The sequence below is a fragment of the Bombina bombina genome, chromosome 2 (assembly GCF_027579735.1).
Source record: "Bombina bombina isolate aBomBom1 chromosome 2, aBomBom1.pri, whole genome shotgun sequence".
Lineage (NCBI taxonomy): Eukaryota > Metazoa > Chordata > Amphibia > Anura > Bombinatoridae > Bombina > Bombina bombina.
Genome location: NC_069500.1, coordinates 676,958,688 through 677,030,776, shown reverse-complemented (window position 1 = coordinate 677,030,776; position 72,089 = coordinate 676,958,688).

The following is a 72,089-nucleotide window of genomic DNA, read 5'->3' as shown; positions in this document are numbered from 1 at the left end:
TCTTCAGCCCCCCGCTTGGGCTTGGATCAGGACATCGGAGGAGCTCTTCAGGACGGATCGGTGAACCTGGATGGTGAAGACAAGGTAGGAAGATCTTCAGGGGCTTAGTGTTAGGTTTATTTAAGGGGGGTTTGGGTTAGATTAGGGGTATGTGGGTGGTGGGTTGTAATGTTGGGGGGGGGGGTATTGTATTTATTCTTTTACAGGCAAAAGAGCTGAAATTCTTGGGGCATGCCCCGCAAAGGGCCCTGTTCAGGGCTGGTAAGGTAAAAGAGCTTGTAACTTTTTTTATTTAGAATAGGGTAGGGAATTTTTTTATTTTGGGGGTCTTTGTTATTTTATTAGGGGGCTTAGAGTAGGTGTAATTAGTTTAAAATTGTTGTAATATTTTTCTTATGTTTGTAAATATTTTTTTATTTTTTGTAACTTAGTTCTTTTTTATTTTTTGTACTTTAGCTAGTTTATTTAATTGTATTTATTTGTAGGAATTGTGTTTAATTAATTTATTGATAGTGTAGTGTTAGGTTAATTGTAGGTAATTGTAGGTAGTTTATTTAATTATTTTATTGATAGGGTAGTGTTAGGTTTAATTATATCTTAGGTTAGGATTTATTTTACAGGTAAATTTTTTATTATTTTAACTAGGTAACTATTAAATAGTTCTTAACTATTTAATAGCTATTGTACCTGGTTAAAATAATTACAAAGTTGCCTGTAAAATAAATATTAATCCTAAAATAGCTATAATATAATTATAATTTATATTGTAGCTATATTAGGATTTATTTTACAGGTAAGTATTTAGCTTTAAATAGGAATCATTTATTTAATAAGAGTTAATTTATTTCGTTAGATGTAAATTATATTTAAGTTAGGGGGGTGTTAGTGTTAGGGTTAGACTTAGCTTTAGGGGTTAATACATTTATTAGAATAGCGGTGAGCTCCGGTCGGCAGATTAGGGGTTAATAATTGAAGTTAGGTGTCGGCGATGTTAGGGAGGGCAGATTAGGGGTTAATACTATTTATGATAGGGTTAGTGAGGCGGATTAGGGGTTAATAACTTTATTATAGTAGCGCTCAGGTCCGCTCGGCAGATTAGGGGTTAATAAGTGTAGGCAGGTGTCGGCGACGTTGTGGGGGGCAGATTAGGGGTTAATAAATATAACATAGGGGTCGGCGGTGTTAGGGGCAGCAGATTAGGGGTACATAGGGATAACGTAGGTTGCGGCGGTTTACGGAGCGGCAGATTAGGGTTTAAAAAAAAAATGTAGGGGTCAGCGATAGCGGGGGCGGCAGATTAGGGGTTAATAAGTGTAAGGTTAGGGTGTTTAGACTCGGGGTACATGTTAGAGTGTTAGGTGCAGACGTAGGAAGTGTTTTCCCATAGGAAACAATGGGGCTGCGTTAGGAGCTGAACGCGGCTTTTTTGCAGGTGTTAGGTTTTTTTTCAGCTCAAACAGTTCCATTGTTTCCTATGGGAGAATCGTGCACGAGCACGTTTTTGAGGCTGGCCGCGTCCGTAAGCAACTCTGGTATCGAGAGTTGCATTTGCGGTACAAATGCTCTACGCTCCTTTTTTGGAGCCTAACGCAGCATTTGTTTGAACTCTCGATACCAGAGTTAAATTTATGGTGCGGCCAGAAAAAAGCCTGCGGAGCGTTAACAGCCCTTTTACCGCCAAACTCCAAATCTAGGCCTAAGACATTTGGTATGAACACCAAGAATTAGAATATCATGTACCTTTTATATATGTATGTGTGTATATATTAAAAAAAAAAAAAAAAAAAAAAGGGTGGGGAACAATTTTTTAATGTTACTATTTTAGAATACCATAATAATATCCTATAACATATGATGCTGACATGATATCCACTATGAGATAATGTTTGGCTATGGTTGTTGTTTTTTACATCCTTTATTAACCAATTTGTACAGTACTTGTTTATTTTTTAGTATAATGTGAATTATTTGGAAATGGTTTTAATCATTGTATTCTAACTATGGTCTTATTGAAACAGGTGTGCACTTCCACACCTGATGAGGCAGGTTCACTTCCACACCTGAATAGGTGTGGATATGTTTCACTCTTAGAGTGGTCATTTAGCATTTATAAGCCAGAGCTCTCAGTCTTTGGATAGAAGCCTGAGGAAACAGACAGAGATCTGAGAAACTAGTTGCTTGTTTATCCATTGTTACGGTCACATTTGTGACATTTTATATTGTATTTTACTGCACCATTAAACTATGGTATTTTAACTCTTCGCTGAGAGCCTGAGCTTGATTGAAATCTACCCTGGAGTGATTTGTTGCACTGCCTTGGTCAGTGAACTGGGATACTGTGAACTCCCAGTCTGCCTCTATAAGCACAACAGAGTGCTGCTTTATTTGTGAGTATAAAATCTGTATTCACCTTTTTTTACATTTGTCCAAACTGTATCACACGAGGAGGCGCCCTTGTCTTTGTAATTTTCTTTGCACAGAGAGAGTAAAATAAATGTATGTTAATACATGTTCTCAAAAGATGGGGCCACATTTGACCCCATATTTTAAAAAATATATATCTATATGAATATATACAACACACAGAGAAAACCCAGCACTCACTTACAAGTTCTCAGCTAAGATTAAAAAGCAAAAATGGAAAGGTTAGTTACAGCATCTGGCCAAATGGGACAAGCCCAGGTACCTCGTCAAGGTCCTTTCCTCATCTGGGGTTAACTGCTTGTGACTCTGGGGACAGCACAGCTTCCTGTGAGTGCCAGTGGCACCCAGGGCTGAGCATGTGTAGGATGTGTACCCGGTCCGGTATGAGAGTGCAGTTCCCTTCCGTGTTTTGTATATGTCTAGGGTGATTACATATGCCTGTGCACCCTTCCCTTGTTCCCAGTTTGTTTGGATTTGAAAGCTTGCATTGTGTGGCTGTTTTAGGGTTCCAGGTATTGGAAAGGACCTTGACGAGGTACCTGGGCTTGTCCCATTTGGCCAGATGCGGCAACTAACCTTTCCATTTTTGCTTTTTAATCTTAGCTGAGAGCTTGTAAGTGAGTGCTGGGGGTTTCTCTGTGTGTTGTATTAATTTGTTTTGTAATTTTCCCTATGGTTCTTGTACCCAGACCTGTCTGGGGTTAACTGCTTGTGACTCTGGGGACAGCACATCTTCCTGTGAGTGCCAGTGGCACCCAGGGCTGAGCATGTTGCAGGGTCATGGGATGTGTACCCGGTCCGGTATGAGAGTGCAGTTCCCTTCCATGTTTTGTATATGAATATATATAGGAATACTGCTCGGGAAAAGAAATAAGAGACCACTGCAAAATTATTAGTTTATCTGGTTTTACTATTTATAGGTACGTGTTTGAGTAAAATTAACATTTTTGTTTTATTCTATAATCTACTGAAATTTCTCACAAATGAGGGTTATGCCACCACATATTGATTTCTGAACTCTTGCTAAGTTAAAACATTAGTATTGTGTTATTTAAAAATGAATATGAACTTGTTTTCTTTGCATTATTTAAGGTCTGAAAAATTTGCTTCTTCTTTTTCATTTTAATCAGTTGTCATTTCCTGCAAATAAATGCTCTAATTAAAAATATATTTTTATTTGGAATTTAGGAATTTTCAATCACAGCTTTCATACGTCTTGGCATGCTCTCCACCAGTCTTTCACATTGCTGGCGGGTGAATTTATGTCACACCTTTGTTTGATGGCTTGTGGCCATCCATCTTCCTCTTGATCACATTCCAGAGGTTTTCAATGGGGTTCAGATCTGGAGACTGGGCTAGCCATGACCGGGTCTTGATCTGGTGGTCCTCCATCCACACCTTGATTGACCTGGCTGTGTGGCATGAAGCATTATCATGCTGGAAAAACACAACTCAGAGTTGGGGAATATTACCAGAGCAGAAGGAAGCAAGTTTTCTTCCAGGATAACCTTGTACGTGGCTTGATTCCTGAGTCCTTCACAAAGATAAATCTGCCCAATTCCAGCCTTGCTGAAGCACCCCCAGATCATCACCAATTCTCCACCAAATTTCACAGTGGGTGCGAGACACTGTGACTTGTTGGCCTTTCCAGGTCACCATCTAATTATTAGATGACCAGGTATTGGGCAAAGCTGAAAATTGGCCTGACTTCATTGTCTTTCATTCTGAAATTGCTATTCAAAAACCATGTGGATGTGTCTTGTTGACAAAAATCTGTGCCTACAAATGTTCTCCATCTGCTTGCTAGAGTGGAGAACTCCTGTATAAGCAATAGGGAAAATATCTACATGTATCTTATTTTACTGATGCTGTGACAAAGAATTAAAAGGACAGTCTAGTCAATATTAAACTTTCATAATTCAGATAGGGCATGCAATTTTAAACAACTTTCCAATTGACTTTTATCATCAAATTTGCTTTGTTCCCTTGGTGGTATTTTTGAAAAGCTAAACCTAGGTAGGCTAAAACTAATTTCTAAACCGTTGAAAACCTCCTCTTAGCTCAGGGCATTTTGAAAGTTTTTCACAGTTAGACAGTACTAGTTCATGTATGTCATATAGATAACATTGTGCTCACTCCCGTGGAGTTATTTAGGCGTTTGCACGGATTGGCTAAACTGCATGTCTGTCAAAAGCACTGAGATAAGGGGCAGTCTGCAGAGGCTTAGATACAAGGTAATCACAGAGGTAAAACATATATTAATATAACTGTGTTGGTTATGCAAAACTGGGGAATGGGTAATAAAGGGATTATCTATCTTTATAAACAATAAAAATTCTGGTGTAGACTGTCCCTTTATATATAACTGTAACATAAAAGGGAACAATTTTACATATTTGTTTAGATACATCAAGTGCTCAATGTATCAATCTGTGAAGGCAGCTTCTGAATCATTGTGGTGCAGGCTTACACAACCAAACCTGCAACCGATAGTTAAGATGCTCCGGCTTGGAATAGACTGATCTTAGTGGGGTGATTGTGCAATAATAAACGAGACCAGTGAATGCTGCCTATTCACTGTGATCCTGGGTAGACAGGTTCCATGGTTGGCACCCTTGTCCTTCTGGACAATGATAAATGGGTCTCAAATATTATTTTTCCTAAAAAATAAAAAAAGCCAAATAAATTAGAAAATAGAAACTTTCATGTGGTTTCCATGTAAAATACAATATTTTCTATGATTTTCAAGCAAACACTTAGATTTCAATTGGAGTGTACTTGAATGAGAAGTCATGGTATTTGTTCCATTTCTTTCTGAATAAGTATAACAATTAGTGTATGTCTAGACCGGTGGGGATGTGTATTGCAGGTAAATATACAGTCAATCACTCCTAGACTTTACATCTACTGATAACATATAGTTCACATTAATTAATTGTGCTATGATTTAATATTGAGAACATTAAGCACGTTGTGAAAAATATGCTTTGCCTTTAAATATTGGAAAGGAAAATCATATGTGAAAAATATATAAACATGTGACAGCTTGCTATCCTAAAGTTGACAGGAGAAAAGAAAAGAAACAGCGTCATATAGAAAGAATGAATGTTTAATTTACCTAGTTCTATATTCTAAACGCTAGAAAAAATAAATTTGGCAAAACTATTTGTAATTACTCTTATTAATTGCCTTAATCCAAAACATTACAGACTACCTGCATTAATTATCCCTGGAGGAGACTCTCGACCGGAGGGGATTTTGACCCCAGTTCCGGCTAGTGGAGTGGGTGGAGCTAAGGGGTAGGAGGTGCATGGTTCAGTAGCAAGCTGGGAGAGGAAGCGGCAACATCAAGGAGAAATTAGCGTTGTGGTTGTAGAAGTCAAGAGGTGTTGAATGGAGGCGTGGTGGTGACAGTGAGGAGGATGGCTGCGGCTAAGGGGACGGCCTGGCTGTCGGACCGGCGGCGGACGAGGATGGAAACAGCAGGCCGCAGAGGCAGTCTAGGCCTCCAGAGAGGCTATCCCCTGACAGTAGATAATGCAGGAGGAGTCGAAGCGGCGTTGGTCCAACAGGAGGATCCGTGGGGCCCAGTCTACGGAGCGGGAGGAAGAGCAGAGCATCAGAAGCCTAGGAGAGGGCGGCAGAACAGGCCATGGCGGTGGTTGCAGCAGGCAATACCAATGAGATGGCAGGTGAGGCCAAGGTTACCGTGGGGCTGTGCCTTGATCAGGCACATGTGCGGCTAACCGGGAACACTGTGATAAGCATCAGATGATGCACGCGGCTTCTCTGGAAGGAATGGGGCGGCGGCCCCTCCTCCTTATGGTAGTACGCTCTGGGACCAGATGGAGAGGGGAGGAGGCACACTGAGTCTGGAAAAAGGGGTCCTGGGCAAGGATGGGGCATACAGGGGAAGGAGTAGGGGCAGTCAGGGGAGAGGTCAGGTAAAAAGCGGGAGCAAGCAGCAGGAGGCAGGTGGGGGAACAAATTAAAAGGAACCACGTGGCCCAGAGTTGGGGGGGCTAAGAGGAAGTAGTAGGTAGCAGTGGGAAAGGGTCAAAAGGGGTCAGGGCAAAAGTTGCAAGAGGGGGCAGGGGCCAGGGGAGGGGCAGGAGGGAGGTGGAGGCTTTGGAGGAGGGGTTCAGGATGAAATGGGGGACAAGCTGGAGGTTTATAATGAATTTTGTTGCTCTATTTCAGACTACGGGGACGAGCCTGAGGGGCGGATGGTTGGAGGGGCAGAGGCTTCTGCGGATGCAGCCAGACAGGACATGGATCCAGACACACTGAGGGTGGATCACTCCTACCGTGACTTTGAGTCAGAGGATCCCGGGGTGGGGCCATCATCTGGACCGGCATCACAGCAGGTAGGGGACCTGGCTGCACTGGAGCAATTGCTCCATTCCTTGGGATCTGGGCAGGGGGGTTGTAGAGCGGAGGGCCTTCAGGAGGTTAGGATAGGGTCAGGGCTTAGGGATGGGGGTGATAGGGGAGGGGATTTGCAGAGTAGGGTTGTAACTGCCTCCCCTCTGCAGACACAGCCACGGAGGTCGCCAAAGGAGCGTGGGAGACATGGGGCGACAGAAGATCGCCTACATGGGGCAGGCTGGAGAGGACAACTGACAGGGCTGGCAGGAGGAGAAGGTCTAGGTCCCCAACCCCCAGGAGGGGCAGTCCACGGCCCAGGAAACAGGTGACCAGGCAGAGGGCGCTGGCTGGCGGGATGGAGAGATCGGAAACTACAGGGACAAGTGATCGGGGAGTCGAGATGGTTGGAGTGGCTACTGCACCCAGGAGTGAAGGTGAGGGTGCTAACAAGGTGCGGAGTCAGGATGCAAGTGCGCATGGTTTAAATGTGGCTCAGAGTTCATTGGTGAATGGTTTAAGGGATCTACTGGTGCAATTCGAGAAACAACTGGCAGGGCAGCAAGTGGGGAGCACGGTGAATGTGGCGTCGGCTTAGGGAGTGCCAGAGGTCGGGGTTACTGGGACAGTGGGCACGGAACAGACCACGGCAGGTGGAGCCGGCGCGGGAGGTACGTTGAAGGTGGCGGACAACGCCATGAGGAGACCTTGCCTTTGTTCAATAGGCCCGATGGGGATACGTCTTACACAGGACGTGAAAGAGAGGATCTGGAAAAGGGAATTCTTAGAAATATTTTCCCTGTTACCATTGGATCAAGTGTTGGAGATTAAGGACAGGAAAGGCGACAAGGAGAAGAAGGAAGAGAACGAGAGGAAGAAACGGTTTTGCAAGTTACCAAAGACCATGACCAATTGGTCACAGGTGTTTTGCATTTTAGCGGTGGTAATCAGGAAGAAATTCCCTATACAGTGCTCGGGTCTGTTCTGTTATTATAACGAGATCGTGGGGGATTATCGGACTTACGGGTGGTTGGCGTGGTGGAGATACAATAAGCAGTTTAGACAGAGAATGGCAGTTAGACCTGAGATGAGATGGGACGATAGGGACATGGGTATTTGGTTGGAGTTGATGACTTCGTTGCATGGCGGTAGTTCCTTTCATAGCACATGAGGCAATTGGTGAGGGGGTACAGGGACTGGAGGGTCCACAAGTGGGGGAAGTACGAGTAGGGGAGCAGCAATGGCCATCCGGAAGGGCCTCTGCTTCCAATTTAATGAGGGACAGTGTAAGTTTGGGAACAGATGTAAGTATAAACACGCCTGCTCGGAATGTGAGGGAGCCCACCCGTGGGCACGATGTTTCAAGAAGGGCAGTGGCATTGGAAAGGCCGGGGACACCGCTGCTAAGGGCCAGGACTCCAGTGAAGGTAAGAAGGATGGTGCCGTAGCTCGACCGTTACGCTAAAGTCAGGGGTAAGTCCGGGGATGCAGAATTATAACTCACGGGTTTTAGTTTGGGGTTTTGGATCCTCTTTGTGTAAGGGGGGTAGGTCGCGATTTCAGGGAATCTTCAGTCTGCAAATGATTATCCAGAGGTAGTTCAGGGGAAGCTGGATAAATAGGTGGCTTTGGGGAGGATGGTGGGACCATTTACCCACACCCCTTTCAGGAACCTGAGGGTATCTCCATTGGGGGTAGTGCCTTAAAGGCAAAGGTGCAATTTCGATGATTCATCATTTGTCTCATCCAAAAGGGGAGTCAGTCAATGACGGCATTGACCCGGGGTTGGCAGCAGTGTGGTATGCGTCTTTTAAGAAGGCGGTGGGTTTGGTTAGGAAAGCGGGGAAGGGAGCATTGATAGGGAAAGTTGATGTGGAGGCTGCCTTCCGGCTGTTGCCGGTCCATCCGGTTTGCCACCATCTCTTAGGATGTTTCTTTCAAGGGGCCTTTGATGTTGATTTGTGTTTACCGATGAGGTGTTTGATTTTGTGCGCCTACTTTGAGAAATTCAGCTCCTTCGTGAATTGGGTAGTTCGGCAGAGTTTGGGCCTGACATCTATGGTCCATTATTTAACTTACCACACTCCCCTGACTCTGCCTTGCCCATGAAGAGTCAGGGGAGTGTGGTAAGTTAATGGGACATTTCTTCCAGGTGGCCGATGACTTTAGGATCCCAGTGATGCATGAGAAGACTGAACGCCCCTCGAGTTTTTTAGGTATAAGGATTGACTCCAAATGGAATGTCGTTTGCTGGCAGACAAGGTGGAGGACCTGAGGAGGTCAATTGAGGGGGCGTTGTGTAAAAAGAAGCTGCAACTGTGGGAAATTCAGTCTTTGGTGGGGAAGCTGAACTTCGCTTGCAGGGTGATTCTGGTGGGAAGGGTATTTTGCAGGAAGCTTTCGCTGGCGAAGGCGGGAGTTAAGGAGCCCTGTCATTGGGTCCATTTTTCGGCTGAGCTTAAAGAAGACCTTAAGGTCTGGCTGGTTTTTCTGGCTAATTTTAATGGGAAAACCTTGGTCCAGGAGGTGGCTGTCTCTAACAAGGAGCTGCTCCTGTTCACTGATGCATCAGGGTCACTGGGCTTTGGGGCATATTGAAAGGGGAGTTGTGCATGGGGGAATGGCCAAGCAGTTGGAGAGATAAGGGGCTGACAATTTATTTTTATTTTTAGTGCTCTTTCCTTTGCTAGTGGCACTGAAAGTGTGGAACGAGAGGTTGCAGGATAGGAGGGTGATTTTCCATACGGATAATCTAGGGGTGGTCTATGCGGTTAACCGTTTGTCATCCAGCTTGCTGCCAGTTGTGCGCTTGCTCAGGTTGTTTGTGTTGAAATGCATGCAGCTGAATGTGTTCTTTCGTGCTGCCCATGTACCTGGTTGCCTTAACGTTATCGCTGACGCTCTCTCTCGCTTTCAGTGGACTTGATTTCAGGAAGCAGCCCCGGAGGTGGAGGTGGTTGGAGTTCCTTGCCCTCCAGAACTGTGGGAGTTGAGGTTTTGAAGTTGTAGAGGTGGCGAGGGGAGCTTTAGCTCGGGGAACCTGGGAGGCATATGTCAGGACATGGGAGCAGTGGCGACAGGTGTTACGTGCTAACGGGTGTGGTGACTCTAGAAGGGAGTGAATTCAGGTGTTGTTGGTGTGGATTGAGGAATGGAGGAGACAAGGTTTGTCGAAATTAGTAGTGAGAAGGCGGGTGGCCGCAATGGCCTTTCTTTTCAAGCTGCTGGGGTGGAGGGACTTAACTAAGCTGTTTGTCGTGAAATTGGCAGTTAAAAGCATTTGTAAGGGGAGGGCTTGTGGGGACGGACGGTGGACAGTTGTCTTCGGCATGCTGGTACAGCTGTGCGAGTCCTTGGTGGGGGTATGTGCATCTGAATTCAAAACATTATTGTTTCGGGCCACCTTTGTATTAGCTTTTTTCGGGGGTTTCCGCGTCTCGGAATTGGTCTGGGCCAATAGGGGGGACACTGTTGGTCTTCAGGCAAAAGATGTTTCAGTCAGGGACGGGCCCTGTGGATTTGGCTCAGGAAGTCAAAAACTGATCAGGAGGGGTTGGGGTGGTGGATTAGGATTTTTTGGGATCCAGGGGGGGATGTTGCCCGGTGGCGACTCTGGAGGCGTTTTTGAGGGTTAGGCCTGTTGGCCCCCTCCCCCTTTTAGTGCACCATGATGGTTCAACGTTATCCCATTTCCATTTTTTTGCAATTTTCCCGCGGGTTTTGTCCAGGCTGGGGTATGTGGCGTGGGAGTTCGGTACGCATTGCTTCCGTATCAGGGCTGCCACCGAAGCCGCCACTTTGGTTTAGGGGAGAGCGTGATTAGAAGGATTGGTGGTTGGAAGTCTGGATGCTTTTGTTTGTATGTGCAGCCGGAGTTGTTGGTTTAGTGTGTTCCATTTGTTTCAACGAGTCCAGTGCAGAGTTGGATTATAGGACATTCTTATATTTATTGGGCACGTAAGGCTTCAGTGAAGTGTCAAGGGTTGCAGTTGAATTTCCAGGAAGAGGCTGTGATAATCCGTTGGTTGGGAGTACGGGGTTTGAGGTGGGACCAGATTCTTAGGAAAGTGGTGGATTGTACCAGGTTGTTTCTACCACCTGCGATTCTTGTAATACATGCTGGGGAAAATGACCTGGGTTTTATGGCTCAGAGGGACCTGATTGAGTGCATTAGGAAGGATTTGGGTAGGTTAAAAGAGCTGTTCCCTGAGCTAATTATTTGATTGGTCTGATATTGAGCCCCGCTCTGTATGGAGGGCAACTTGGGATTTTAGGAAGCTGGAGGTCTCTAGGAAGAAAGTTAACAGGACTATCACCAGTTTCATAGTTAAAATGGGGGGAGTGGGTATTAGGCATGTGGAATTTGAAGGGGAGATGGGCCGGTGCTTCTTTTTAAAGGATGGGGGGGTCCATCTTAATGAGATTGGTCTTTGCCTGTTTAATTTTAACATCAGAGCGGGGGTTTAAGACCTTAGCCCGCCTGGGGCGCACTCGTCTGTGATGTGCTGTGGTGGGGGAGCTTGTTTTTTTTAGTCTATCTCCCTGGAGGAGATTCTCGACTGGCGTGCATTTTGACCCTCAATTCCGGCTAGTGGAGTGGGTGGGGCCAAGGGGTAGGAGGCGCATGGGTCAGTAGCAAGCTGGGAGCGGAAGCGGCAACATCCTCTTTGAGTTCTACAATAAGAAGGAGAAGTTCCCTCCTTAGTTAAGGGGTTTGTGTCGCAGCTGGGCGGGGGTGCTTGTTTAGTTTAAGGAAGTTGGCACTAAATTGGTACCTCCCTAAAGAGGCAGGAGAGCTGTTGGGGGGATGTTCCTGGCATGTAAGCCGGTGGAAGGTTCATCTCTGTGGCAAGCACCTTTTGTGGTTCAAATGTTAATATGTTGATATGATATCCAGTTTTATTCGTAATTTTATATGTTATGTTATTTATTAAAATAATTTATTTAATAAATGCGGGCTGCGGCCTTTATACCCATTCTCTCGTGTGTAGTCTTATTTAACGGAATGTATGCCTAATTTGGGGCCAATATTCAGAACTATATGAAGGGATATATCTGTGGCAGTCGTGTTTCTTAGCCAGTAAGTATTATAAAGATGTTTACAACTATAGTAATTGGTTCAATTTAAGCAGCTTTCAATAAATTATTTTTTCAGGCAAAAGATAAATTAATAATAATAATAATAAAAAGAAGATATATAAATATATATATATGATATACAGTTGGGTACAATTCCTTTAAAAGCTTGGCTTGTGGGTGCCACGTATGAAAGTTATATATCTACTAGTAATGCTTGTGCATTTTGCTGTGCTTTATAATTTATTGTTCACACTATATAGAGAGACAACATGTTATACTAAATTAGAATGGAACAAGTATTGCACCTTTTAACAACACATCTACATGTATTTGCTTTCATTGCAAAGGAGTAAAATGTTACCATAAGCAGACAGCACAGTAGTTCACTAGCAGAATAAACTTGTTGAAAAGCAATTTGAGAAATTAAGTATGTGTGAAGAAACATGTGCTTTTAGAAGTCCAGTCTGTGTATTATCAATAAAACTAATTACAAGTATTCAGGGATGTTTAGTAAAATGTTAACTTTGGCAGTGGCCTGACAGAGGATAGAGATAACGTTTATCACATTACAGTATCCAGTCAGGGAATACTACACCACATCTGACAGACAGATAAAAACATGAGCAGTAAAATTAATTTCAATTAAACCAAAGCTGTTTTAGCACCTTGAAAAGGCCTAGGCATGTTTCTAAGGTTACCAATGTCCTTAACAGAGCTTAACAGAGGTATATAAATTAGAGTTGTGAGAACTGAAATAGAGCAGATCCAGTATAAGTGCATGAGGAGTGCATGAAGTAATGATGTAGCGAGGTGTTTTTACTATATTCTGTAGCAATGCTGTTGAGCCTTTTTACAACATTGTATATAATCTCCAGAAACCAGCTTAATAGACATAAGAGAATAATTAAAAATATTGAAAAGGGGCATATACAGTTGTGCTCATAGGTTTACATACCCTGGCAGAATTTATGATTTCTTAGCCATTTTTCAGAGAATATGAATGATAACACAAAAACTTTTCTTTCACTCATGGTTAGTGTTTGACTGAAGCCATTTATTATCAATCAACTGTGTTTATTCTTTTTAAATCATAATGACAACAGAAACTACCCAAATGACCCTGATCAAAAGTTTACATACCCTGGTGATTTTGGCCTGATAACATGCTCACAAGTTGACACAAAGGGGTTTGAATGGCTATTAAAGGTAACCATCCTCACCTGTAATCTGTTTTCTTATAATTAGTGTGTGTGTATAAAAGGTCAATGAGTTTCTGGACTCCTGACAGACTCTTGCATCTTTCATCCAGTGCTGCACTGACAATTCTGGATTCTGAGTCATGGGGAAAGCAAAAGAATTGTCAAAGGATCTGCGGGAAAAGGTAGTTGAACTATATAAAACAGGAAAGGCATAAAAAAAGATATCCAAGGGATTGAGAATGCAAATCAGCAGTGTTCAAACTCTAATAAAGAAGTGGAAAATGAGGGGTTCTGTTGAAACCAAACCACGGTCAGGTAGACCAACTAAAATTTCAGCCACAACTGCCAGGAAAATTGTTCGGGATGCAAAGACAAACTCACAAAAAACTTCAGGTGAAATACAGGACATGTGGTGTGACTGTTTCAAGATGCACAATAAGGAGGCACTTGAAGAAAGATGGGCTGAATGGTTGAGTCGCCAGAAGAAAGCCATTACTACGCAAATGCCACAAAGTATCCCGCTTACAATAAGCCAAACAGCACAGAGACAAGCCACAAACCTTCTGGCACAAAGTCATTTGGAGTGATGAGACCAAAATTTAGCTTTTTGGCCACAACCATAAACGCTAATTTGGAGAGGAGTCAACAAGGCCTATGATGAAAGGTACACCGTTCCTACTGTGAAACACGAGGTGGATCGCTGATGTTTTGGGGATGTGTGAGCTACAAAGGCACAGGAAATTTGGTCAAAATTGATGACAAGATGAATGCAGTATGTTATCAAACAGAACGCCTCATTTTCCACTTCTTGATTAGAGTTTGAACACTGCTGATTTGCATTCTCAATTCCTTGGATATATTTGTATATCCCTTTCCTGTTTTATACAGTTCAACTACCTTTTTCCCACAGATCCTTTAACAATTCTTTTTCTTTCCCCGTGACTCAGAATCCAGAAACGTCAGTGCAGCACTGGATGAAAGATGCAAGGGTCTGTCAGGAGTCCAGAAACTCATTGACCTTTTATACACACACACTAATTACAAGCAAACAGATCACAGGTGAGGATGGTTACCTTTTATAGCCATTCAAACCCCTTTGTGTCAACTTGTGTGCATGTTATCAGGCCAAAATCACCAGGGTATGTAAACTTTTGATCAGGGTCATTTGGGTAGTTTCTGTTGTCATTATGATTTAAAAAGAGTAAACACAGTTGATTGATAATAAATGGCTTCAGCCAAACACTAACCATGAGTGAAAGAAAAGTTTTTGTGTTATCATTCATATTCTCTGAAAAATGGCCAAGAAATCATAAATTCTGCCCGGGTATGTAAACTTATGAGCACAACTGTATGTGCAGCCACCAATTAGCAGCTAGATCCCAGCTCCTGAGCCTACCTAGGTATGCTTTTCTACACATGATGCCAATTAGATAACAAACATAAATTATAAAGTTGTTTGAAACATTTTGGGTTTCATGTCCCTTTAATGAATTTAACCCAGATTAAATGAAATAGACAGTGGCACCTGTGGTAGAAGGAAAGCATGCAGTTAGTCAGTAAGCCAGCACAGCAGCATAGTAACTCATACATACTGAAAAAGCTTATTTAAAGGGACATGAATCTCCAAATTTTTCTTTCATTATTCCGATGGAGCATACAATTTTCAACAACTTTCCAACATACTTTTATGATCAAATGTGCTTTATTCTCTTGGTCTCCTTTAATAAAGGAGCAGCAAATCACTACTAAGAGCTAGCTAAACACATCAGTAAGCCAATGTTAAGAGTTACATTTGTGCAGCCACAAATCAGCAGCTAGCTCCCAGCTGTATAAGCTCACCACACTGTTTTAAGTAACTTTGCAATATTCTTTAATGCCAGTAGCTGAAATCTGCTCATTTTACACTCTCCTGATGCCAATTTCAGTGAATACAGAACATTGAATTGGTGTATGCACACTGCGTACAATCTTTTGTAACATCCATGCATGTGTACGAATTAATGGCGTATAGAGGACTTAATTATTAGGGGGGGCACTTCCCAGAGGTCCACAGGTATTTTAGGGGTGTGGACGCAACAAGGCATCTTGGTTAGTGGGCAAGGCTGGTTGTTCTGTGGGCATGGTTGGGTTGCCAATGGACAGGGCTGGGGGAAGTCTGTACAGAAATGTGTCTGAAAAAATGACCGATGATTACAGTTCGGGGGCCAGCCATTATATTGGGGGTCACTTGCACTAATCATCAGCATCATCTGCTCGATGATTAGCACCTGGGGCATGCAAAAATATTCAAATCTTAGAATTAATTTCAGCTACAAGCTGAAAACAGTATACTAGAGCTGTATTATTATTATTATTATCGGTTATTTGTAGAGCGCCAACAGATTCCTCAGCACTAACAGTCACAATTTTCTCTAAATTGTTCCTTTATTCTAAATTGTCTGAAGAAAAATTACTAGGTAAAAAAATAACCTAAAATGGTCCGGCTCCTAAGATTTATATTCTTGCTTTTTAAATAAAGATAGCAAGAGAACGAAGAAAAAAATGATAATAGGAGTAAATTAGAAAGTTTCTTAAAGGACCAGTCAACACAGTAGATTTGCATAATCAACAAATGCAAGATAACGAGACAATGCAATAGCACTTAGTCTGAACTTCAAATGAGTAGTAGATTTTTTTTTCTGACAATTTTAAAAGTTTTGTCTTTTTCCACTCCCTCTGTACCATGTGACAGCCATCAGCCAATCACAAATGCATACACGTACCATGTGACAGCCATCAGCCATTCACAAATGCATACACACTTATTCTTGCACATGCTCAGTAGGAGCTGGTGACTCAAAAAGTTTAAATATAAAAACACTGTGCACGTTTAGTTAATGAAAGTAAATTGGAAAGTTGTTTAAAATTGCATGCTCTATCTGAGTAATGAAAGTTTTATTTTGATTGAGTGTCCCTTTAAAATTGCATGCTCCATCTGAATCATGAAAGAAAGAAATTGGGTTTAGTATCAGTTTAAGATATGAAGACTGTCTTCAAATGTTATTTTTACTAATCTGCATCTGTAATTTCTGCTACAACTTTAAAAAAAAAGTCAAAATTGAAATATCCATGAGTGCATTTCAGTTTTGAATAAAAACATTTTTGCAAAATACTTCCATTAACAAACATGCTCTAGTAAAAGTTATTAATGTTTTTCAGCAGCAAACACACATATGCTTGAGGGCCTATATACCAGTATTCAGACACTACACCTTCTCAGAGAGTCAGCAATAGCTTATATGACAAGAATTAAAGGGACAGGCTAGTCAGAATTAAACTTTCATGATTCAGATAGATCATGTTATTTTAAACAACTTTCCCATTTACTTTTATCATCAAATTTGCCTTGTTCTCTTGGTATTCTTAGTTCAAAGCTAAACCTAGGTAGGCTCATATGCTAATTTCTAAGCCCTTGAGGGCTTCCTGTTATCTGAATGCATTTGCCAGTTTTTCCCAGATAGAGGACATTAGTTCACGTGTGTCATATAGATATTATTGTGCTCATGCCCGTGGAGTTACCTAGGAGTCAGCACTGATTGGCTACAATGCAAGTCTGTCAAAAGAACTGAAAAAGGGGGCAGTCTGCAGAGGCTTAGATACAAGGTAATCACAAAGGTAAAAAGTTTATTAATGTAACTGTGTTGTTTATTAAAAACTGGGTAATGGGTAATAAACGGCTAGATTATGAGTTTGGCGTTAGAAGCTGTGCGGTGCTAACAAGCAGTTTATGCTCACCACTCACTTACAGACAGCGCTGGTATTACGGGTTTTTCCAAACCCCGCGTTAACCGCAAAAAAGTGATTGTAGAGCAAAATTTTGCTCCACATCTCACCTCAATACCAGCGCTGCTTACGTTAGCGGTGAGCTGGCTGAACGTGCTTGCATCAGCCAATAGGATTTTTTCTACCTTAATTCCGATTGGCTGATAGAATTCTATCAGCCAATCGGAATTGAATGGACGCCATCTTGGATGACCTCATTTAAAGGAACCTTCATTCAGTAGTAGCCGTCGGTAGAAGAGGATGCTCCACGTCGGATGTCTTGAAGATGGACCCGCTCCGCGCCGGATGGATGAAGATAGAAGATGCCGTCTGGATGAAGACTTCTGCCCGGCTTGGATGAAGACTTCTGCCCATCTGGAGAACCACTTCTGCCCGGTTGGATGAAGACGTCTCCCGGTAGGTTGATCTTTAGGGGGTTAGTGTTAGTTTTTTTTAAGGGGGGATTGGGTGGGTTTTAGAGTAGGATTGGTTGTGTGGGTGGTGGGTTTTAATGTTGGGGGGGGATTTGTAATTTTTTTTACAGGTAAAAGAGCTGATTACTTTGGGGCAATGTCCCGCAAAAGGCCCTTTTAAGGGTTATTTGTAATTTAGGGTAGGGAAGGGCTTTTTTATTTTGGGGGGGCTTTTTTATTTTGTTAGGGGGATTAGATTAGGTGTAATTAGTTTAAAAATCTTGTAATTCTTTTTATTATTTTCTGTAATTTAGTGTTTTGTTTTTTTTGTACTTTAGATAATTTAATTTAATTTAGGGAATTAATTTAATTATAGTGGTAGTTTTAGGTGTAATTGTAACTTAGGTTAGATTTTAATTTACAGGTACTTTTGTCTTTATTTTAGCTAGGTAGTTATTAAATAGTTAATAACTATTTAATAACTATTCTACCTAGTTAAAATAAATATAAACTTGCCTGTAAAATAAAAATAAACCCTAAGCTAGCTACAATGTAACTATTAGTTATATTGTAGCTAGCTTAGGGTTTATTTTATAGGTAAGCATTTAGTTTTAAATAGGAATAATTTAGTTAATGATAGTTATTTTATTTATATTTATTTAAATTATATTTAAGTTAGGGGGGTTAGGGTTAGGGTTAGACTTAGATTAAGGGTTAATAACTTTAATATAGTGGCAGCGACGTTGGGGGCAGATTAGGGGTTAATAAATGTAGATAGGTGTCGGCGATGTTAGGGACGGCAGATTAGAGGTTAATAAAATGTAACTAGTGTTTGCGAGGCGGGAGTGCGGCAGTTTAGGGGTTAATATATTTATTATAGTGGCGGCAATGTCCGGTTCGGCAGATTATGGGTTATAAAATTGTATTAAGCGTTTGCAATGTGGGGGGGCCTCGGTTTAGGGGTTAATAGGTAGTTTATGGGTGTTAGTGTATTTTTTAGCACTTTATTTAAGAGTTTTATGCTACGGCGTTGTAGTGTAAAACTCTTAACTACTGACTTTAAAATGCGGTACCCGGCTTGACAGGAGAGGGTGTACCGCTCACTTTTTGGCAGACTCGTAATACCGGCGCTATGCAAGTCCCATTGAAAAAAGAGGATACGCAATTGACGTAAGTGGATTTGCGGTATTTCCGAGTCTGGCCAAAAAAGTGAGCGGTGAGCCTGTACCTTCAAGACTTGTAATACCAGCGGGCGTTAAAAAGCAGTGTTGGGACCGGCCAATGCTGCTTTTTAAGCCTAACGCCAAACTTGTAATCTAGCCGAAGGAAATTATCTATCTTTTTAAACAATAACAATTCTGGAGTAGACTGTCCCTTTAAGTTTTCAGTGACACTATACACGCTAATGCCAGCTCTCAGGGCAGGCATGGTCTTTGAATCACAAGACTTTAGTTACATGTAGCATATGTATGTATGAAAACAGTCATAACTTTTACTAGAGGCATTTTTGCTAATGGTAGAATATTGCAATTTGCAAAATAAATTATATTTAAAACTGAAATGGACCCATGCACCTTTGAATTTCAATTTTTCTGTCAATTTAAGCTTGTTTAAAGTTGCAGCTGCTGGATAGTACGTACATTGCTATAAAATTAATTGTCTATAATTATTTTTAATGTTATTTACTTCAACAAATTGTGCTTTTTTATTTTCCTTCAGAGGATGGGGTACTAAATACTTAAAGGGACGGTCTACACAAAAATTGTTATTGTTTAAAAAGATAGATAACACCTTTATTACCCGTTCCCCAGCTTTGCACAACCAACATTGTTAGATTAATATACTTGATAACATTTAAACCTCTTAATGTCTGCCTGTTTCAAATGCTCTATTGACAGCCTCTTAATCACATGGTTTTGTATTTGCTTTTCACAACAGGAGACTGCTAGTTCATGTGGCCATAGAGATAACGTGTTCACGCTCGGGAAGTTATTTAAGAGTTAGCACAACACAGTACTAATTGCAACTCATTCTCAATAGATTTTAAATAGTCACAGTCATGTGATCAGGGGGCTGTCAGAAGATGGTTAGCTACAAGGTAATCACAGAGGTAAAAAGTGTATTAATATAACTGTGTTGGTTATGCAAAACTGGGGAATGGGTAATAAAGGGATTATCTATCTTTTAAAACAATAAATATGCTATCGTAGACTGTACCTTTAAAGGGACATGAAACCCAACATTTTTCTTTCATGACTTAGACAGAGCATAACATTTTAAACATCTTTCCAATTTACTTCTATTATTTAATTTGCTTCCTTCTCTTGTTATCCTTTTGCTGAAAGGTTAATCTAGGAAAGCTCAGGAGCAGCAAAGAACCTAGGTTCTAGCTGCTCATTAGTAGCTGCATATATTTACCGATTTTCATTGGCTCACCCATGTGTTCATTCAGCAACCAGAAGTGCATTGCTGCTCCTTCAACAAATCATACCAAGAGAATGAAGAAAAATTGATAATAGGAGTAAATTAGAAAGTTGCTTAAAACTACAAGCTCTATCTAAATCATGAAAGAAAAAAATTGGGATTTATATCCCTTTAAATATGCTGCCACTGTGGTTGGTTAGATTAGTGAATAGCCATAGCAATATCAATAAGATATTTTTTGCCATTTTTAAATGCTTATAAAAGTGTTTTTATACAGATCTTTTGCATCCTAGTGCCAGAGAATAATGTTTAAAAAATATGTTACTGCTCCTTTAATAATGTGCCTGAATACAAAACACAAAAGCTTACCCTAAAAGTAGACTAAAAAAAAATATTTCTCTCATACTCTCTTGAAAGTAATCTAATGTTTGCCCTAAAGCAATGAATTGAGATTTAAATACTTACAAATCTTTCGATTAGTAAACCCGACCCTTTTGATGTACTATACTTCACTGTCAGTTGAAGCTCAGATTAGTTTTACATATAATCTTCCCCTACCAAAGCATCCTGTTGCTATGACTACTTGAGCACAGGTAGGTAATTCAAGATTTTAACACATGCTAAAGGTCTAGGAATACTTAGAAAACTGAGACAAGTATGTTGTCAGCCTCTTGACTTATATTGCTGTCAGGCAAGTGATGATCAGAATACGTTACATACTACCCAACAAGAATGTAATGCGATAATACACCTTGTCATTTTTGAGTTGACTTTATTAAAGCTTTCTGAACCATAATAATCTTTCAATCTAGTATATTTAAAAGGGACATGAAAGTAAAAAGTAAAGTTTCAGATCTCAGATAGCGCATTTGATTTTAATAAACTTTACTTTTTCATGTATCTTAAAAAGTCTAAATTAAACTTGGCTCAATAGCGTTTGCCATTTTAAATAACTTTCTAATCTACTTACATTATCAAATGTTCTTATTTCTCTTAATTGAAAAATATATCTAAGTAGCCTCAGAACTAGTAAAGCAGTACTGGTAGCTAACTGTTGATTTGTGGCTACACACATATTCCTATTTTCCGTTGGCCCACCAGGTTTGTTCAGTTAGCTCCTAGTATTGCTTCCCTGGAGATGATTTAAACTTTGTAATTAATCCCTTTCTGAGGATTACACAACAATGGTCGAATAAATAAATTCTCTTAAAGGGATACTAACCCCTCATTTTTTCTTTCATGATTCAGATAGAGCATGCAATTTTAAGCAACTTTCTAATTTACTCCTATTATCAATTTTTCTTTGTTCTCATGTTATCTTGATTTGAAAAAGCAGTAATAAAAGGTTAGGAGCCGGCCCATTTTTTAGTTCAGCACCTTGGTAGAGCTGCTGATTGGTTTGCTACATTTAGCCACAAATCAGCAAGTGCTACCCATGTGCTGAACAAAAAATGGTCTGGCTCTAAAGCTTACAGTACTGCTTTTTCAAATCAAGATAGCATGAGAACAAAGAAAAATTGATAATAGGAGTAAATTAGAAAGGTGCTTAAAATCTCATGCTCTATCTGAATCATGAAATAAAAAAAATGGGTTTAGTATCCCTTTAATCATTAGAGCATTTTCTATTTTTCACTTTTATATCCCTTTAAGAGTCAATTTGTCGTACAGGGAGAAAGGATGAGGGAATGTTGCAATTTTGACATTTGAATAGAAGAACTAATGTTTCTCTTTACATTTCTTCTGTCATTCAGATGTGGAAATTAATTCCCATATATTTACATTGAGGTCGAAGAGAATCACAATTATACTCTTTGATGAATGGATATAAAAAGAAATTGTACCTGACAATCTTATGTTACATTAGAAAATAAAATATTAAATCCAATACAAGGAAATATTTTTTTTTGTTTCTTAAAACATAATAGGCAAAAGTTCAGCAAGCATTTGGCATTCATTGAAGGAAAAGAAAAGTCAAAATTAAACGTGCATGATTCAGATAGAGCATGTCATTTTAAGACACTTTTAAATTCACTTCTATTTTCAAATGTGCTTTGTTCTCTTGGTATCCCTTGTTGAAAAGGAATACGCACATATCATACACTAGTGGGAGCTAGCTACTGATTGGTGCCTGCACACATTTGTCTCTTGTGATAGGCTAACAAGATGTGTTCATCTAGCTGCAAGTAGTGTAATGCTGTTCCTTCAACAAAGGATAACAAGATAATAAAGCACATTTTATAATAGAAGTAAATTGGAAAGTTGTTTAAAATTGTATGTTCTATATTATTTATTATATATTATTTGCCTTCCAACCCTTTAAGTTTTAATATTGTGGTACAAAATTACCACCACACCTGGTAGGGAACATCATGACAGGTATTTAAATATTCAGGCCTTTGGGAACGTTTTCTAATTAGAATCTGTTATCCTCTGTTTTATTTCAGGTTTAATGCATACAACATATTAATCATAATTCCCTCGTCTTTGTTTGTATGTTATATGACTACTATTTAAGATAAATACCTTTGTTCAGGGCAGAAACTATCATGTAACATTAATATTTTCTGGCACTGCCTCTACAGTACACATAGGATGTTCAGCTACTAAAGCATTGGATTTGACGAGATGCAAACCTGGGAACACTTGGCTAGGCTGCTCTCAATTGGCAGCACAACAGCTTGACATTGGTTAAGACTGACAATAAACTAGGGTTTGCAGTCAATTATGGCCTTAAACAAGTAACATTATCTAACCATTCCGTATGTACCAATAAATTAGATTATTAGCTGCTTGAAGCATCGCTTCACAATGACTGCATTGTTCTATTGAACTCTACAGACTCAGAAAATAACTGACATTTCTAATATACAGATAATTATTTTGAATCTGAAGAGATTAAGAATTCCCTCTTTACATATCTTATAAGACATTATTATTGTATGTTCAACATAAGCAGGATTTGCTCATATCAGGATATGTTGACTTTGGAATACTCTCAGCAGTTGATCACACTGCACCATATTCACTCGGGGTATCTCGTGCCTCTCTAGGATCGCAATTTCCCAAGTTATTTTATGTAATTATTCATTAATAAACTTCAGTCTATCCATTCTTTAATGAATCACCTAAATAGAATAACATAGGGACTGGTGAAGCACGACAAGCTCTGAGACTGCCGAGTTCTGTGAAGCGGGTGTTTTTTCAGCTGAAGCTATTTCATGTCTATTTCAGCTTACTCAGAAAAAGTCAGTTTTGAAATCAGTGCTATCACGCAACCCTGTAAATAAACCCCTTAGTTTACTAGTTAGAAAATGCTTTGATGTTTGTTTTCCTTAAGCTAATCTCCAGTTCTTTTTATGTCTTTACAGATATATATAAAACAGCCTGTTTCATTTTTGTAATAACAAAATGTATTATTCATCATTAAAAAAGGATTTTACTCCAGAACAAATTCCTACTCCATTGCACAGATAATTATTTGCAGTACTGGGTGACACCTATATAATGCATTAACAAGCTCTTGAACCAGACTGCTGGGACTTGTTGGTGGACCCCTAGCAGATAACATCCCAGCACCCCCCCCCCACACACACACACACACACTGGCAATTGAGTTCAGAGAGAATAATCTACCTTCTCTGGATACTCCAAACAATTACAGAATGTAGGTTTTCCACATCGAAGTACGAGCCCTGCTAAAATAATTTGAAAAAACAATGCTAAACTGATTTAGCAGCCTAATAAGCATCAAACAGTCTGGAACTGAACACATGGGTGAACATTCAGCAGAATTGGCAGAGACGGTGGAGAAGGCTGATCAACATGAACATGCTGAGAATGTCGCAACCCGACTACCCACAGGAAAAAGTACCTTTACTCATGCAAGTTGCCGGATACAGAGCATTCTTTTCCTCTTCCTCTCCTGCACACCAGGGGATATGACCAGCCCCCGTGAGGGAGAGGGTGGTCAACAGCTGACCCTGGATGGGAATTATCTTCACAGCTACTCACGGGCTACCTCGTCTTCATGTCAAGTCTTTCTTCAGAATGTTTGACTTTATGCATTATTATAGAAGTGTTTTATGGAGACTGAACTGTCTGAATCACCAGTTAAAGGGACAGTCTACAATAGAATTTGTATTGTTTTAAAAGATAGATAATCCCTTTATTACCCATTCCCAGGTTTTGCATAACCAACACAGTTATATTAATACACTTTTTACCTCTGTGATTACCTTGTATCTAAGCATCTTCTGACAGCCCCCTGATCACATGACTGTGACTATTTAAAATCTATGGAGTTGCATTTAGTACTGTGTTGTGCTGCCTCTTAAATAACTTCCCAGGCGTGAACACATTATCTCTATGGCCCACATGAACTATCAGTCTCCTGTTGTGAAAAGCAAATACAAAAGTATGTGATTAAGAGGCTGTAAATAGAGCCTTTGAAACAGGCAGAAATTATGAGGTTTAAATGTTATAAAGTATATTAATCTAACGATGTTGATTGTGCAAAGCTGGGGAATGGGTAGTAAAGGTATTATCTATCATTTAAAACAATAACACTTTTTGTGTAGGCTGTCCCTTTAAGGCTTAGTTATTTGGATAGTTGTAAACCTCTTTCTTTTGCTCAACATATTCTCTTTCAATATGTGGCTTATTATTTTATGTCAATAATAGTAAGTTATATGTCTTAGAAAATTCCTATCACTTATTAGGCAATATTTGTGCTGTCCACAATAGTTATTTTACATTATACTTATAGCAGACCCTTGTGGTAGCATTACCTTGATATTTTCACAGAGGACACACAGTTCACACTTTGAGAGTATTTAATTATCTGAATATGTATGTAGGGTCCTCCAAAGCTCATGTCTCATAAATGAATGATTGCTTCTCATTACATGTTCACCCCCAAAAACTATTCTGTCAAGAATCCCACATAGTAACACCCTAAAACTCAGTCTACAGGACATATTTTTATGTCAGACCCCACCATCTTTATTGAGATACAGACCACCTTAGTAAGGTCTATATATATATATATATATATATATATATATATATATATATATATATAAGGCCTACGTCTTTGGAGACTACCCTATAATATAAAACAGTTACAAGACCATTAGATGTTAGACCATTGTCTCCTGATAATCCATCTCTGAAGCTATCCTATGAATACTGTTCAATTTTTCCTCCTAAGATTTTTATTCAACAGGGGATTCCTTCTTTTATAGCATATAAAGTGTAAACGTTTCTATGTGGGAACTAATTATAAATGTGATGTTCCTTTGAAAGTCACTTCTAACTTTCAGAAAATGTTATTTAATAGGAGGTGGCTACTTATATATTCTAAGGTTGGCTGCTTAATTCTACAGTTACATAAAGCTTTAGTATCTTGCTATCATTGAGATAAACAGATAGATAACTTTGGAGTAAATATCCTCCCCTAAATATAAAATAAAATTAACAACCTATACTTTCATCTATGCTACTGCTATATTATTGATTTTATATTATATTTATATTATTTGCTCACCTGAGATTACTACATTTTTCTACAATGTTATTGATATTATCTTAAAGTCAAAGAGTGACTGTTTATATGACTAGAATTCAAATCAGCCAATAGGATTTCAGTAGCTCTCATCCTATTGGCTGTTTTAAACAGCCAATAGGATGTTAGAAGCTCTCATCCTATTGGCTGATTTAAATTTGAATAATCAAATCAGCCAACAGGAATGCAAGGTACGCCATTTTGAAACGGCTACCTTGCATTCAACTTCAGTGTACGGTGGTGACAGATGGGATCAGCTTCCAGGATGGCTCCGCTCCAAGCCACCGGGATGAAGATAGAAGATGCCCCCGGGATGGATGAAGATATCGCCGTCTGGATAAAGACTTCTCACTGCCTGGATGGAGATGGATGTCCGGACTTCAGTAACTGTGAGTAGTTTTTATGGGGTTAGTGTTAAGGTTGTTTTTTTTTTTTTTTTTGGGTGTTTTTTTTTTAGATTAGGGCTTTGGGCTTTTGGAAAAGAGCTTAATGCCCTTTTAAGGGCAGTGAGAAAGAGCTGAATGCCCTTTTAAGGGCTATGCCCATACAAATGCCCCTTTAGGGGCAATGGGTAGCTTAGGTTTTTTTAGAGTTAGGTTTTTATTTTGGCGGGTTAGTTGGGTGGTGGGTTTCACTGTTGGGGGGACTTTGTATTTTTTTACAGGTAAAAGAGCTGTTTAACTTAGGGCAATGCCCTACAAAAGGCCCTTTTAAGGGCTATTGGTAGTTTATTGTATGCTAGGGGGTGTTTTTATTTGGTGGGGGAGGCTTTTTTATTTTTATAGGGCTATTAGATTAGGTGTAATTGTTTTTATTTTTGATAATTTTGTTTATTATTTTTTTCAAGCTTAGTGTTTTTTATTTTTTATAATTTAGTATTTATTATTTTTTGTAATTTTAGATTTTTAATTTTTTTTCGTAGTGTTTGTTTTTTTTAAATTTGTAATTAAGATTTTTTTATTGGTAGTATTTTTTTATTTAATTAGAATAGTAATGTTAGGTTAATATATAGTTTAATGTTAGGTTTATTTTTATTTCACAGGTAAGTTTTTATTTATTTTAAAATAGTTATATTGTAATTTAAATTTTAAGTTAGGGGGGTGTTAGATTTAGGGTTTAATAGTTTAATTTAGTGTTTTGCTATGTGGGGGGCTGGCAGTTTAGGGGTTAATAGGTTTATTTAGTAGCGGCAATGTGGGGGGCAGGAGGTTTAAGGATTAATAGGTTTATTTAGTGGCAGCGATGTTGGGGAGTGGCGGAGTAAGGGTTAATAGTTTTATTGGAGTGGCGGAATAGGGATTAACTACTTTATTTAGGTGTTTGCGATGTCAGAAGCAGCAAAATAGGGGTAAATAACTTTTATTAGTGTCGGCGATGTCGGGGGTGGCAGATTAGGGGTGTTTAGACTTGGGGATTATGTTAGGGTTAGGGATGGGCGAATGTTTTGCAACATTCGAAAAACGGCACGAATTTTAACACGTTCGTTCGAATCGAATTTCGAATGTTTACATAACATTCTAACATTCGATTTTCGAATGTTCGGTTTCGAATTTTACGATTACATTCGAAAATATTCTTTTCGAAAAATTCGAATTTAGATTGTATAGTATTTCTAATGCTTTTTCTTTAAATGTAATATTCAAATTATGCAATATTCGAATTCGAAAAATTCAAATTTAGATTGTAATAGTATTTCTAATGCTTTTTCTTTAAATGTAATATTCGAATTATGCAATATTCTATATGGAAACATTCAAAATGATATATTTGTATCTATTATGTATCAATTTACTAGATTCCCGCCCTACCACATGAACTATTGAACTTCTGAATAGTATTTGTTAAATAGAATGTTAAATTCGAAATTTCAAATGTGGACATTCGATATAATTATAAACATTCGAATTCGAAAGTGACATTCGAAAACTGTAAATAACATTCGATTTTTGAATTTTTAAGAATATTCATTCTTATTGACATTCGGATTTAGAATTCGAATTTCGGTAATAACATTCGTTCTACATTCGAAATTCGAAAATTTACACATTCGCCCATCCCTAGTTAGGGTGTTAGGTTTAAACATAACTTTTTTCTCCCATAGACATCAATGGGGTTGTGTTACGAAGCTTTTCATTCCGCGCTTCAGTTGTTAGTTTTTTTCTAACACTCTCTCCCATTGATGTCTATGGGAAAGCGTGCACGTGCACGTCAAAACAGCCCTTGGCTTTTGTGCAGTATGGAGCTTAACGCCACCATATTGCACGCACAAGGAGGCTTTTCAGTAACTCATAATGGCAGCGCTATGGAGAGTAAAATAACGCAACCCTGTTTAGCGCAAAACTTAATCTACGTGAAAGTAAATGATATATACCAAAAAGCATATCAGCAAACTATAATACAATGAAATAAATAGAAACAGAAGAAAAAATAATAAGGCAGGATTAAAATTTTGTCTTCATTGGCAGGTATATCGGCTACGCTATTGGTCTCCTAATGGGGGCTGACCACTGCACATGAGGGTAGAATGAATATGGTCCAAAATATTATTAAATGTATTGAGATCATGATTACAAGGTTACATTTCCCACAATATATCTATAATCATATAGTTTATCTTCAATAACTTCTAATAATCCAGACCCCAGTGCTGGGCCATCATAAGTTTCATTGGACATATTCCTATCCATTTATTATGACCTAGTCCTAGGGCAGGTTATCAACAACCAGGAAATACTTTTATTTATATTTGGTGCGTTATTATAATGCCACCAGAATATAATTAGGAAGTAAATAATATTGTGATAACCTTCAATGTAATTCACATACATAATAGGGTTATAAATTAACCTTAAAATACAGAGGCCTAGGTTACGAGTGGAGTGCTATCGTTAGCACGAGGAGTGAAAACGCAATCGCAAGATCACTGTGTTCTATATGCTCAAATACATATTACAAGTGGCGCTCTGTGCAAATTACTGCAAATTCATTTACGCAAACTCACTGTAATTTACACTCCCCATATTTAATATGGGTAGTGTAGAGCGGTAATATGTGCTTATATTAAAAGTTGAAAGTAAATGCGATCGCATGAACGCAAATGCATTTACTGCTCAAACTTTTAAGTTGCGTAAAGAGTTTGTTCGGATGAAACAGTTACGCTAAACTTCACAATGAACCCCTAAACCGCAACCCACCCACATTGCAAACGACCTCTGTACACTATTAACACCTAAACCGCCACACCCCCACTCACAGTAAGCTTCTACACTATTAACCCCTAAACCGCAAGCCCCCCACATTGAAAACTACATATGTACACTATTAACCCCTAAACCGCCAACCCCCCAACAAAAAGTAACCCACTAACATCTAACCACCCTAACCTAACACCGCCTAAGTTAAAGGGACAGTAAACACCAGAATTTTTGTTGTTTAAAAAGGTAGATAATCCCTTTATTACCCATTCCCCAATTTTACATAACCAACACAGTTATAATAATATACCTTTTACCTCTGTGATTACCTTGTATCTATGCTACTGCAAACTGCCCCCTTATTTCAGTTCTTTTGACAGACTTGCATTTTTAGCCAATCAGTGCTGACTCCTAGGAGCTTCACGTGCCTGAGCTCAATGTTATCTATATGAAACACATGAACTAACGCCCTCTAGTGGTGAAAAACTGTCAAAATGCTTTCAGATTAGAGGCAGTCTTCAAGGTCTAAGAAATTAGCACATGAACCTCCTAGATTTAGCTTTCAACTAAGAATACCAAGAAAACAAAGCAAAATTGGTAATAAAAGTAAATTGGAAAGTTGTTTAAAATTACATGCCCTATTTAAATCATGAAATTTTTTTTTTTTTTTTTTTACTTTACTGTCCCTTTAACCCAAAATAGACTATCCCTAGCTTTAAAAAAAAAACTACCTTTAAAAACCAAAAACATTACCTTTTAAACAAACAAAAAAAAAATAGCATTACTATAAAAAAAAACTACCATTAATGTTAAAAAAACAACTGTCATTACTGTTAAAAAATGGCCTTTTGTAGGGCATTGCCCTAAAGTGATCAAGCTCTTTAAAAAAAAATAAACAAATAACTATCTTAAAAAAACTAATCTAAAAAGTGCCCTGAAAAGGGCATTTAGCTCTTTGTTTGCCCAGATAAAAAAAACCTCTGATCTTAAAAAAACCCCACCCAAAACCAGAAAAAAAACACTAAAGCCCAAGATGGTACTCACCAAAGTTAATGATGACGGTGCTCCATTTTACATCCCGGCGGCAGTCGATCTTCTTATCTTCATCCCTGCGGTGGTGGTGGTGGTGGTCTTCATCTTCAGAGCTTGAACACAGAGGTCCTCTTCATGCAGTCACCAGCCACACACTGAATTTGGAATGCGAGGTACCCATTTTATATAGGGGTCCCCTTGCATTCCTATTGGCTGACTTGCATGTTCTGATTTGACACTGCTTGGAAATTTAAAAAAAAAAAAACATAGATATGATAAAGCCTCTTTATTTCTGGTTCTTGGGGGGCTGTGAAGTCAGAATACAAAAAGCAGAACTCTGACTGGCTCCCTGTACATGCACATACCCTGTCAAAAACAGTCGTAAAGATCTGTGTGCTAAGGCATAAATAAATCTGGATTGTATAGACGTCAATATGGTCTCTAAGGACCATGTATGCATGACGTGTATACACCAGTTAGTATTTAAGTGGTTAATGGTTATTTTTTATCTATGATCTATATTAAATGGAATAATACAAGAGGTTATTTTGTTAAAATTATGTTCTAAGTTCTCTGTGAAATTTCCTGAAACTATTCCTAGGGAGTAATATTTTTTTTTAATTAAAATAATTTTCTGGTAATATTTTACACAAGGTCATGGAAGGCCAACATGAAAGTCAAAGCAGACTTTCCGTCTGTATCCTCACTTAGTGCGTCTGTTTTCCCTGCTTGCTGACAGACTGCAGTAGTCCTCTATTCTTTTTTACTTTTTGATTCTTCTTTACAAACTCTATTGAAACTACATGTATCAGTCATAACTAATTGCTGATAAATGACATTGTCCATATTGTTTTTCAATCTTACAGTAGCTTTACAACCTGGAGTCTGCATTTTTTTATTAAAGGCTCAGAGTACAAATTCTAAGTGTTGGAAGTGTGAGAATGACTAAAGCTCAGAATGCACGTGTATCGAGCTGCTGTCACCCATAAGTCAAGCAGGGCCTGTGTTTGTGTAAAGGTTTATGGGATGCTGATCATGGCTGTCAGATGTGTGGATATATATATATATATATATATATATATATATATATATATATATATATATATCCGTATAGCAAAGATGTGCACTCTCACTTATTGACAACTGCCAGGGTGCTAGTAAAATTAGGTATGCAGCAACAAAGAAACTTGCACTCACTGGACTTTTATCAAATCTTTACTTGGCAAAAATTAGTGACGTTTCGAGGACAATGTGTCCCCTTCCTCAGACAGTGATTGCATCAAACAATAGTGAATTTATACAATCAAACAAACAAACCCCTCCCCCCAATTAGCTCAAAAAAACGCCAAAACATGTTGCTATGGTGACCATAAGTCACAAAGTAAACACTGTAGTGTTAATCTGATATTTAAAGTGCAATATGAGCCATCACGGCTCTTAAACCAATTGTGACTGTGCACATATAACATTAACAACTTGTAGTAGAACTGGACCCCAATGCGGAACATACATCCAATGCACTTAATACAAATTGCTTCTTATTGCATAAAATTATCACATCGCATTAAATTAAACTAACAGGGACAGATGTCAACATACCAGACAACAGATCAGACACGGATCGCTGTAAACCGCATCACAGCACCTGTACACAATGCTGGAAAGGGGAGAAACCCGGAACTGCACCAGCCACTCACATGGGGGGCGATGCGCCAATCAACAGAGTTGTGGACTGTTGCCATGGTGGAGGCTCACAGCAAACACAATCAGCAACGGGAAGGAACAACATAAGAATATCAGCAGTAGTGATTAGTAATAGTAGTGGGGACAAAGAATACCTGCACTATAAAACACATTACACTAAATTCTATTGGTTACTAAATAAACAAGTATATATATTTTATATCACTTTCAACCTTTACCCATAATCAGTGCCGCTATACCAACTCACCCGGCGCAGTCACATGGGGATTATGCACCAATAGCGTGTATTATCTATATCACCATAGAAACAACAATAACAAATTAGAGTAGTGACACTGCTAATTATGCCACGTATTAGATGACAGCGACATTGTAAAGTACCAAGTGTGTATCACCATGACTACGTATAAAGCCACAACTGAGTGTCCCACCACATCACGGGTAAAACACTTGATACTAAGAAAATAGAGCATCTATGTCAGAGCCCAAGTCCCAACCCCAGTGTGAAATATAAAAACAGAAAAAGAAATAAATAAATAAATGACAAATACAAATACAGTATAATAAATAAAAAATTAAATAAATGAAAATAAATGAAAATATAAAAAAAGAAAGAAAAAAAGGAAAGAAAAAGACAAAGAAAAAAGAGCCCAAGAAAAACGAACAAACCATAAGAACGTGAACAGATAAAGAATAGTCTAGGGATTGAAAAATTGTGGACTCTCCAGGTTAGATATTTTTAATGGCGTGGACTCGCCTAATCAGATAAACTGAGTCTTGATATAGGGCTGGCTCAGACAGCTACGTCAACAAGGGCTGGATACATCCCTAAAGGAAACAGTGCCAGTCAAACATAGTGTTGAGTCCATGGGGTTGCAGAGTGTTCAACCGAAAAATCCATTTAGCCTCAATCTGTAAGAGGAGTGTATACCTATCACCCCCCCCGTCTCAATGGGGATACGTGATCAATTAGGGTGAATCTCAGGTCCTGAAGTCCGTGTCCCTTTTCCACAAAATGCCTGGCCACAGGCTGGTCACTAGAGCCCTTTTTCGGAGAAGTCCAAATAGATGACCTGTGATTAGCAAAACGGGTTCTGGCATCATCCGTGGTTTTACCCACATAAAACCGCCCACAGCTACAATTCAATAGGTACACGTCAACACATGCCTGATCTTAAATCGTTGGTTTCGATGGGGGTGTCCAAAGGTAGCCCCTGGAATCATAGCGTTGCAGGTTGTACACCCCAAACACCTGTAACATCCTGCTTTCTTTCTTTGTGACAACCACGTCTCAGGGGTATAACAATGAATTGGATCAGTGAGCATAAGAAGGTCCTTCAAATTTCTATCGCGTTTAAATCCCACTCTGGGATGTTGCCAACCATTGAACGGGAGTGAAGGATCACCTTCTACAATATGCCAGTGTTCCCTCAATGATTTACCCAAGGCTCTCGTTGAGGGGCTATAGACGGTAGTGAAAGTCATTCTCTGCTCCTCTCTTTGCTCAGATGGAATCGGTATCATGGTTTCATTTTCCACTTCCAATCTACTCTGCTTGATAAGGTGTGGATTATAACCTCTTTGTGTAAAGCGTTGCTGCATTTCATTAAAGGGACAGTTTACTCAAAAAATTTCTCCCCTTTAATTTGTTCCCAATGATCCACTTTACCTGCTGGAGTGTATTAAATTGTTTACAAGTAGCTCTTTTACCCTTATATTGGCATTTGAAATTGTTAATTTAGCATGTGGTATCCCCACCTATTCTGAAAGTTTGTGGCCGCGCGTACCAGCTATAGATAAGCTTTGTAAATACAGCCAGCAGAAGAAATTACACTCCCAGCGTGATAAAGTAGAGATAAGGTAATAAAATGTTGATTTTCCATTGTTCTCTCAAAGTATTGGTGACTGTTTTAAGGACAGATATAAGATAAAGAAGCAGGTATATGTGCACAATGTGATACAGTAATGAGATCTGATTATACCTACAAGCTCAACCTATTTTATTAGGCTGTGGCTTCAAAACACAAAATCAGAGCTTTAATATACAGAAATAAACCTTAAAAAGCTAATTTTCATAAATTTTTTACTCTGCAGTTGGTAAAAAAGCAATTGTAAACACATTAAGGGAAAAACTATTTTACAGTATACTGTCCCTTTAAGTTGTTGATCTCTTCTAACCACATCACTGTTGTTCCTCACGCCCGATGCAATTGAGCTTTCGGAATTGCCTTAAGGAGTGCTGTTGGGTGGTTGCTAGTGGCGTGCAGAATAGAGTTTCTATCCGTGGGTTTTCTAAACAGGGAGGTACCCAAGTTGCCACTCTCTGTTTTAAAGATATTTAAATCCAAAAACTCAATACTTGCAGAGTCATGTTTCAGTTTGAATTTTACTGGATTTGTAAGTGAGTTCAAATACTCAAACCATGCTTCTAGCTCAATAACCATACCACTCCAAATGATCAACAAATCGTCTATTTTTGCCAAGTAAAGATTTCTTTGTTGCTGTATATATATATATATATATCAATATATATACTGTATATATACACAGTACACACTATGGGCTAGATTACAAGTGGTGTGCTGTTACATTTTTTATAAGGGTTAAAAAGTATATGGTATATGACAAAGTGTTTAAATGGAAAGGGCTATTGTGTATATCTATGTCTAAATATGTACATTTACATATATATATATATATACTAGTCCTAAAGCCCGTTGACACGGGCCGTGTTATTCCCATTCTTATTCCCATTCTCTCTCCCATTCTCTCTCTCTCTCTCTCTCTCTCTCCCATTCTCTCTCTCTCTCTCTCTCTCCCATTCTCTCCCATTCATTCTCTCTCCCATTCATTCTCTCTCTCTCTCTCTCTCTCTCTCTCTCTCTCTCTCTCTCTCTCTCTCTCTCTCTCTCTCTCTCTCTCTCTCTCTCTCTCTCTCTCTCTCTCTCTCTCTCTCTCTCTCTCTCTCTCTCTCTCTCTCTCTCTCTCTCTCTCTCTCTCTCTCTCTCTCTCTCCTTACAGCTGAGCTGCTGCCGGGTCCTCGCGCGCCTCTTACAGCTGAGCTGCTGCCGGGTCCTCGCGCGCCTCTTACAGCTGAGCTGCTGCCGGGTCCTCGCGCGCCTCTTACAGCTGAGCTGCTGCCGGGTCCTCGCGCGCCTCTTACAGCTGAGCTGCTGCCGGGTCCTCGCGGCAAGAGTTTGTCTGAACTGCGCATGACGGCTTCAGACAAACTCTTGTCTTTTATAATATAGGATATATATATATATATATATATATATATAAAGAGAGAGAGATGTGCATTTTTTTTTCCGGACAAATGCAAATTCCTCCCGAAAATCCGAATGAATGCACAACGAATATTAAAGAAAACAAAGAAATACTGATGAAAATCGTCAATATTAATTTATTTACTTTATATTTTTTACCTTAGCAGACTCTCCATGTTCTCCAGAGCAGGGGTCACCAACCTTTCGGGCCTCAGGGACCACTAAACTCACAATTTTGAATCCTGTGTACCACTAACATGATTTTTTTTAAAAAGGTACAAACCTTTATAATGTTTGTGTGTGTGTGTGTGTGTATATATATATATATATATATGTTGTGTGTGTATATATATGTATATGTATATATATATATATATATATATATATATACACACATACTGTAAATAACTAGTATAACCATAGCTAAGTTTACATTATGTATATATTTACATATTTTTTTTTAATTATTTTTTGGAATTAACTAACTGAATGACAGAACTGAGAGAATACTTCCAAATGACAGATGAAGGGTGAGTGCCCACTTTTTAGCTGGAAACAGAGAGGCAGAACGTGGGAAAAAAGAATTATGTTTAAAAGGACCACAAGACTTCCAAGTCACCTCCCCAGTTAGGAATTATTCAAAACTGCTTATGATCATGGACAGACATTGGAGTCATAAATTAAGTTTATATCAGAAAGCTCTCACAGTGGATGTGAGCTAACCACAACTGATGTTACTGGCAATTACTATAATACTGGTGGGATATGGCTGATCTGCTGGATGCAATTAATGGAATTCAGGTGGAATGGCTTTGGCCTAGATTTAGAGTTCGGCGGTAGCCGTCAAAACCAGCGTTAGAGGCTCCTAACGCTGGTTTTGGCCGCCCGCTGGTATTTGGAGTCAGTGATTAAAGGGTCTAACGCTCACTTTTCAGCCGCGACTTTTCCATACCGCAGATCCCCCTACGCCATTTGCGTAGCCTATCTTTTCAATGGGATCTTCCTAACGCCGGTATTTAGAGTCGTTTCTGCAGTGAGCGTTAGAGCTCTAACGACAAGATTCCAGCCGCCTGAAAATAGCAGGAGTTAAGAGCTTTCTGGCTAACGCCGGTTTATAAAGCTCTTAACTACTGTACCCTAAAGTACACTAACACCCATAAACTACCTATGTACCCCTAAACCGAGGTCCCCCCACATCGCCGCCACTCGATTAAAATTTTTAACCCCTAATCTGCCGACCGCCACCTACGTTATACTTATGTACCCCTAATCTGCTGCCCCTAACACCGCCGACCCCTGTATTATATCTATTAACCCCTAACTTGCCCCCCACAACGTCGCCGCAAGCTACTTAAAATAATTAACCCCTAATCTTCCGACCGCAAATCGCCGCCACCTACGTTATCCCTATGTACCCCTAATCTGCTACCCCTAACATCGCCGACCCCTATGTTATATTTATTAACCCCTAATCTGCCCCCCTCAACGTCGCCGACACCTACCTACACTTATTAACCCCTAATCTGCCGAGCGGACCTGAGCGCTACTATAATAAAGTTATTAACCCCTAATCCGCCTCACTAACCCTATCATAAATAGTATTAACCCCTAATCTGCCCTCCCTAACATCGCCGACACCTACCTTCAATTATTAACCCCTAATCTGCCGACCGGAGCTCACCGCTATTCTAATAAATGTATTAACCCCTAAAGCTAAGTCTAACCCTAACACTAACACCCCCCTAAGTTAAATATAATTTTTATCTAACGAAATAAATTAACTCTTATTAAATAAATAATTCCTATTTAAAGCTAAATACTTACCTGTAAAATACATCCTAATATAGCTACAATATAAATTATAATTATATTATAGCTATTTTAGGATTAATATTTATTTTACAGGCAACTTTGTAATTATTTTAACCAGGTACAATAGCTATTAAATAGTTAAGAACTATTTAATAGTTACCTAGTTAAAATAATAACAAATTTACCTGTAAAATAAATCCTAACCTAAGATATAATTAAACCTAACACTACCCTATCAATAAAATAATTAAATAAACTACCTACAATTACCTACAATTAACCTAACACTACACTATCAATAAATTAATTAAACACAATTGCTACAAATAAATACAATTAAATAAACTATCTAAAGTACAAAAAATAAAAAAGAACTAAGTTACAGAAAATAATAAAATATTTACAAACATAAGAAAAATATTACAACAATTTTAAACTAATTACACCTACTCTAAGCCCCCTAATAAAATAGCAAAGCCCCCCAAAATAAAAAATTCCCTACCCTATTCTAAAATACAAATATTACAAGCTCTTTTACCTTACCAGCCCTGAACAGGGCCCTTTGCGGGGCATGCCCCAAGAATTTCAGCTCTTTTGCCTGTAAAAAAAAACATACAATACCCCCCCCCCAACATTACAACCCACCACCCACATACCCCTAATCTAACCCAAACCCCCCTTAAATAAACCTAACACTAATCCCCTGAAGATCTTCCTACCTTGTCTTCACCATACCAGGTTCACCGATCCGTCCTGGCTCCAAGATCTTCATCCAACCCAAGCGGGGGTTGGCGATCCATAATCCGGTGCTCCAAAGTCTTCCTCCTATCCGGCAAGAAGAGGACATCCGGACCGGCAAACATCTTCTCCAAGCGGCATCTTCTATGTTCTTCCATCCGATGACGACCGGCTCCATCTTGAAGACCTCCAGCGCGGATCCATCCTCTTCTTCCGACGACTAGACGACGAATGACGGTTCCTTTAAGGGACGTCATCCAAGATGGCGTCCCTCGAATTCCGATTGGCTGATAGGATTCTATCAGCCAATCGGAATTAAGGTAGGAATTTTCTGATTGGCTGATGGAATCAGCCAATCAGAATATAGTTCAATCCGATTGGCTGATCCAATCAGCCAATCAGATTGAGCTCGCATTCTATTGGCTGATCGGAACAGCCAATAGAATGCGAGCTCAATCTGATTGGCTGATTGGATCAGCCAATCGGATTGAACTATATTCTGATTGGCTGATTCCATCAGCCAATCAGAAAATTCCTACCTTAATTCCGATTGGCTGATAGAATCCTATCAGCCAATCGGAATTCGAGGGACGCCATCTTGGATGACGTCCCTTAAAGGAACCGTCATTCGTCGTCTAGTCGTCGGAAGAAGAGGATGGATCCGCGCTGGAGGTCTTCAAGATGGAGCCGGTCGTCATCGGATGGAAGAAGATAGAAGATGCCGCTTGGAGAAGATGTTTGCCGGTCCGGATGTCCTCTTCTTGCCGGATAGGAGGAAGACTTTGGAGCACCGGATTATGGATCGCCAACCCCCGCTTGGGTTGGATGAAGATCTTGGAGCCAGGACGGATCGGTGAACCTGGTATGGTGAAGACAAGGTAGGAAGATCTTCAGGGGATTAGTGTTAGGTTTATTTAAGGGGGGTTTGGGTTAGATTAGGGGTATGTGGGTGGTGGGTTGTAATGTTGGGGGGGGGTATTGTATGTTTTTTTTTACAGGCAAAAGAGCTGAAATTCTTGGGGCATGCCCCGCAAAGGGCCCTGTTCAGGGCTGGTAAGGTAAAAGAGCTTGTAATATTTGTATTTTAGAATAGGGTAGGGAATTTTTTATTTTGGGGGGCTTTGTTATTTTATTAGGGGGCTTAGAGTAGGTGTAATTAGTTTAAAATTGTTGTAATATTTTTCTTATGTTTGTAAATATTTTATTATTTTCTGTAACTTAGTTCTTTTTTATTTTTTGTACTTTAGATAGTTTATTTAATTGTATTTATTTGTAGCAATTGTGTTTAATTAATTTATTGATAGTGTAGTGTTAGGTTAATTGTAGGTAATTGTAGGTAGTTTATTTAATTATTTTATTGATAGGGTAGTGTTAGGTTTAATTATATCTTAGGTTAGGATTTATTTTACAGGTAAATTTGTTATTATTTTAACTAGGTAACTATTAAATAGTTCTTAACTATTTAATAGCTATTGTACCTGGTTAAAATAATTACAAAGTTGCCTGTAAAATAAATATTAATCCTAAAATAGCTATAATATAATTATAATTTATATTGTAGCTATATTAGGATTTATTTTACAGGTAAGTATTTAGCTTTAAATAGGAATCATTTATTTAATAAGAGTTAATTTATTTCGTTAGATTAAAATTATATTTAACTTAGGGGGGTGTTAGTGTTAGGGTTAGACTTAGCTTTAGGGGTTAATACATTTATTAGAATAGCGGTGAGCTCCGGTCGGCAGATTAGGGGTTAATAATTGAAGGTAGGTGTCGGCGATGTTAGGGAGGGCAGATTAGGGGTTAATACTATTTATGATAGGGTTAGTGAGGCGGATTAGGGGTTAATAACTTTATTATAGTAGCGCTCAGGTCCGCTCGGCAGATTAGGGGTTAATAAGTGTAGGCAGGTGTCGGCGACGTTGTGGGGGGCAGATTAGGGGTTAATAAATATAACATAGGGGTCGGCGATGTTAGGGCAGCAGATTAGGGGTACATAGGGATAACGTAGGTGGCGGCGGTTTACGGAGCGGCAGATTAGGGGTTAAAAGTGTAATGCAGGGGTCAGCGATAGCGGGGGCGGCAGATTAGGGGTTAATAAGTGTAAGGTTAGGGGTGTTTAGACTCGGGGTACATGTTAGAGTGTTAGGTGCAGACGTAGGAAGTGTTTCCCCATAGGAAACAATGGGGCTGCGTTAAGAGCTGAACGCTGCTTTTTTGCAGGTGTTAGGTTTTTTTTCAGCTCAAACTGCCCCATTGTTTCCTATGGGAGAATCGTGCACGAGCACGTTTTTGATGCCGGCCGCGTCCGTAAGCAACTCTGGTATCGAGAGTTGCATTTGCGGTAAATATGCTCTACGCTCCTTTTTTGGAGCCTAACGCAGCATTTGTTTGAACTCTCGATACCAGAGTTAAATTTATGGTGCGGCCAGAAAAAAACCTGCGGAGCGTTAACAGCCCTTTTACCGCCGAACTCCAAATCTAGGCCTTTGTGAGCAGGAAAATTATTAGAATGAAAAATAATTAATATTAAATAAAAAAAGAAAAAAAGATGGAGGGTAGGAAGACAAACAGTGATGTAAGTCCATCTGAAGGAATTAGGAAAACTACTACAAAGAGACAGGTAAAGGGAAGAAAATAAATGAAATATGAGAAAACATTTTTAAGATTTTCTTTTTTTATATACTTTAATTCCACTATTTCAAGACAAGACTATACCAACCTCTGCTGGCTTTAGAATGGAAGCATCTTCCTCTGAACAGTGCGCCGGGCGGGAGGAATTAAAAATACAATATAGCTATGCAAGTTGTGCAGTACTACGCAATGTACGCAGGGAGATTGCAATTTAACTCCTCCTACATTGGTTTTCACTGATGTCCAGCCAGGCACTGTAAGGAGTTGTGACGCGGCAGGGGTGACACCATCAGAGTAGATTAATTCCTGCTTGATGGTGTGTCAGGTACCACCAACATCTTCTTGTGGACCACCAGTGGTCCATGGACCACTGGTTGGTGATCGCTGCTCCAGAGCACATTAAGCTAAGTATTGTAGCTACAGGTGAACTTTTCACCTGTAGTTTTGAAACATTTACATTTGTTTTAATGAAAACAAATGAAAAATGTTTAATGAAAATTCAGTATTCGCTTAGTTTTAAATGAAACAAATACAAAATAGTGCAGTCACCGAATATTCAGATAAACAAATTAAAGTCTATGGGGAAAAGACGTTAACGCGGTCACGATATCGGAAGTCCTGAAGTTAGAGCGTGTCGGCTTCTGTTTTCAACTTGTAATACGCAACTTGTTAACCCACGTGCGTAAAGAGTTTACTTCCAGTAGTGTTTGTGCTTGAGCATACTATGTGCAGAACATTGGAATGTGAAATATTTACAGATTTAAAACCTTTATTAAATATGAATACTGCATAAATATGATATTACTTATTTTCATCTATTTAATGGCAAAGGGCTCAAATGCATTTATATATACAGTAGGGCAAAAAAGTATTTAGCCAGCCACCAATTGTGCAAGTTCTCCCACTTAAGAAGATGAGAGAGGCCTGTAATTTTGATCATCGGTATACCTCAACTATGAGAGACAAAATGTGGAAACAAATACAGACAATCACATTGTCTGATTTGGAAAGAATTTATTTGCAAATTATGGTGGAAAATAAGTATTTGGTTAATATCAAAAGTTCATCTCAATACTTTGTTATATATCCTTTGTTAGCAATGACAGAGGTCAAACGTTTTCTGTAAGTCTTCACAAGGATGTCACACACTGTTGCTGGTATGTTGGCCCATTCCTGCATACAGATCTCCTCTAGAGCAGTTATGTTTTGGGGCTGTCGCTGGGCAACACAGACTTTCAACTCCCTCTAAAGGTTTTCTATGGGGTTGAGATCTGGAGACTGGCTAGGCCACTCCAGGACCTTGAAATGCTTCTTACGAAGCCACTCCTTCATTGCCTGGGAGGTGTGTTTGGGATCATTGTCATGCTGAAAGACCCAGCCACGTTTCATCTTCAATGCCCTTGCTGATGGAAGGAGGTTTGCACTCAAAATCTCACGATACATGGCCCCATTCATTCTTTCATGTACACGGATCAGTCGTTCTGTTCCCTTTGCAGAGAAACAGCCCCAAAGCATGATGTTGCCACCCCCATGCTTGCAGTAGGTATGGTGTTCTTTGGTTGCAACTCAGCATTCTCTCTCCTCCAAACACAACGAGTTGTGTTTCTACCAAAGAGTTCTACTTTGGTTTCATCTGATCATATGACATTCTCCCAATCTGATACTGGATCATCCAAATGCTCTCTAGCATACTTCAGACGGGCCCGGGCATGTACTGGATTAAGCAGGGGGACACTTCTGGCACTGCAGGATCCGAGTCCCTGGCGGCGTAGTGTGTTACTGATGGTAGCCTTTGTTACGTTGGTCCCAGCTATCTGCAGGTCATTCACTAGGTCCCCCGGTGTGGTTCTGGGATGTTTGCTCATAGTTCTTGTGATCATTTTGACCCCACAGGGTGAGATCTTACGTGAAGCCCCAGATCGAGGGAGATTATCAGTGGTCTTGTATGTCTTCCATTTTCTAATTATTGCTCCCACAGTTGATTTCTTTACACCAAGCTGCTTGCCTATTGCAGATTCAGTCTTCCCAGCCTGGTGCAGGTCTACAATTTTGTTTCTGGTGTCCTTCGACAGCTCTTTGGTCTTCACCATAGTGGAGTTTGGAGTGTGACTGTTTGAGGTTGTGGACAGGTGTCTTTTATACTGATAACAAGTTCAAACAGGTGCCATTAATACAGGTAATTAGTGGAGGACAGAGGAGCCTCTTAAAGAAGAAGATACAGGTCTGTGAGAGCCAGAAATCTTGCTTTTTTGTAGGTGACCAAATACTTATTTTCCACCATAATATGCTAATAAATTCTTTCCAAATCAGACAATGTGATTGTCTGGATTTGTTTCCACATTTTGTCACTCATAGTTGAGGTATACCTATGATGAAAATTACAGGCCTCTCTCATCTTCTTAAGTGGGAGAACTTGCACAATTGGTGGCTGACTAAATACTTTTTTGCCCCACTATATATATATATATATATATATATATATATATATATATATACAGTATGTCTATATAAGTATACAAATATATTTATGTGTTTTGTATGTATATATGTCTGTAAACATCTTTGAGCCTTTATAACTTTTCTGTGAAATATTTTTTTTAAAATAATTTTTATTAGATAGTGTTATGAGTGTGGCTATACTTTGCAATGTATTTTGATGTGTATTGTGAAACTATTTAGTTTTGCGAAACAGTTAACCAGAGCTCTGAAGTTGCGTTAATGATTCTAGCGTAAATCGCAATTGCACTATCAACTCATAATATTGCAGTAAGCCCGATGAGCACAAACCTTTGCAATATACCCCATATCACTCGGGCGCAAACGTTTGTGCTCCACTCGTAATTTGGCCCTAAATGGGGTTTTTTTTTTCAGTTTAAATCCATTTAAGACTGGAAAAGCATTTATATATATATATATATATACTAAAGCAATTAAGATATTCATATAAAAAATATATAAAAAGCTTGATTGAAAAATCTTTATTTTTTATTGCTAGGTTTATTTCAAATAAAGGCCAAAATAATTTCCAAATGGAATATAATTGAATAAGGTGCTTAGTTGGTGGGCTCTTGCCCCGGTTTCATATTGAAGGGTAAAAGTGTACGGCGAGCCTTTAAATTCTACACCTGGTTGCATTTAGCATAAAGCAATGTAAATGTAAAGGGATCATAACCAAATTGCAGTGAAACGAGAATATGACCACTTTGCTTTGCTCTGCTAGCGTTTACAGATTTTGTGCCTTGCATTTGTATATCTAAAGGAAGAAATTATATTGGCAGGGTTGGAAAATAATTCAGCCGAGCCTGACCATAACAAGATTAGAAATGTCAGTCACAGTTCATTGCATGTTTCCTACTTAGTATTTTTTTTAAGAAACATAATTTTCTGTCCTGATTTACCTTAGCATCATGGCTCCCTATTTTTATAAACCAGATTTTAGGTCATATTTTATCCTTTTATTATATCCGAATAGCTCTAAAATATTTTATTCTTTGAACAATATCAACATTTTCTAAGCAGTAGTATGATATTGTTATATATATCATTACTGGTCAGGAGCTGGGAACTGTTTATGGGAAATGTACTGAAGTAATACTAAAAACTGCAAGGCTCGTTTTTTTAATTAGGTTAGATAGTTCTTTATACACAGACATATAGATAGACATATAGGGGCATATGTATCAAGCTCCGTATGGAGCAGGCTCGCCAGGCTCGCCAGAAACAGCAGTTATGAAGCAGCGGTCACAAAAACCGCTGCTCCATAACCTGTCCACCTGCTGGCGGCCAATTGGCCGTGAGTCTGCAGGGGGCGGCGTTGCACCAGCAGCTCTTGTGCAATGCTGAATACGGCGAGCGTATTGCTCGCCTTATTCAGTGAGGTCTGGCGGACCTGATCCACAGTGTCGGATCATGTCCGCCAGACCTTCATACATATGCCCCATAGAGCCTGATGATCTGAACTTTGCCAGATCAGATGTGGTTTTTCTCACCGGCCCTCACAGGGGCTGCCCTGGTGGAATTATCATAAAAAAGGGGGCAGTCCCTGCGAGTGGCGAGATGTCTCCTATTAAAAGTAATAAAGCTCACTGGAGGGGGACACTTCTCTCCGTAGAGCAAAGTTAGCAGTGAGCAGGGGGTGCACTTCCTCTAGGCAATATAAATCACATTATGCTGCTTTTTGCGTATAGCACTTGCAATCACCTATATTTTCGTATGCATGTGTTTTTCTATTAGGGTTATAAGTGTTTTGAGAAAAGTTTGCCACCTTTTAGCATGTGAGAAACAACTGAGTGATCTGTAGTGTGAAAATCTTTGCAGTATTACACTGTACTAGGGAGGCAATTTCGTATACGCCCATGAAACGCCCATTTTAAGGAAAATCAAAAATAACTCTTTGAATTTGTAGATAAATAGATAAACCTGGCTCTGCTGCTCCTCTGTTAACCTTGTGCCTTAAAAGGAAATGAAACCAAAACATTTTCTTTCATGATTTAGACAGAGCATAAAATTTTAAAAAAAGTTTCCAATTTACGTCTGTTATCAGATTTTCTTCATTCTCTTGTTATTCTCTGTTGAAGAGATATCTAGAAAGGTAGCGTGCACATGTCCGGATCACTACATGACAGGAAATAGTGCTGACATCTAGTGCTCTTGTTCATGTAAAACATTGTTGTAAAACTGCTGCCATATAGTGTTGCAGACACGTGCACACTCCTGAGCTAACCTTCCGGCTTTACAAACAAACCATAACAAGAAAACTAATAAACATAGAAAAATAAAAGTAAATTGTAAAATTGTTTTTTCTATCTGAATCATGGGAAAAAAAACTTGGGTTGTATGTCCCTTTAATTTTCTATGGTTTCTCCTTCTCAAGCAATGCCTATGAGACTTATGAAGAGAAGGAGAGTGCTGTAATTGGCTTGATTTTAGAAAAAGAAAGTTGGTCATGGTGGGCTAATAATCTATGACACTGAGGTATGAACAGGTCCTCCAGTAGGGCTATAGTAGGTTAGCTGGTTTTATGTAAGCAAAAAATCACACAAGTAACATTTTTACTGTGAGCTACAAACTATTTGAATTGCAGTATTTTGAAAACCTTGGTTACAGAATTGTTTTATGTGGCCTCTATTGGGAACACGGGGTAAAATGTATGCAAGAAAATAAGAGGTGTTTAATATACTTTAAATTGCAAAAAATGAACTTTAATTCGATTATTTTCTTGAAAAAAAATAAAAAACCCTATTGAAAATAGTTATGATTTTGATTAAGAGCTTCAGAATATGAGAAATATTTAGCACTTCTGCTCAGTGCAGTGTACAATACAATTAAGTATATATACAAATAAGTATATACATATCTTATGGATTTAAGATAAATGTGTCATTTCTTCTTGCCATGCTTGGTATTCTGATTCAAATGAATTCTGAAAATCTGTATCTATTTAATTTAATGTAAGGATGTTTACAAATGAAAAAAGGAATTTCAGGGGTCTAAATTATATGGGCAGCTCAATGCAAGTAAACAAAACAGTTGCCTATGCAAGCTATGAATGTTAACTGTGGAGAGAGCAGTGCTTTTTTAGATCACTGTTAATGGCATTACTGACAGATATCCAACTGGCACTGAACCAAAAGAAACACTGATTTATTGATAGCAAAAATTCTCAACATTGATGTATGCCTCTCTTTATTGTCTGCCGAACAAGATTACGATATGGCACATAATGAGCAACTGTAAAATAGTAGAAATAAATGTAACTCAGTTGCAAAATATTTTTTTTTTAAATTTATTTCTGTTGTATGTTGCTCTTTATGTAGAACACATGAATATTATTGTAACATGTGTAGTTAGCATTCTTGTAACATATGTGTAGTTAGCATTCTTGTAACATATGTGTAGTTAGCATTCTTGTAACATGTGTAGTTAGCATTCTTGTAACATATGTGTAGTTAGCATTCTTGTAACATATGTGTAGTTAGCATTCTTGTAACATGTGTGTAGTTAGCATTCTTGTAACATGTGTAGTTAGCATTCTTGTAATATATGTGTAGTTAGCATTCTTGTAACATATGTGTAGTTAGCATTCTTGTAACATATGTGTAGTTAGCATTCTTGTAACATGTGTAGTTAGCATTCTTGTAACATATGTGTAGTTAGCATTCTTGTAACATATGTGTAGTTAGCATTCTTGTAACATATGTGTAGTTAGCATTCTTGTAACATATGTGTAGTTAGCATTCTTGTAACATATGTGTAGTTAGCATTCTTGTAACATATGTGTAGTTAGCATTCTTGTAACATGTGTAGTTAGCATTCTTGTAATATATGTGTAGTTAGCATTCTTGTAACATATGTGTAGTTAGCATTCTTGTAACATATGTGTAGTTAGCATTATTGTAACATGTGTAGTTAGCATTCTTGTAACATATGTGTAGTTAGCATTCTTGTAACATATGTGTAGTTAGCATTCTTGTAACATGTGTAGTTAGCATTCTTGTAACATATGTGTAGCTAGCATTCTTGTAACATACGTGTAGCTAGCATTCTTGTAACATATGTGTAGTTAGCATTCTTGTAACATATGTGTAGTTAGCATTCTTGTAACATATGTGTAGTTAGCATTCTTGTAACATGTGTAGTTAGCATTCTTGTAACATATGTGTAGTTAACATTCTTGTAACATATGTGTAGTTAGCATTCTTGTAACATATGTGTAGTTAGCATTCTTGTAACATATGTGTAGTTAGCATTCTTGTAACATGTGTAGTTAGCATTCTTGTAACATGTGTAGTTAGCATTCTTGTAACATATGTGTAGTTAGCATTCTTGTAACATATGTATAGTTAGCATTCTTGTAACATGTGTAGTTAGCATTCTTGTAACATATGTGTAGTTAGCATTCTTGTAACATATGTGTAGTTAGCATTCTTGTAACATGTGTAGTTAGCATTCTTGTAACATATGTGTAGTTAACATTCTTGTAACATATGTGTAGTTAGCATTCTTGTAACATATGTGTAGTTAGCATTCTTGTAACATATGTGTAGTTAGCATTCTTGTAACATATGTGTAGTTAGCATTCTTGTAACATGTGTAGTTAGCATTCTTGTAACATATGTGTAGTTAACATTCTTGTAACATATGTGTAGTTAGCATTCTTGTAACATATGTGTAGTTAGCATTCTTGTAACATATGTGTAGTTAGCATTCTTGTAACATGTGTAGTTAGCATTCTTGTAACTTATGTGTAGTTAGCATTCTTGTAACATGTGTAGTTAGCATTCTTGTAACATATGTGTAGTTAGCATTCTTGTAACATATGTGTAGTTAGCATTCTTGTAACATGTGTAGTTAGCATTCTTGTAACATATGTGTAGTTAGCATTCTTGTAACATATGTGTAGTTAGCATTCTTGTAACATATGTGTAGTTAGCATTCTTGTAACTTATGTGTAGTTAGCATTCTTGTAAAATGTGTAGTTAGCATTCTTGTAACATATGTGTAGTTAGCATTCTTGTAACATATGTGTAGTTAGCATTCTTGTAGCATATGTGTAGTTAGCATTCTTGTAACATATGTGTAGTTAGCATTCTTGTAGCATATATGTAGTTAGCATTCTTGTAACATGTGTAGTTAGCATTCTTGTAACATATGTGTAGTTAGCATTCTTGTAACATATGTGTAGTTAGCATTCTTGTAACATATGTAGTTAGCATTCTTGTAACATATGTGTAGTTAGCATTCTTGTAACATGTGTAGTTAGCATTCTTGTAACATATGTGTAGTTAGCATTCTTGTAACATATGTGTAGTTAGCATTCTTGTAACATATGTGTAGTTAGCATTCTTGTAACATGTGTAGTTAGCATTCTTGTAACATGTGTAGTTAGCATTCTTGTAACATATGTGTAGTTAGCATTCTTGTAACATATGTGTAGTTAGCATTATTGTAACATGTGTAGTTAGCATTCTTGTAACATATGTGTAGTTAGCATTCTTGTAACATATGTGTAGTTAGCATTCTTGTAACATGTGTAGTTAGCATTCTTGTAACATATGTGTAGCTAGCATTCTTGTAACATATGTGTAGCTAGCATTCTTGTAACATATGTGTAGTTAGCATTCTTGTAACATGTGTAGTTAGCATTCTTGTAACATATGTGTAGTTAGCATTCTTGTAACATATGTGTAGTTAGCATTCTGGTAACATGTGTAGTTAGCATTCTTGTAACATATGTGTAGTTAGCATTCTTGTAACAAATGTCTAGTTAACATTCTTGTAACATATGTGTAGTTAGCATTCTGAGAATTGTTATTTCTAAACATTTGTCAAATACCCTAAATCTACTCTGATTCTATTTTATGGGAAAGAAAAGCAGAATGATGTCCAAATACTTTAAGGAAAACGTTGCCACATCTGGTAGTTCAACATAAAGGGATTACTTGGTGGGAAAAAAAAAATGGTTACTGTCATACAACATTTGCCCCAGTGTGTTTCGGGATTGGGGGAGATTGAACAGCATGAAGGTACATTTTGTGTGACTTTTATATGTCTGAAAATAATGTCTACCATAGTAGACAAAAAACACCAGCTGTCAGAGTGCCAGTGCCAGGGAAGACTTTGCCTGGTCTCCAGTAACACAATATGAAAATAAAATGTCCACAGACTCAAAGCGACGTTTCGAGTCTTTAGCATGAATAAGGGTTAAAGACCCTAAACATCGCATTGAATCTGTATTACAAATAAAAGAGATTATTTAACAGTGCTGTGGACATTTTTTTTCATAATGAAAATAAAGTCTAGGTAGCCTATAGATGGAGTTGGGCCATTGAATGTGGAGTTTGTGTTACCTTTCGGTGGTGTTGGGAATGGATGTCTGAAGGCTGAGTTTCTATGACCATTAGGTGGAGTTAGGCAGTCTAAAGGCTGAGACTGTGTGTGACCTATGGATTGAGCTAACTAGTCTTGATAGTGGAGTTTGGGTAACCTATGGTTTAGTTAGGGAAGTGTGAATCTGAAGTTTGGGTGACCTATGGGTGAGTTGGGGAATTCTGAATGTGGAGTTTGGGTGACCTATGGGTGAGTTGGGGAAGTCTGAATGTGGAGTTTGGTTGACCTATGGGTGAGTTGGGGAAGTCTGAATGTGGCGTTTGGGTGACCTATGGGTGGGTTGGGGATGTCTGAATGTGGAGTTTGGTTGAGTTGACCTATAGGTGAGTTGGGGAAGTCTGAATGTGGAGTTTGGTTGAGTTGACCTATAGGTGAGTTGGGGAAGTCTGAATGTGGAGTTTGGGTGACCTATTGGTGGAGTTTGGCAGTTTGAATGTGGAGTTTTGGTGACCTATAGGTGGAGTTCAGCAGCCAAGGGCAGACAATTTACTCTCAGAATTAAGTTCTGTACAATGAGAACTTAAAGTTTTGTGTGAATGAAGCGGCTTAATTGTTTCAATTCTGTAAATCTCGCCATTTTAACAAAGCATAATTTTCAGTGGGAGAACAGTTTAAAGCACACTTTTGTAAAAATGAAAAGTCCCTGCGACTTTAATGTGAGATATTAACATTCAGAGTGTTATTCCTCATTCTATAGCAAAACCTGGCAAATTTTAGAAACACGTATTGTTTAGAAAATTGGATGACAATCAATGTTCATTTCAATAGTACATCATACACACATGCACTTTATATCCATAATACCTTAGCTCAGATGGATAAATAATTAATTTACAAGTTTTTCCAACATTTTGAGCAGGTTAATTTGACAAATTTAAATTATTATGGTCATTTCACACTCTACATGGTACAATAGTATCAATGCAAACACCAGTAATGTAAGTAATAGACCTGCTTGAAACTTAAAAATCGGAAACATGATTTGCACCGCACGCTAATCTGACCATTTGTACACAAACTATATTTGGGCTTGTGTGAAAAAACTTTACTTTCAACTTGGAATACAAGTGTACAGATGCTAACGATATACTAGCAGTATCAATTTACTAGAGTAAAATTAACACTAGATATCTGGGGCAAAATAGCTCTCCACTGGTATTCTAAGCCTTAGTGTTTATTTTCCCTTTCATTTGCCTTCCTATAAGAAAACTTAATCTACCTATAAGAAAACCCCACAGAACTGAAGAATGTTCTGCAACAATTTGTTTCATTATATACTATATGGAATTCTGCCTTAATCTTTGAAAGTAATAAATACACAAAACATTTTTTAGAAATTGGTAGGTATTTTTTTCGTATCGTAAAATTATAAAACACAAATGTTTGATGCCAATGTTTCATTGTCTGCAGATGACAGCAGATGAAATATATACAGAAACAGTACAATTCGGCACATAGGCCCAGCCTGCTGACAGCCCAGGGGTGTAAAAGGAAACTTTATTAAATGTTATAACTAAAGTGAATTCCCAGAGTCAGTTTGGGAATTTCCACACCACATTCTGTCTAGTTATAAACACAAATTGTTAATAATAAGGGCAATAGTCTCAGAAGAAATCTCTTTTCTTCAAAAGGAATATCAAATAACTATACTAGTCAGTTGCACAGTATTCACCCCCTGGAAAATACATTCTTAAGCACAACTTTTATCAACTGTATCAATTGGAGTACATTATTTTCGTACAGTATATATTTAATGAATACCTTTTTACATTAAAAGATCATAAAATAATATTTTTAATAGAGGCTGATACTTCAAAACAACTTGACTTTATTCTGAAGTTAATAAAAAAAATTCCTTCAACTTACAGTGGAAAATACGTTTAGTGCATTTATCTCATATCTGGTGAAGACTTCCAAAGAATAAATAGCTGGTTAGCCAAGTCATTAAGGAAGGTACATACCTAAAGCTTTGTTACACAGATAAAAATCATTGTAGTAGACAGATGACTACTTATGGTTTAAAGGGTTAATGAACACATGGAAATTGTAATATGAAGGCCTAGACTACAAGCGGAACAAAAAGAATCTATCTCCCTTGACGCTAGCACACAGATAACAGATCATTTTTATCCTTTAAAATGTCAATAGCACACACAGGGCAGTGAATTATTTCCCCTCAGGTTGTCAGTAATAGACACATATGTTATTTTTTCCTCAGTTTTACATGTGAGCAACACAAACGCAGCAGTGTTTTAACCTTTAAATGGTAGTAACAATCAAACATTTGCATTTACCCCATTTTGTTTCAGCTAGAAAAAATTGAATGTGATCATCAAAAGATCTGTTGTGTTCTAAAAAAGTCAGGACATAAGGATCTGTTGTTCATATCAAGGAAGTGGCATTAATTGAAGGAGTTGATGGACATCCTGAAGCCATTTGCAGAGGCAAGAGATTTGACCCAGGAGGACAAAATGGTGAAAATCAGCTCTGTTGTTTATCTGTTCTTGCTCTGAATCACCGCTTGGAGAAGCTGAAGTCTCATGACTGTTTCTTAAAGGGACACTGAACCCAATTTTTTTTTCTTTTGTGATTCAGATAGAGAATACAAATTTAAGCAACTTTCTAATTTACTCCTATTACCAATTTTTCTTCGTTCTCTTGCTATCTTTATTTGAAAAAAAAGACATATTAGCTATTTTTTTTTAGTTCAGACTCTGGACAGCACTTGTTTATTGGTGGGCGAATTATCCACCAATCAGCAAGAACAACCGAGGTTGTTTACCAAAAATGGGCCGGTATCTATACTTTCATCCTTGCTTTGCAAATAAAGATACCAAGAGAATGAAGAAAATTTGATAATAGGAGTAAATTAGAAAAAAAATGCATGCTCTATCTGAATCACGAAATAAAAAACTTGGGTTCAGTGTACCTTTAACTAGCCTGGTCAGAAGTCTGAAGTCATCCCTGACCAAAAGATAGCTTGGAATCTTTGCCAATATTAAAATGGCAAGCACAAAAGATGGAACCACTGCACATTTTTCACTGCCGTGGGTAGAGCATCACGGGCGCGATCCGATATAGATCGTAGTTTGCGGCGCAAGCGAGGGAACCCGCATCGCCCGCAGTTTCAGCTCGCAACTCGAGCTATCCCATATATGTCGCCGTCAGATGCTAACGTGCCGTAAGTCTGACAAACCAGCGATGTCCAGAAATCTGCGCAAGTACAAATTTCTGGCGTTAGAAACTGCCGGCACCTACAAAACCTGACTAAAGTCTAAATCACCTGCACTGTCTAACACGCCTCCCTAACATAGCCCGACACGTCTAACACGCCTCCCTAACATAGCCCGACACGTCTAACCCTCTATCCGCTATCCCCCCTCACTATCCTAACAATAAAATATGTATTAACCCCTAAACCGCCGCTCCCGGAGCCCGCCGCTACCTAATAAAGTTATTAACCCCTAAACCGCCGCCAGCTATATTAAATCTATAACCCCCTAAAGTGAGCCCCTAACACCGCCGCAATCTACCTTACCTACCCCCTAAAGTGAGCCCCTACCCCGCCGCTATTTTAAAATTATTAACCCCTAATCTAATCCCCCTACCCCGCCGCCATCTATATTAAATTATTTAACCCCTAAAATACTAAACTATCCCTACCACTAAACCTAAGTCTAACCCTACAAATAGCCCTGAAAAGGGCATTTTGCGTGGCATTGCCCCAAAGTAACAGCTCTTTTGCCAGCCCTTAAAATGGCTTTTTGCGGGGCATGCCCCAAAGTAACAGCTCTTTTGCCAGCCCTTAAAAGGGCTTTTGGCGGGGCTTTGTCACAAAGTAAACTGCTCTTTTGCCTACAATCTACATCCCCCTACACCGTGGCCACCTATAATAAATGTATTAACCCCTAATCTAATCCCCCTACACCGCCGCCAGCTATATTAACTATATTAACCCTAATTATATTAGGGTTAATATAGTTAATATCGTTATTATATTATATATATATTAAGTATAATAACCCTATCTAACTCTAACATCCTAACTAAACTCTTATTAAAATAAATCTAATACAGTGTATTAATATTATTAATTAAAATATTCCTATTTAAATCTAAATACTTACCTATAAAATAAACCCTAAGATAGCTACAATGTAATTAATAATTACATTATAGCTATGTTAGGGTTTATATTTATTTTACAGGTAAATTGTTAATTATTTTAACTAGGTATAATAGCTATTAAATAGTTATTAACTATTTAATAGCTACCTAGTTAAAATAATTACCCAATTACCTGTAAAATAAATCCTAACCTAAGTTACAAATACACCTACACTATCAATAAATTAAATAAACTACAAATATCTATCTAAAAATACAATTAAATAAACTAAACTAAATTACAAAAAAAACCAAACACTAAATTACAAAAAATAAAAAAAAGATTACAAGATTTTTAAGCTAATTACACCTATTCTAAGCCCCCTAATAAAATAATAAAGCCCCCCAAAATAAAAAAATTCCCTACCCTATTCTAAATTAAAACAAGTTCAAAGCTCTTTTACCTTACCAGCCCTTAAAAGGGCCTTTTGTGGGGGCATGCCCCAAAGAAAACTGCTCTTTTGCCTGCAAAAAAAAACACAATACCACCCCCCAACATTACAACCCACCACCCACATACCCCTAATCTAACCCAAACCCCCCTTAAATAAACCTAACACTACCCCCCCTGAAGATCTCCCTACCTTGTATTCACCCCGCTGGGCAGAACTCCTCATAGAATCCTATCAGCCAATCGGAATTCGACGGACGCCATCTTGGATGACGTCATTTAAAGGAACCTCATTCGTCGGGAAGTCGTCGTGCCGGAAGGATGCTCCGCGGCGGAGGAGCGAAGTAAGAAGATTGAAGATGCCGATTTGCTTGAAGACGTCGCCGATGGAAGAATACTCTCTGCCGCTTGCTTCAAGACATCGCCCGGATGGAAGAAGACTTCACTGCCGCTTGCTGGAACACATCGCCCGGATCGGATGAGGAGTTCTGCCCGGCGGGGTGAATACAAGGTAGGGAGATCTTCAGGGGGGGTAGTGTTAGGTTTATTTAAGGGGGGTTTGGGTTAGATTAGGGGTATGTGGGTGGTGGGTTGTAATGTTGGGGGGTGGTATTGTGTTTTTTTTTGCAGGCAAAAGAGCAGTTTTCTTTGGGGCATAACCCCACAAAAGGCCCTTTTAAGGGCTGGTAAGGAAAGAGAGCTTTAAACTTGTTTTAATTTAGAATATGGTAGGGAATTTTTTTATTTTGGGGGGCTTTATTATTTTATTAGGGGGCTTAGAATAGGTGTAATTAGCTTAAAAATCTTGTAATCTTTTTTTTATTTTTTGTAATTTAGTGTTTGTTTTTTTTGTAATTTAGTTTAGTTTATTTAATTGTATTTTTAGATAAATATTTGTAGTTTATTTAATTTATTGATAGTGTAGGTGTATTTGTAACTTAGGTTAGGATTTATTTTACAGTTAATTGGGTAATTATTTTAACTAGGTAGCTATTAAATAGTTAATAACTTTTTAATAGCTATTATACCTAGTTAAAATAATTAACAATTTACCTGTAAAATAAATATAAACCCTAACATAGCTATAATGTAATTATTAATTACATTGTAGCTATCTTAGGGTTTATTTTATAGGTAAGTATTTAGATTTAAATAGGAATATTTTAGTTTATAATATGAATTAGATTTATTTAATAAGAATTTAGTTAGGGGTGTTAGGGTTAGATAGAGTTAATATAGTTTATATAAATACTATAGTAACTATATTAACCCTAATATAATTAGGGTTAATATAGTTAATATATATAATGTAATAACTATATTAACTATAATATACTTAGGGTTAATATAGATAATATAGCTGGCGGCGGGGTAGGTAGATTAAATTAGGGGTTAATAATTTTAATATAGATGGCGGCGGTGTAAGGGGTTCACATTAGGGGATAGATCAGTTAGATGGTGGCGGTTTTAGGGGTTCACATTAGGGGATAGATCAGTTAGATGGTGGCGGTTTTAGGGGCTCACAGTAGGGGGTTAGTTTATGTAGATGGTGGCGGTTTAGGGGTTAAATACTTTATTAGGGATTGCGGCGGGGGATCGCGGTTGACAGGGAGATAGACATTGCGCATGCGTTAGGTGTTAGGTTTATTTTAGAAGATCGCGGTTGACAGGGAGATAGACATTGCACATGCGTTAGGTGTTAGGTTTATTTTAGAAGATCGCGGTTGACAGGGAGATAGACATTGCGCATGCGTTAGGTGTTAGGTTTATTTTAGCAGCCAGTTTAGGGAGTTACGGGGCTCCAATAGTCAGCGTAAGGCTTCTTACGGCTGCTTTTTGTGGCGAGGTGAAAATGGAGTAAGATTTCTCCATTTTCGCCACGTAAGTCCTTACGCTGTATATTGGATACCAAATTGCGCGGGTTTGGTATACCTGCCTATGGCCCAAAAAACTACGGGCGACGGCAGAAATATACGCGCGTAACTTCTAGGTTACGCAGTATATAGGATACCAAACCCGCGCAAATATTGGCGTTGCCGACTTTTGCGGGCGACGGTTTTTATCGGATCGACCCCCACATGCTTTTCAGCCCTGAAGTCAAGGAAGTGGTTGCACAAAAAGTGAAGGGTAAATATTATCATACTTTAAAGGGACATTAAACCCGTTTTTTTTTTCTTTCATGATTCAGATAGAGCATGCAATTTTAAACAATTTCTCTTTGTTCTCTCCGTTCTTGGTGTCTTCATTTTAAAAGCAGGAATGTAAGCTTTGGAGCCAGCCAATTTTTGGTTCAGCACCTGGGTAGCACTTGATGATTAGTGGCTTATGTGTAGCTAGCCACCAATCACCAAACGCTAGCAGGGCGCTGAATAAAAAATTAGCTTGCTCCTAAGCTTATATTACTTCTTTTTAAATACAAAACTCCCAAGAGAACAAAGAAAAATTTATAATAGGAGTACATTTTAGAAAGTTGTTAAACATTGCATGCTCTATCTAATCCATGAATGAAAATTGTGGGTTTCATATCCATTTAAATATTTTTCCTGTAATGGCACACAGATTTTAGTTTAACTAACTGCATCTTTAGTTGTAATAGTATTATTTGTCTGTTAGTTTCTGCTGTGCTTACTCTTTGCTAGAACCAGGGTCAGCTGCAAGGGTGCATTACCGGGCAATGCCCACACTAATGGAATGCTGTGCCCCCTCAAAATTTGTCTGACTCAGCCAGGTTGGGAAGGGGGAAGACTGAATGATAATTTACTAGGAAGCACGTATAGGCTCAGCACAGCCATCCAGTGGCAGGTACGTACATTAGGGTGACCACGTGTCCCGGAATGAAAACTGCAGTGACACAGCCTGTTTCCTCTAATGATGAGCAGCACAGCCGCGCAGTGATTTAGTAGTAAGCGCCACATGTGTCAATTAAGGCCGCACATCACAGGGGGCTTTATGATCTTGGAGCCCTTAGCGCGCCAAAAGCCTCTCAGAGCTCAGTTGTGTAAGCAGTGCTAATGATGATGGCAGCAGCGGTAGATGCCTGGCGATTTGCATGCGCATGTTGTTGGTTTCAGAGGTGGCACTGCAGGAATTTCTAAACCGTAAATTTGGGGACCAAAGATCTGACATGTATGTAAACTTATGTGTAGATGGTTGTTCAGCAGGCATGGCAGGCGTAGTAAGCGCCACATGTGTCAATTAAGGCCGCACATCACAGGGGGCTTTATGATCTTGGAGCCCTCGGCGCGCCAAAAGCCTCTCAGAGCTCAGTTGTGTAAGCAGTGCTAATGATGATGGCAGCAGCGGTAGATGCCTGGGGATTCGCATGCGCATGTTGTTGGTTTCAGAGGTGGCACTGCAGGAGCTTCTAAACCGTAAGTTTGGGGACCAAAGATCTGACATGTATGTAAACTTATGTGTAGATGGTTGTTCAGCAGGCATGGCAGGCGTAGTAAGCGCCACATGTGTCAATTAAGGCCGCACATCACAGGGGGCTTTATGATCTTGGAGCCCTCGGCGCGCCAAAAGCCTCTCAGAGCTCAGTTGTGTAAGCAGTGCTAATGATGATGGCAGCAGCGGTAGATGCCTGGGGATTCGCATGCGCATGTTGTTGGTTTCAGAGGTGGCACTGCAGGAGCTTCTAAACCGTAAGTTTGGGGACCAAAGATCTGACATGTATGTAAACTTATGTGTAGATGGTTGTTCAGCAGGCATGGCAGGCGTAGTAAGCGCCACATGTGTCAATTAAGGCCGCACATCACAGGGGGCTTTATGATCTTGGAGCCCTCGGCGCGCCAAAAGCCTCTCAGAGCTCAGTTGTGTAAGCAGTGCTAATGATGATGGCAGCAGCGGTAGATGCCTGGGGATTCGCATGCGCATGTTGTTGGTTTCAGAGGTGGCACTGCAGGAGCTTCTAAACCGTAAGTTTGGGGACCAAAGATCTGACATGTATGTAAACTTATGTGTAGATGGTTGTTCAGCAGGCACGGCAGCTATCTAGCAAAAATTCTGGTTCCTGTTTTATTCCTCCACCAGTGACAGTTTCCAGACCAGCACAATAGCATCCAATTACCAGGACAACTTTATTCAGCTTCATAGGATGGGAATTCAGGATCCCCAGTAATTTTATTTCTGTAACATATTATAACGGCACACAACTACTAAAAGCCATCTTGTCCTGTAATTTGTATTGTAATGCCCAAACCTCTGACTGCCTTACTGTAGTGTGACATTTTCACATAGCCATGGCCAACAGGTTACAGGAATACACAGCACAATGAAATTAAAAATAAAAATACTCCTTATGTGTTCATGCATGTGTATTAAAATGACTGATTCTGGTTCAGTGACTCATGCTGACTGGCCACTATCTGGCAGGGCTCCAAGGTTATGGTTATGAGTGAGGTTGTTTTAACTGCTTAAACCAATTTAAGATGTCATTTTTGAGGTGTTCTAGAAGGGATAAAAAAGATTGGTTTAGGTAATTGAGAATAAAATGAGATCCCTGTTGGCATGGATAATCTATTCTGTTTTATTGACATGTCAAAACTAGTTAATATGAATGATGATCTGCTCTTGTTATTTAATGTTAATAGTATACTTGTCACTCAAAAGCAATGGGTAATGTTTTGTACAGCTTGTCTACCAAAAAAAATACTGGTAGAGCACTGGTTTTTAAAGGTGTCCTCAGGCCTCCATTTCACCTGTGCTCCAGTTCAGAAAACCACAAAATGTGGCCTGTTAGGGAGGCCCGAGGATAGGTTTGAAAACCAGTGTGCTAGAGTCATAAAGAATGTTAAGTAGTCAGTATGGGATGGATACATATATTTAAATACATGGTTAAAGTAAATTTATTTCAATGTTTTGCATTTGTCCCTATTTTAGAAACCTGAGAAACCTGTGCTCCTAAAATGTTAATAATGCTGACTCCTGCATTCTCTTGAAAAGTAAAATGTATAACCTCTATAAAGCCCATTTAACAGGGCTCTCAAAAATATACCTGTTGGATCATACATTTGTTTGTATATTTTGCATCTATGTGTGTGTGTGTATGTCCGTTTTCTGGAAAGTGTAGGTCTGCTCTTATTTTGACTCTCATACATGCTTTGTAAATGCTTGCCCCCTTGTGAAAAAAAAATGCCCCCCCATTTCATTTGTTCTGGAGCCGACCCTGGCTAGAACTGATCTTCCAAGATGAATAAATGAGATACACAGCCGGCGAAATAGTGAACAAATATTACTCCAAGCTGGTAGCTATAAGAGGCGCCAAAAGGACATAGATAATATAAATCTGCTTAGTGGTCAGTATACAAGTATATATATACAAAGTAAAAATGCACGTCTAGGTTAATATAGAAAAAAGTGAAATATATACTAATGTATATAAAATAATAAATTACTGTACATCCAAGAAGTATATGCTATAGAGGCAGTACAAATAGTCAAACCAATGATATATAACAAGATATAACAACCAAAATATACAGAATGTAACAATGTTGCAAAATAATGTGTATATTAAAAATAAAAAATGAATATAATGTCATGTAATAGGGATTATCCAAATAAACGAAGGTATCACAGCTCCAGGCAGCTCCTCTTGGTATGTCTCGCCACGACAAGTGATGGAAAGGTCTAGAAAGAAAAAATAGAGGGCGCCATATGGTGCAAATCAAACAGGTGACCGATGGTACAGGTACAAGAACGGCTGAAATCTTACTCACGTGGTGAAGAGCACAAAAGTGCAATATTCGCAGGCCGGAACCAATAGGTCGTCCGGCAGACACTGAGGCACACTGAGAGTTAATAGTATCCTCGTCCCATCCAGGAGGGAGTCCAAAGATGTTCTTTTGTGCCACAGGAGATATCACAATGTTGAGCAATGGTCCATTCTTGTAGAGGCACAACGATAGTAAGTGGGAGCCAGCAAGAGCAAGCAGCAGGCACAAGCAGCAGCGAGAATAATGTGATAAAAACGATTTATTTCAAGATTAAAATAGTAGCAACACGTTCCTCCGTGTCACAGCACGGTTTAATCAGGCTGTATCGTGCTGTGACACGGAGAAACGCATTGCTACTATTTTAATCTTTTAAATAATTAATTTCTTTCATGTAATTAGCAAGAGTCCATGAGCTAGTGACGTATGGGATATACATTCCTACCAGGAGGGGCAAAGTTTCCCAAACCTCAAAATGCCTATAAATACACCCCTCACCACACCCACAATTCAGTTTTACAAACTTTGCCTCCTATGGAGGTGGTGAAGTAAGTTTGTGCTAGATTCTACGTTGATATGCGCTCCGCAGCAGGTTGGAGCCCGGTTTTCCTCTCAGCGTGCAGTGAATGTCAGAGGGATGTGAGGAGAGTATTGCCTATTTGAATTCAATGATCTCCTTCTACGGCGTCTATTTCATAGGTTCTCTGTTATCGGTCGTAGAGATTCATCTCTTACCTCCCTTTTCAGATCGACGATATACTCTTATATATACCATTACCTCTACTGATTCTCGTTTCAGTACTGGTTTGGCTTTCTACAACATGTAGATGAGTGTCCTGGGGTAAGTAAGTCTTATTTTTGTGACTCTCTAAGCTATGGTTGGGCACTTTTATATAAAGTTCTAAATATATGTATTCAAACATTTATTTGCCTTGACTCAGGATGTTCAACATTCCTTATTTTCAGACAGTCAGTTTCATATTTGGGATAATGCATATGAATAAATCATTTTTTTCTTACCTTAAATATTTGACTTTTCCCTGTGGGCTGTTAGGCTCGCGGGGGCTGAAAATGCTTCATTTTATTGCGTCATTCTTGGCGCAGACTTTTTTGGCGCAAAATTTTTTTTCTGTTTCCGGCGTCATACGTGTCGCCGGAAGTTGCGTCATTTTTGACGTTCTTTTGCGCCAAAAGTGTCGGCGTTCCGGATGTGGCATCATTTTTGGCGCCAAAAGCATTTAGGCGCCAAATAATGTGGGCGTCTTTTTTGGCGCTAAAAAAATATGGGCGTCACTATTGTCTCCACATTATTTAAGTCTCATTATTTTGTGCTTCTGGTTGCTAGAAGCTTATTCACTGGCATTTTTTTCCCATTCCTGAAACTGTCATTTAAGGAATTTGATCAATTTTGCTTTATATGTTGTTTTTTCTATTACATATTGCAAGATGTCCCACGTTGAAGCTGAGTCAGAAGATACTTCTGGAAAATCGCTGCCTGGTGCTGGAGCTACCAAAGCTAAGTGTATCTGCTGTAAACTTTTGGTATCTGTTCCTCCAGCTGTTGTTTGTACTGTTTGTCATGACAAACTTGCTAATGCAGATAATATTTCCTTTAGTACTGTTACATTACCTGTTGCTGTTCCGTCAACATCTAATATTCAGAGTGTTCCTGATAACATAAGAGATTTTGTTTCTAAATCCATTAAGAAGGCTATGTCTGTTATTCCTCCTTCTAGTAAACGTAAAAAGTCTTTTAAAACTTCTCATTTTTCAGATGAATTTTTAAATGAACATCATCATTCTGATACTGATATTTGTTCTTCTGATTCAGAGGATTCTGTCTCAGAGGTTGATGCTGATAAATCTTCATATTTATTTAAAATGGAATTTATTCGTTCTTTACTTAAAGAAGTCCTAATTGCATTAGAAATTGAGGATTCTAGTCCTCTTGATACTAAATCTAAACGTTTAGATAAGGTTTTTAAATCTCCTGTAGTTATTCCAGAAGTATTTCCTGTCCCTGGTGCTATTTCTGAAGTAATTTCCAGGGAATGGAATAATTTGGGTAATTCTTTTACTCCTTCTAAACGTTTTAAGCAATTATATCCTGTGCCATCTGACAGATTAGAATTTTGGGACAAAATCCCTAAGGTTGATGGGGCTGTCTCTACTCTTGCTAAGCGTACTACTATTCCTACGGCAGATGGTACTTCCTTTAAGGATCCTTTAGATAGGAAAATTGAATCCTTTCTAAGAAAAGCTTACTTGTGTTCAGGTAATCTTCTTAGACCTGCTATATCTTTAGCGGATGTTGCTGCAGCTTCAACTTTTTGGTTAGAAGCTTTAGCGCAACAAGTAACAGATCATAATTCTCATAGCATTATTATTCTTCTACAACATGCTAATAATTTTATTTGTGATGCCATCTTTGATATCATTAGAGTTGATATCAGGTATATGTCTCTAGCTATCTTAGCTAGAAGAGCTTTATGGCTTAAAAGTTGGAATGCTGATATGTCTTCTAAGTTTACTCTGCTTTCCCTTTCTTTCCAGGGTAATAAATTATTTGGTTCTCAGTTGGATTCTATTATCTCAACTGTTACTGGAGGGAAAGGAACTTTTTTACCACAGGATAAAAAATCTAAAGGTAAATTTAGGTCTAATAATCGTTTTCGTTCACAACAAGGAACAAAAGCCTGATCCTTCATCCTCAGGAGCGGTATCAGTTTGGAAACCATCTCCAGTCTGGAATAAATCCAAGCCTTTTAGAAAACCAAAGCCAGCTCCCAAGTCCACATGAAGGTGCGGCCCTCATTCCAGCTCAGCTGGTAGGGGGCAGATTACGTTTTTTCAAAGAAATTTGGTTCAATTCCGTTCACAATCTCTGGATTCAGAACATTGTTTCAGAAGGGTACAGAATTGGCTTCAAGATAAGGCCTCCTGCAAAGAGATTTTTTCTTTCCCGTGTCCCAGTAAATCCAGCGAAAGCTCAAGCATTTCTGAAATGTGTTTCAGATCTAGAGTTGGCTGGAGTAATTATGCCAGTTCCAGTTCTGGAACAGGGGCTGGGGTTTTATTCAAATCTCTTCATTGTACCAAAGAAGGAGAATTCTTTCAGACCAGTTCTGGATCTAAAAATATTGAATCGTTATGTAAGGATACCAACATTCAAGATGTTAACTATAAGGACTATCCTGCCTTTTGTTCAGCAAGAGCATTATATGTCCACAATAGATTTACAGGATGCATATCTGCATATTCCGATTCATCCAGATCACTTTCAGTTTCTGAGATTCTCTTTCCTAGACAAGCATTACCAGTTGGTGGCTCTACCGTTTGGCCTAGCTACAGCTCCAAGAATTTTTACAAAGGTTCTCGGTGCCCTTCTGTCTGTAATCAGAGAACAGGGTATTGTGGTATTTCCTTATTTGGACGATATCTTGGTACTTGCTCAGTCTTCACATTTAGCAGAATCTCATACGAATCGACTTGTGTTGTTTCTTCAAGATCATGGTTGGAGGATCAATTTACCAAAAAGTTAATTGATTCCTCAGACAAGGGTAACCTTTTTAGGTTTCCAGATAGATTCAGTGTCCATGACTCTGTCACTAACGGACAAGAGACGTCTAAAATTGATATCAGCTTGTCGAAACCTTCAGTCACAATCATTCCCTTCGGTAGCTTTATGCATGGAAATTCTAGGTCTTATGACTGCAGCATCGGACGCGATCCCCTTTGCTCGTTTTCACATGCGACCTCTTCAGCTCTGTATGCTGAACCAGTGGTGCAGGGATTACACAAAGATATCTCAATTAATATCTTTAACACCGATTGTACGACACTCTCTGATGTGGTGGACAGATCACCATCGTTTAGTTCAGGGGGCTTCTTTTGTTCTTCCCACCTGGACTGTAATTTCAACAGATGCAAGTCTGACAGGTTGGGGAGCTGTTTGGGGGTCTCTGACAGCACAAGGGGTTTGGGAATCTCAGGAGGTGAGATTACCGATCAATATTTTGGAACTCCGTGCAATTTTCAGAGCTCTTCAGTCATGGCCTCTTCTAAAGAGAGAATCGTTCATTTGTTTTCAGACAGACAATGTCACAACTGTGGCATACATCAATCATCAAGGAGGGACTCACAGTCCTCTGGCTATGAAGGAAGTATCTCGAATTCTGGTATGGGCGGAATCCAGCTCCTGTCTAGTTTCTGCGGTTCATATCCCAGGTATAGACAATTGGGAAGCGGATTATCTCAGCCACCAAACGTTACATCCGGGCGAATGGTCTCTTCACCCAGAGGTATTTCTTCAGATTGTTCAAATGTGGGGACTTCCAGAAATAGATCTGATGGCCTCTCATCTAAACAAGAAACTTCCCAGGTATCTGTCCAGATCCAGGGGTCCTCAAGCGGAAGCAGTGGATGCATTGTCACTTCCTTGGAAGTATCATCCTGCCTATATCTTTCCGCCTCTAGTTCTTCTTCCAAGAGTAATCTCCAAGATTCTGAAGGAATGCTCGTTTGTTCTGCTGGTAGCTCCAGCATGGCCTCACAGGTTTTGGTATGCGGATCTTGTCCGGATGGCCTCTTGCCAACCGTGGACTCTTCCGTTAAGACCAGACCTTTTGTCGCAAGGTCCTTTTTTCCATCAGGATCTCAAATCCTTAAATTTAAAGGTATGGAGATTGAACGCTTGATTCTTAGTCAAAGAGGTTTCTCTGACTCTGTGATTAATACTATGTTACAGGCTCGTAAATCTGTATCTAGGGAGATATATTATAGAGTCTGGAAGACTTATATTTCTTGGTGTCTTTCTCATCATTTTTCCTGGCATTCTTTTAGAATTCCGAGAATTTTACAGTTTCTTCAGGATGGTTTGGATAAAGGTTTGTCTGCAAGTTCCTTGAAAGGACAAATCTCTGCTCTTTCTGTTCTTTTTCACAGAAAGATTGCTAATCTTCCTGATATTCATTGTTTTGTACAAGCTTTGGTTCGTATAAAACCTGTCATTAAGTCAATTTCTCCTCCTTGGAGTTTGAATTTGGTTCTGGGGGCTCTTCAAGCTCCTCCTTTTGAACCTATGCATTCATTGGACATCAAATTACTTTCTTGGAAAGTTTTGTTCCTTTTGGCCATCTCTTCTGCCAGACGAGTTTCTGAATTATCTGCTCTTTCTTGTGAGTCTCCTTTTCTGATTTTTCATCAGGATAAGGCGGTGTTGCGAACTTCTTTTAAATTTTTACCTAAGGTTGTGAATTCTAACAACATTAGTAGAGAAATTGTGGTTCCTTCATTGTGTCCTAATCCTAAGAATTCTAAGGAGAGATCAGTGCATTCTTTGGATGTAGTTAGAGCTTTGAAATATTATGTTGAAGCTACTAAGAATTTCCGAAAGACTTCTAGTCTATTTGTTATCTTTTCCGGTTCTAGGAAAGGTCAGAAGGCCTCTGCCATTTCTTTGGCATCTTGGTTGAAATCTTTAATTCATCATGCTTATGCGAGTCGGGTAAAACTCTGCCTCAAAGGATTACAGCTCATTCTACTAGGTCAGTTTCTACTTCCTGGGTGTTTAGGAATGATGCTTCGGTTGATCAGATTTGCAAACCAGCAACTTGGTCTTCTTTGCATACTTTTACTAAATTCTACCATTTTGATGTGTTTTCTTCTTCTGAAGCTGTTTTTGGTAGAAAAGTACTTCAGGCAGCTGTTTCAGTTTGAATCTTCTGCTTATAATTTCAGTTTTTTTCATTTAATCTTTATTTTGGGTGTGGATTATTTTTCAGCGGAATTGGCTGTCTTTATTTTATCCCTCCCTCTCTAGTGACTCTTGCATGGAAAGATCCACATCTTGGGTAGTCATTATCCCATACGTCACTAGCTCATGGACTCTTGCTAATTACATGAAAGAAAACATAATTTATGTAAGAACTTACCTGATAAATTCATTTCTTTCATATTAGCAAGAGTCCATGAGGCCCACCCTTTTTTTGTGGTGGTTATGATTTTTTTGTATAAAGCACAATTATTCCAATTCCTTATTTTTTATGCTTTCGCACTTTTTTCTTATCACCCAACTTCTTGGCTATTCGTTAAACTGATTTGTGGGTGTGGTGAGGGGTGTATTTATAGGCATTTTGAGGTTTGGGAAACTTTGCCCCTCCTGGTAGGAATGTATATCCCATACGTCACTAGCTCATGGACTCTTGCTAATATGAAAGAAATTAATTTATCAGGTAAGTTCTTACATAAATTATGTTTTTTATCACATTACTCTCGTTGCTGCTGGTTCCTGCTGCTTGCTCTTGCTGGCTCCCACTTACTATCGTTGTGCCTCTACAAGAGTTGACCATTGCTCAAGATTGTGATATCTCCTGTGGCACAAAAGAACATCTTTGGACTCCCTCCTGGATGGGACGAGGATACTATTAACTCTCAGTGTGCCTCAGTGTCTGCCGGACGACCCATTGGTTCCGGCCTGCGAATATTGCACTTCTGTGCTCTTCACCACGTGAGTAAGATTTCAGCCGTACCTGTACCATCGGTCACCTGTTTGATTTGCACCATATGGTGCCCTCTATTTTTTCTTTCTTGATCTTGCAAGATGCTGTTGAGGATGTATATGTTGCTTCTTGCTTTGAGGATGAAAGGAAAGAGGTTGAACAGCCTGAAGATTAGGAGGGGCTGTTTGCAGTATATCGCAAGAAACCAAGAAAGGACGTTGGGACCATGCCAGCACATCAGCTAAGTCACTACCTTGATATATCTGAAGGTCAGAATGCTCTCTTGTTCTGGGCTATGAACATGAAGACTCTTCCAGTGCCTGCTTCTAGTGCTCTGGTGGAGCATGTTTTCAGGCATGGAGGCATCTTATTACGGCCACATTGTGTACAAATGTCTGATAGGCTTTTGGACAAATTAATCTTTTGCAAGTACAATGTCTAATAGGGTTCAAAGAAAAGAACCCTCACTCACATTGATTCTCTCTCAAAGTATGACAGCACAGCATTTTTCAAATACTTGGGTTTTTGGGAACTTGACAGTTGTGTTATTTCTATAATTTTGTTACTCTCATTTACCAATAAATACAATTTTTTCACTGTTTCTCCTTATATCACAATTTAACATTTTAAATCTCACATGAAATTGAACTGGGAAAAGATAAACATATTTTAAACACCTTCCTAATATGAATTAGTATACATTACATACAGTAATTAATACTCTGACGCTATATTATGCAAAGAGTACTAATGACTTGTTGAACATTTGAAGCTTAAAGCTGAGGACTTGACCTAGACTTTCCTTCATTGACTCAAGACTTGACTTGGACTTGCTGGTCTAGACTCGGGACTTGACTTGGACTTGCCTATCTTGACGTGAGACTTACTTGTGACTTGCAAACCAATGACTTGGTCCCACCTCTGCCTGGGAGTATTGAAGGAATCTATGTGTCATTTCTGCCAAAACATTTTTTTACTGCATGTATATAGTGCTCCTTTGTATAAAGACCCCTTCTGGAGGTATTTAGTTATACACATACTCACTATACTATGTACCATTGAAAACACACACACTTTATATCTCTATAGATTTGGAGCAAATTAGATTCATTTCACACATGTAACCTATCAGCATCACTACACACTATTTCAAAGGATCAATCAGTATATACAATCTATGATGTAATTGCTAAAGCCACTAAATTGCCATTTTGTTTATTCTTAATAATGGATTTTGAAACAATCTAGCTAAGGATTTCATGTTGTTTTAGGAAGAAAAATAATTGTGCTTGAGGGGTTTTAATGGCAGTAGCATTTTAGAATTATGATCACTGGAAAAACATACTGACAATACTTGACAACATTTATTTATCTGTCAAGAAGCATAAGATTGTGATGAACCCATTTGTGTTTTAACCACCACAAAAGGGTTAAATGCATAATGTCACCTCTGGATGAGAAATGCACTGCAGATCCTCAGCTGTACCTGGATGGTAATTGATAGTTATGTAAATATGCCACCTGTGATTGGCTCAGCAGGCATGTCCAGACCAATTGTGCCTTGCCCGTCTGGAGCAAACTTTTACACAGCATTATTCCAACCAATGTTAACTTTTTTTGGTGCTTCCTCAATTCAAATGTTGATCTACTGGATTATTTCTTGTCTTATCAAAAAATAACAATATAGATCAAATAACATGTTTAAACTATAAAACAAATACAAAATTTAAGCACAGGCATACAAATGTTCAGATATGACTGCAATTAAGTGCTTGGATTTAAAAAAAATAAATGTATTTATAAAATAACTCAAAATTATATGACGTTAATAAGACACATCATAAACTGATATTGTTCACAAGAGGAAACCGCCATTCAAACACATTAGTTAATCATCAAATTAGCTGTTATATTTTACATTCGTTTGCTGAGATATGTTTTGCTTCTGTGAATTCAATGCAAATCCCTCCCTGAAAAATCTGTGAAACACCTGCTTTTTTACAGTTGTTTTAAAATGTTCATTAGATCCCTTGGGACACTTATAAGTTCCTACAGATCCCAAATATACCTCTATGCAGATGACTCTCAAATCTATTACTCCACCCCCAACATCACACCCTCCTTTCTCAGTAAGATGGCAAATGGTTGTTTTGTAATTACCTCATGGATGTTTCACTCTAATTACAACATACTACATTAAAAAACTCCACTCTTCTACATTCTCTTTACACCTGAATTTTCACATATAGTAGAACACTCTGTGTTACCACTACTAACCAGGTTTGCTCTTTTGTATTCACAAAATCCTGCTATTTATATCCAAGTAACATCTCTAGAAGGTCTAGAATTTTTTTTACCTGAGACATCACTTAAATATTAATTCACTCATTTATCCTGTGTAGCATTTATTACTGAAACATTCTACTTAATGGCATTTTCAACTAGCATTTGTCTCCACATCAATCCATCATAAATTCTAATACAAGAATAATTAATTGCACTTGGAGAGCAGAATTAGCCGTTCCTCTTCATTACTCTAACTCCCTTATACTCTACCAAATCAAATTACAAACAAACAACATTAATTTACAAAGCTCAAAACAATCTTGAACTCAATTGTATATTTCCACACCTACTTCCAGGAATTCCCATGAAAACCTCTTCGATTGACCTATGATATAGTCCTATCCTTCTCCATAATCGTTTATCAATCTCTAAGACTTCTCTTATGTAGCACCTACTCCTTCAACCTTAAATTACTCTTCCACCTTTCAAAGCATCAAATGTTTTTAAAACCATCTGTTCAGAGATGCCAACTTACTTCGCTCATTGCTATCTCAGATCTCACACCTATAAACCATTTTACATGATATGTCAAGCAGCCCCATTTTCTTGAGCCTCCCTTATTCCCATCCTTTAGATTGTAAACTCTGCTGAATCAATTGTATTGTCAAGTCTAATATATTATACTGTTTACCCCAATGATCATGTATTAAGCACCACATAATATTGAGGTGCTTTACAAATATAGTATAATAGTAATAATAATAAAATAAATAATTTATCATAAGATTGACACTCTGATTCAAATGGGCTTGCGTTTAAACACCCTGCTATAACCCTTCCTATAAATATTGTAAGGGTATTTGTATTTTTGGGAATCCAAGCCAATATTTTCTACAGAGATTCTGATGGACTGAAAAGGGGCTGTTGTAAGAAAATAGAATTAATTTAAAACTAAATTGTTTTATAAAAATGCATGACTACTATATGACCATTTAGACAAGGAATATTACCTTACTGCTGTAGTACAAGTAATTTTCTTTTTTATCCTAAGATGAGTAAAGAAGCTTTCTTAAGATTATAGTAACAATTTAAATTCCAAATTACTCAATTTATATCAATCTAAACTTTTTTTAATGTATATACAGAGACCAAGGTGCAGCCTGTTTCATAGAACATATAAGAAGCATTGATTTCCAGATTTGTGGTAAATGTTGAGTTAGGGAGTAATACATGTATTTAAACAGTGAAGGAAACTAATGCCTGAAGGAGACAGGAGCCAGGTAGACAGGCTAAGTTTGAAGTACATTGTGTTTGGCTTCTACATAACACAGTGGCCTGGCACAGAATCAAACAGCCAATACTAGCATGCACATGGACCACACTGCTCGATCCAAGAAGCCACAAAAACCAAGGGAAAACTGAAACAGCATCCAAATAAAACAAGGAAGCCACCAAATGGGTATCTGGACAACGCCAGAAGCACTGCCTTAGAAGATAGAAGATAGTGTACTGAAATGTTGGCACATCACTTGATTCTGGTAACTTTAGACAAGCTCCATAGAGTAGCAGAGAATTATTGCACAACATTTTTTTAAAAAAAGGTTTCAATATTTAATACATTATATTACTTAAACTGATATTGATTGTGACATGAGTTTCTAGGTCTTCTGAGTGGAACTTTTTTCAACTTCCTTTATTTATCAAAGTTTTCTTGGATAAAGTGTTATTGGTAATATAGGATTTTAAAATTGGTTATCGATCTTTGCAATATTCCAAAAAACACAAGTTTGCCCCTATGATATTCCATATAATATAAGTTACATGAATGTGATCATTAAAACTTGTGTCACACACAGACAGTAGAAATGACTGTAATTAGGTAAAGTTAAATGAATTGTAAACTGTTAATGTGAATGTTGGTCTAATAAATGAGGGAATTACTGCACCAGCACAATTAAGCAATTTAACTTGTTTGTAATAGCATTATTGTTATAGATTTAATGGAGAATGCTCATAGTAAAGATCACAAAAATGTATTCACTTTTACTAAGGGTGGAAACAAAGACCCTTGATTGAGAGAAGGGGATGATATATTTACCCTGCAGTAACTGTGTTTATACAGAGAGTTGCCCACCACCATATCTAAAGAACAAAATTCCAACTCTAATGTATTAAATGTGTGTAACCTTGAACGGAGATGTTATAAATTAGAATGTTTAAAGCATAATGTTGAATGCTTTAAGAGTGAAATGGCAAAGTGGAATAGTATAATCGCGAGTGAGCATGAATTGAGTGCTCCTGACTATTGTTTAGAAATAGAAAACTTACAGCTTTACTGCAGGATTTCAAAGACCACATGAGGGTTTCCTTTTGAATTGATGTAATATCAGGGGTGAAATACAGGGGGTGCAGAGGCTGCAACATGCGACTGGGCCCCTGAGGGTGGGGGCCCAGCTTAAAAAAAAAAAAAAAAAAAAATCCCAATAAAAAGACATGATGCCTCACTAGTGTCTCTGACTACAGGGGTTAGTGTTTCTGTTTTACCCATTGGTGTTTATGTGTGTGTGTGTGTATGTATGTGACTGTGTGTGTATTTATGCATGTATGTGTATGTTTGTGGAACCAGAAAATTACAGACCTTGTTACTACAGCATGAGGGGGACAGGGGGTAAACAGTGTCGCTACTATACAGTACCACTATATACAGCACGGGGGGGCTGGACCCATGTCACAGACTACTGACGCTTATGAGTAAGGCTTGACAGCCGAAACATGTAAGGCGTAATTTTTGGCTTTGCAAATGATTCGTGACATTTGTTTTTAAATGTGACCTGAATAAAAAGACTTTTTAACTCCAAGGAAGCAGTGCCGGCTATAATCTGTGTTTTTTGAGTCGACAGACTACTGTGGTCATTCTGTAAAGTACTGGGGTGGGTAGGGTCAGGCCAGCCATCTCACCGGCAGATTAGAGACTATTGGGCAGAATTATCATTGTGTGAACGGACATGATCCGATATTGCGGATCATGTCCGCTGCACATCGATAAATGCTGACAGCATATGCTCTCGGCATTTATCACTGCACCAGCAGTTCTTGTGAACTGCTGGTGCAATACCAATCAGCCACTAGCAGGGGGCATCAATCAACCCGATCGAGTTGATTTCTGTCGATTTCTGTCCGCCGCTTCAGAGCAGGTGGACAGGTCATGGAGCAACGGTCTTAAGACCGCTGCATCATAACTTGTGTTTCCTGCGAGCTTGAAGGCTCGCCAGAAACACGGGTCATCAAGCTCCATACGGAGCTTGATAAATATCCCCCCTGTGTCACTAACTCACTATATACAGTACTGGTGGGTTAAACAGTGTCACTATATAAAGTAATAGGGGGGTCAGACCATCTCACAGACTATGGGCACAGGGTACCTCCTTTTGCAGACATGTAATCCGATTCACATTTTTTTTCTGTGTTAAATGTAAAAAAAAAATATGATATGTATCAAATTCACCTTTTTTTTGTGTGTGTGTGTGTGGGGGGTCCTTCTTAAATTCTTGCACCTGGGCCCTGTGGTTTCTAGTTACGCCTCTGTGTAATATAGAAATCAAGATGAACTCAATACCTTATATGTTAAAGGGATAGTAAAGACCAAAAATGTTATTGTTTAAAAAGATAGATAATCTCTTTATTTACCAATCCCCAGTTTTCCATTACTAACACTGTTCTAGAAATATACTTTTTACCTCTGTAATTACCTTGTATCTGAGCTTCTGCAGACTGCCTCCTTATCTCAGATCATTTGACAGACTTACATTTCAGACAAATAGTGCTTACTCTTAAATAACTTCACATGCATGAGCACAATGTTATCTATATGAAACACATGAACTAACGCCCTCTAACTGTGAAAAACTGTCAAATGCAGAGGCGGCCTTTGATGATAAAAGTAAATTAGAAAGTTGTTTAAAATTACTTGCCCTATCTGTATCATTAAAGTTTAATTTGAATTTTACTATCCCTTTAAATCTAAAAGTCTACTGCATGGAGTGGGTTATTGTTAGCACAATTAAACTATCTTAGGCAAACTTCAAATTGTCTTATGGACTATTTGGCACCGTTTTCTACTAGGGCAAGATTACGAGTGGAGTGCTATCATTTTCCCGCAAGCGATATTGGATTTTTGCATTTGTTTGCGTGCAAGCTAAATTTCATTCGTATTCTAAGTTGAAAGTAAACGCAATCGCTTGAGCAATTGAAGTTAACGCTCTCCAGGTTAGCGTGTCCTCACAGCTCTGGTTGACTGTTTCACAAAACAAAAATATGTCACAAAACACATCAAAAATACAGTACACAATACAGTAACACACAAAATAATCTAATAAAAATGATTCTTAAAAAATATTGCAACAAAAAAGTTATAAGGTTCATAGATATGAGATTTCAGGTGTAAGAAAAAAAAGGGCTTTAACATAGAGATGCATACATATACATGTCAAAATA